The sequence below is a fragment of the Peromyscus eremicus genome, chromosome 7, assembly GCF_949786415.1.
Source record: "Peromyscus eremicus chromosome 7, PerEre_H2_v1, whole genome shotgun sequence".
Classification (NCBI taxonomy): Eukaryota; Metazoa; Chordata; class Mammalia; order Rodentia; family Cricetidae; genus Peromyscus; species Peromyscus eremicus.
The window spans coordinates 33,208,925-33,281,013 of NC_081422.1; the positions used below are offsets into that span (position 1 = coordinate 33,208,925).

Sequence of the window (72,089 nt, forward strand, 5' to 3'; positions counted from 1 at the left end):
CTTACTGTAATGTTCTCTCTCTGCTTTTTTGTTAATTTTGATACTGATTTGTCTCTTATTTTTCTCAAAGAACAAACTCTTTGTTTAATTTTCTCTGTAATTTTTTTCTTTGTTTCTAATTTATTGATTTGTTTGAATAATTCTTGCTGTCTATTCTATTTGGATATGATTTCTTCTTTTCCTTCTAGACTTTTCAAGTATGCTAATTAATTTCTTTATTTCTGTCGTGATCTATTTTTTATACTGTAGAGAGTTGTTCAATTTCAATGAGTTTGTAAGCTTTCTCTTGTTGTTGATATTTAATCTGTGGTAGTCTTATAGGATGCAAGTAGTTATTTCAATTTTCTTGGATCTGTTGAGACTTGCTTTGCATCTGAGTAAGTGGTCAATTTTGGAGAAAGTTCCATGAAGCACTGAGAAGAGGTATAATCTTTTGTGTTTGGGTGAAATGTTCTGTACATATGTTAGGTCCTTTTGCTTTTTAATGTCTGTTAGATCAAGCATTTCTTTGTTTAGTTTTTGTCTGGATTACCTAGCCATTGATGAGAGTGGGTTATTGAAGGGTGTGAGGGTCAATATGTGATCTAAGTTATAGTAATGTTTCTTTTAAAAACTTGGGTGCTCTTGTATTTGGAGCATAGATGTTAAGAATTGCAATATCCTCTGGGTGGATTTTTCTTTGATGAGTATGCAATGTCTTTCCCTATCTATTCTTATTATTTGTGCTTTGAAGTCCATTTTGTTAGATATTAAAATGACTCCACCACCTTGCATTTTAGGTCCATTTTCTTGGGATATCTTTTACCAACCCTCTATCCTGAGGTGAAGTCTATCCTTGTTGTTGAGGGACATCTCTTGGATGCAGAAGTATATATCCAGTTGTCACATCCATTCTGTTAGTCAGTGTCTTTTTATTGGGGAGTTGGGGCCACTGATATTGACAGGTATCAATGTCCAATGACTTTTTATTCCTGCTATTTTGTTGTTGTTGTTGTTGTTGTTGTTGTTGTTGTTGGTGATGGTAGTTGTGTGTGTGTGTGTGTGTGTGTGTGTGTGTGTGTGTGTTGTGTTTCCTTTTTTTTTTTTTGGTTTTTTGAGACAGGGTTTCTCTGTGTAGCTTTGCGCCTTTCCTGGGACTCACTTGGTAGCCCAGGCTGGCCTCGAACTCACAGAAATCCGCCTGGCTCTGCCTCCCGAGTGCTGGGATTAAAGGCGTGTGCCACCACCGCCCGGCTGTGTTTCCTTTTTTCAAATTTTGCTGGTCTGAGATTATTTATTCCCTGTGTTTTCATGGTTGTAGTTAACCTCCTTAGGTTTGAGTTTTCCTTCTAATAACTTCTGTAGGGCTGAAGATAGATACTGTTTAAATTCAGCTTTGTTGTGGAATATCTTATTTTCTTCATCTATGATGACTGAGAATTTTGCTGGGTATAGCAGTCAGGGCTGACATCTGTCAAAATATTTCTGGCTTTTAGAGTCTCCATTAAGAAGTCAGGTGTAATTATAATAGGTCTTCCTTTGTATGTTACTCGGTCTTTGATTTTTGTTTTTCCTTTGTAGCTGGAGCCTAGTAGCTGACTTAGAACTGGTGTGGGCCCAGGGAATCATGGTATTTAATTAAAACAAAGCATGAAGAATGTCTGAGGCAAGGTTGGCAGGATGTGATTTCTGCTCAGCAGTTTGAATGTCAAAGTGAAGAAATTCAATGAAGTGTGGACAAAAGGCAGAAGTAAGTATGACTCTCTTAAGGTAGCCTCATCATCTAACTAATAAACTTTAAACTCCATTTACTCTAATGATATCCAGTACCAACTTGCTATTGATCTTTCCTTGCTCTATGTTACTCCATTGTTCTTATACTAATTCTTTTTCTTACTCTGCCTAGTTTCTGTTCATTATTTCCCTAAATAACTACTATCCTAGTATACATCATATTATCTATTCCATAGGCATTAATAATATGAATGCATAATTGTTTTAACTATTACTGCAAAATTTCATTATAGACTTATCCATTATTATTGCTGCTTCTAAAATTAACATTCTACTCTCAGGGATGTGCTGGAGATCACACCATAACACCTAACTACCTGGGCTGGGAGGTTGGCTACTAAGCCATTCTCCCATTGCACTGCGGGGAGGGGGATGACACAACAACCTTAACACAACAGTTCTCTCTTGAACATTAAATACTTGAAAGAGTAAAGATGATTAAAAAAAATCAAAGAAATAATACAATCCTGGGTGAAAGAAAATATCCAATGCACAAGCATAAGACAAAAATTCAAGACAACACGATTCTTGTGGTTTGTATGTGAAATATCAGTCATAGGCTTGTGTGTTTCAACACTTGGTCACCATAACTGGCAGTGTTGTAGAAACATCAGGAAGTAGAGACTTGTTAGAGGAACTGAGTGCCTGTGAGCAGACCTTAAAGCTTTATATCTGGCTCAGCTTCCTGATTGCAGATGCACTGGGACAAACCACCTCACATTCCTGCCATCATGTCTACTCTACCGTAATGGACTGACTCCTCTTGAATTGTAAGCTGAAATAAACTCTTTCTCTTTCAGATTACTTCTTGTTAGTATTTGACCACTGAACAGGTGAGTTTCAGCCCCAGTGAGAGACCCTGACTGAAAAAGTAAGATGGAGAGACTGGAGACATGATACAGCAGTTAAATGCACTTGTTGCTTTTAAAGGGGACCCCAGTTCAATTTCCAGCACCCACATGGTGGCTCACAACTGTCTGTTACTCCAGTTTCAGGACATCTGACAACATTTTCTCAACACCACGGGCACCATCACAGACAAGGTGCACAGACATACATCCAGAAAAACACCATACACACAAAATAAAATATATGTTAAAATAAAAATATAAGAATGAAAACAGCAATATTAAAATGTTGGAGACCTGCTCCATCTGAGTTCGGTGACCTGGGATGGAGGTATGGAATAGGCACCAAGAAAAGATTGTGATCACCAGTTGTCGTTTAAGCAAGTGGCCCCAAATAGCTTGAACTGTCTTTATTTATACAATTTTAAGTTTGCATCAACAGTTTTACAATCAATTTCTATTTCTTGAGTCTCTAAGAACTGTTACAAAAATTGCCAGCTTTTTAACAGTCTCCTTCCCTCTCACTGACCAACTCTCTAGCATCAGCAGCATGAGCAGTCTTGCAACCTGCAAATAACTTTTCTAACTAGGCAGGTCTGCGGGTTAAACAATGTGCCCAGTTGGCAGCACATAGAGTTACAGCATCGTGCATGGTGAGAGACAGTTTTGTGCATGGTGAAAGACAGTTTTGTCTCTTGTGGTTAATATTTATATTCATATCATCCAGTAGAGTCTGGATTCTCATCATCAACCTCATAGCCACCAAATGTTGCCCACCATGTCCCTAATTGTTTATATAATTCTCTGCTCCAAACTTCTAGAGGAGGGCCCAGCTCTGGTGACTGGACTATCCCGGCTCTTATGCTTAGAATCATTCTCCCCAGAATAGTTATGTAAATATGTAACATTAAACTCCATGACCTACTGTGACTGACTCTGGGCTGCAGGCTGTATCATAAAGGCAACATCCTGTCTTCTTAAGGAGGCTGGAATAATAGTCACATATGAAACATCAAAGGCTTTAGGGGCTGCATTAGCTCCACTGTATATTTTGGGCAACGGTCCCTCAGGCTCACTCACAGGAAAGTCATGGGGTGTGGGGGAGTATTTCCCTTAACAACCTCATCTCATCCATGACTGACAAAGTTAAACTAAAAGCAGCCAGCAGTATGGCTAGCACAGTGAAAGTAAGGAGAGCATATGGCACTCATGCTCCCTCCTGGGGTCATGTACAGAATCTTGCTGCAAATTTTCCACAGGTCCTTGCCAAGTGGTTCAGGGTCTCCAGAAATCTTGCCACTAGGAATCCACTTGTGCTATTCTCAGGCATTGTTCCCCGAATAAGTCACATGGCTCCAGCCATTAAGGGTTACCTAATGTTGAACCTTGCCATCCATACACATGCATTTATTTGTATGTATGTGCCCACCTGGATATTTACATGCACACACACACACACACACACACACACACACACACAATAATGTGCATATGTGTTAATCCAAAAGGAAAATGAAAATTTTAAGTAAATGGATAGAACTGGAAAAATTATACTGAGCGGGGTAACACAAGCCCCAAATGAAAAAAGCAACGTGTTCTCTCTCATAAGTGGGTCCTAGCTTTGACTCATTAGATTTGGTATTTAACTACAGACTGGAGTTTACTGCAATAAGGACCAGCCTTGAGCAGCTCAGTGATTGAGGGGCATCCACAGAGTCAAGAAACTAATCACTCAATTTGACTTTGTTATCTGAAGGAGTAAAACTTAATTCTCAGGCAACACACACACACACACACACACACACACACACACACACACACACCCCTTCAACATGTCAGGATCTCCCCCAGAGTGCTGATGAATGGTAAGCTGTTGCACGAATCTTAAAAGTTCTTATTAATAAAAACAAACCCAGAGCCAGGTATTGGGGTGAATGCTGGAAGATCAGAGAAGCAGAACAAGCCACAGCTTCCTCACCTCGGCAGTTCCTTAGCTGATCCTGTTTCCTTAGACTGGAAACCTCTGTGTCCTCATCCGATCTCAGCTGAACTGCTTCATGAAAGTCTGAAAGCTTAACCAGCTTAGTTCCTGGTTTTCACGCCTTATATACCTTTCTGCTTTCTGCCCTCACTTCCTAGGATTAAAGGCTCACTTCTTGGGGTTAAAGGCGTGAGTCACCATGCCTGGCTGTTCACAGTGTGACTTTAAACTCACAGAGATCCAGATGGATCTCTGCCTCCCAAATGACAGGATTAAAGGCATGTGTGCCACCATTTTATGGCCTCTGTATCTAGTGGCTGTTCCGTTCTCTGACCCCAGATAAGTTCATTAGGATGCACAATATTTTGGGGAACACAATATTAGCACAGTAAGCCTCCAGTCATAGAAACTGAAGAGGAGATGCAGAGCAGACAAACTACAGGACAGACAAATAGACACATGAGGGCTTTTCTGATGGCCAAAGCTCAGTTCTTCATTTTATTACTCTTACTGTTGCTTGTTCTGCTCTATTCCTTTTATGATCTATTCTTCTACCCTCATGTTTCTCTTCTGTCTCTCTTAATGTCTTCCTTCTAGCCAACTTTATTTTACCCTTACAGTTTATATATCCCAGAAAAATCTTTCAAGCAGAATAAAAATCACTTTTTGATTACACTCTTTATTTAAGTGAATGATTACCATGAATACAAGAAGAAAACAGCATATTTTCCATACTCCTTACATGATTAAACATTTTACATATTACAGGTGAAAAACAAGTTGTCCCAAGAGCCCACATATACCATACCCAAGGTGTTTTTCTCAGCCAGTTCTTTTACTGACAGGCTATATTGACAGGTTCAAAAAAGGGTCAATCACTTTATTATTTATCTCAAAAGGTAGTCTTATAAGAAATCTTAAAAGAATCATGAATCTAAACATTTATATATGAAAAATAATCAGTAAGTGCTAATTTAAATGCTCAGGGTGCAAACCCACTTATCAACAGCTTTTTATACCAGGAAGCTGAGAGCAGAAATGGTACAAGGAGTTAATCATCACCCTTGATCACCAACCCATCCCAGCAAGAAAGGTACATCAGCCAGCAATAGCCAGGCTGTCATTGTTCCTGTTCCCTGACCCCAATGGGTCCCTTGTTCAACTATTAAAAGTATGTCTTTATGAACTTTAAATTATTCTTCAAGATTTTCTACCTCAAAGCAATTAACAAAAACATCTTAACCTAACCCTAAGTCATTATTTGAAGTTTTGTTTTAGCTATAATGTACACCAAAACCAATGAACACATCTCCCAACATTAGGATTAAAAGAACTCAAGCTATCTTACCTTTTGAAACTCAACTGATTTTCTTAATCATTAACTTAAGCCACACTCTACAGCTTCTCGATTGAAATTCATAAGTCCTAGCTGCTTGACACTTCCTTGGTCTTATTTTCTCTATTCTTCAGTTGGGGTAACACCATATCCTGCCTTTGCCTATATTAATTTTTTCTACTAAACTAACCTCTATCATAATATCTTACTATATTTGTTAAAATCCTTTAATCATCAAATTTCTATTTAAACTAACACTACTATTATTTAAAATCATTGCTTCAAACAAACAGTGAAGCCTAAGAGGAAATTATCTTCATAATAATCCACAGGTAAAAATGTCCAGTAGAACGGGGTATTTCCATGAGATAATAGCACTACATTAAAGGCAGTGGAGATCCCCCTACAGCCATTTACACCATGCTAGATACCAGAGAAAAATGGCAGCAGCAAGCATGTAAAGGCACATCAGTAGCAAGAAACATTATAAAGCCTTATCTGTCCCGAGATTCACCCATCAGTGCCTTGCATTCCTTGGGCCAATCTCTTGAAATCAATTGTGACTTGCTGCTCTCTTGAGATGGTCACCAGCAACTGTAAAAGCTAGGGAACTAAAAGGGGGCATTGTGGGGAAGATTTCTTAGGGGAAAGTGCAGAATAAAGCATAGGTGGAAGGCAAGTAGAGAGGGAGGATAATGGAAGTGGAAAGATTTAAGCAGAGATGGGGGTGGGTGAATGATCCAGACAAGGGTTAGAAGGAGAAACAATGACAATAAGATAGGGGAACATGGAAAAGCTATATAAAAGTCTACTATTTTGTAAGCCAATTTTTAAAAATAGAGTTTGAAGTGAGATATGCAGCATCGCTAGATAATGCTGCTTCTAAATTCATGAGTTATTAAACAGAAGCCCCAGTGTCAAATGTGGTACAATTCCTTATCAACTATTATTCCATGAAAACTCAGAGCTTCCCCCACCCCTCAAAAAATACACAGGCATTTGCAATTCTTCTAGGTTATCCACCAACACTAGATGATAAATCAATGTTGGCGATGACACCACACACCTCAGTGGCAAGACAGAGAGAAATCAACTGTAGCTGAACTAGGAGCCTCCTACATTCCATGGTGATGGATGGTGCTAGGCAGGCTGCTGGAAGGGATGGGGTCCATCTGTCACATCAACAGTCTTACCCATCTGTGAACTCTAGAAATTATGATACTAATGTGCCAGGCAAGATGTGCCCAATAGTGCATTGATAACAGAACTGTTATGGGGATGCACAATAATTCTCTAGTTGGTTTCCAGGCTGCTCCACAGGAGAGACTGTATGGCAAGCATTAAATCCCTAATCAAAAGCCATAGTTAGGAGCTCATAGGCCTTGTGGGGTGTATTACTATTCTTGTTTAGCTAAACTGGCACAATGTCTAAATATTTGTTTTTACCCATAAGAAAATGCTACTCTCAGCCTTAATCATAGAAGCTTCCTTTGCTTTTTTTTTTTTTTTTGGTTTTTCGAGACAGGGTTTCTCTGTGTAGCTTTGCGCCTTTCCTGGAACTCACTTGGTAGCCCAGGCTGGCCTCGAACTCACAGAGATCCGCCTGGCTCTGCCTCCCGAGTGCTGGGATTAAAGGCGTGCGCCACCACCGCCCGGCTAGAAGCTTCCTTTGCAGTGAATGACAATCAATGCAGAGACTCAAGGTTGCACAAAGTTCTGGAAATAAATGACAGTTGAGTGCTTATCTCTAAGTAGGACATTTATACCACCCCTCCAAATCTCAGAGAACATCACAAAAAGGGAACAGAAAAAAAATATAAGAAGCCAGAAGATAGGGAGAAAGTCTGCAAAGTGCTATTTTCTGATCATGACAGAGCCATTGGAATTATGAAAGCACAACAGCTTTATTATCACCCTGCACAAGACTGGGCCTGATAACACTCAAATATTAGACAGGGAAGGGCTCCTAGGGCCCCAGCCCTCCCTGCATAACTATTGAAACCTGATGGACTACAAGGGAAGAGAAGTCATAGTCTTTAGTTGAGTACCCACAGGTGATCCTATGAAGCTCCATCAGATAGAAAGTCCTGGCTAAATTCAGTTAGTTACAAAATTAAAATAAATGTTATGAATAAGGGAAAGGGGTTTGTAGGGAAGAGAGATTAATAGAAGGGGTGTGAGGCAAAGAGTTTTTTTTAAAGGTGGAGGACTGAGGTAATCAGGATATATCATATACATCTATGAAAATGTAAAAAAGAATGAATTTTATTAGTAGGAACAATTAAATTAAACAACAAATGTGGAAAAGTACAAAACATAAAGATAACCCATCAGGGGTTTGTCCCTGGAGAAGACTGATTCTCCGTCTTTCATCAACCATTAATTGCCTATGGTTCTTTTTCTAGAGCCTTATGAGTTGTCTCCTAGCCACATTGGCCTGTCAATTGGTGTTGTCATTATTTTAGGTCTTGTATAAGCAACCTCAGTTTGATATTTGATGGTGTTATTTCCCTCTCATATATAGAAGATTCTAATTAAAAACAGCAGAAGGACGAGGGAAATGAAATAAATATAGTACTCACGTATGAAATTCCCAAAACAATGAAACAAAGATAACGATGAACACGAGACAATGTCATCTGTATAATATGTGTGCAGTTTTCTATTATTTTATTATGAATAGATCAATTTTACATCTAAATAAAGGCATAATGTCTAATGAACTTCTTAAGCATCTGTTTGTTAAAGAAGGAGCCGTATGCCTTGGGAAAAAGGTCTTTAGCAAAATTCTTCAGCCTTGTCATGTGAGAAAAAGCATCATTTATCTGAAAAGACAAAGAAATGTTTCTGTGCAGCTCACCCTGCTTGCTTCATGTTAAAACTACTCCTGCATGGGGAAATGAGCATTTCTTAAATGTGCCATCAAAGCCTTGTAGATAATCTCTTTCCTTGAGACATTTTTGCTGATGTTTTCTTGCGCATCAAACGCCTACTTTTGGACTCATTATGAAACAACTCTGAAGAAGTTCTTCATATTCTGCCACAATTCTCTTTCTATACTTTTATTCCTTCATAGAATTCACAATGTTTAAAAACCCGAGATTCTAAAGGCATGCCACCTATATGTTCTCATACCATTAACGGTATAGCCTTAAGTAAAACTTTTGTTGTTGTTGTTTTGAGACAGGTTTTCTATGTGTAGTTTTGGTGTCTGTCCTGGATCTCACTCACAGAGTTCCACCTGCCTATGCCTCCCAAGTGTTGGGAATAAAGACGTGTGCCACCACTGCCCAGTCCTGGATCTCACTCACAGAGTTCCACCTGCCTATGCCTCCCAAGTGTTGGGAATAAAGACGTGTGCCACCACTGCCCAGCTTATTCTTATTCACAATATAGGAAAGAAGAATTATATTTAACAGCGTATTTTAAAATGTGACACATGGCATGATATTTCAGATATTTTTTACTAAGAGAAAAATGAAAGATATAAAATTTACACATTAAAAGAAAGTCTTTATTGTCCCCTATTTAAGATATAAATACATGTATATGAATATAGCCTTAATATATATATATATATATATGTTTATATATACATATTAATGTTAATGATCAAGGCTAAAACCATGGAGAAGCATATATCTGATCAATGGAATATACTTTCAGCTGTGGTTTGTTTTTGCCATTAGACCTTTTGTTGTAAGAGAATCCTCATCATGTAATAAAAAAATAGCAACTTTTGGTATTATGTACAATGCTCTGTTCAATAGCCAGAAACTTTTAAAAGCAATCACAAACAGAATCCACCGATCAAAATTAATGATAATTTCATTTATATTCAGGACAAATTATCAGTTCACCATAGCAATATAAGTTGGGTTTGAAGAAAATCATGGGCAGAAAGGTAATTTAATCCAGCTTCAAATATTTGTAAAAATTGAATATTAGTCCAAGAAAATATAGAGTATCATTAAAGGCACATGGCTGAAAACACAGAATAAGAAATATCATTAAAAAACTAAAAATTCTCAAAGTATTGATGAGTTTACAGTCTATAATTTGTGTCATCCATTTTCTCTTTTAAGGCAAGTACAAGTAATTAATACCCTGAAACAGGAAATGGATCTGCAGAATTCTTTCAGAAAAGCAAAACAGAGATGAATTTATTTGAAAAAAAAAAACAACTTCCTGGCATTCTTTGGATGGATAAAATACATCAGGGAAAAAAATAAAACAATAAAAAAATAAAACTGTTGTTGGTAGTGTTAGTTTAAAATAAGAAGATATAAATTCCAGTTCATTTCCTCCAAATTCTGTTTCTGAAGAGGATGATATCTTCAGCAATAAGGTTTTGCCTTGAAATCCTGGCGTGGGGGTTTGGGGGGCAACCAAGGACCACAGAAATAGCCTAAATTATTGGGGGGAGTTTCTTCAACTCCCTCGCACAACAACTCGAAGGCTTCCATGCCTGGCACTGAAGATTTCGTGGGGACCGGCTCCCACAGTATCTAAGGGTGTTATGCAAGCCAACAAAAGGGGAAACAATCAAGAGTCCTGCCCAGCCTAAAGCCCATGAATGACAACAATGACCACCATTGCACGATATCCCCACGGGTGCAATGATGGCACTTATCAGTCCTACAGCAACCAACAGTTGTCTAAGTGTCTTCAAGCTTGCATAGTAGGAGGGAATTGTTGCCTGATACTGTAAACCTAACCAAATAACCATGGCTGGTGGCTCTATGGACCCTAGAGGAGAACCTGCTGCTGTCCATTTCCCAAACCTGTATAATTTCTCACTACATTCAAAATACTCATACCCACAGATAAGTATAGCTTTCAATCATTAAAGACACTTTGTTTTGTAGCAGATGGAGACCATTACAGAAATCTACAGTTGACCAAAATTCAGAGAACAAATGGTCATGGGTTACTCATCCTCAAAGAATACATTACTCACTATAATTCTTACACCTTAGACTCAGAGGACACCATGGATGAGGGTTGAAAAGACTGTAAGATTCAGAAGACCAGGATGTCTGCTGTGAGATAGTGTCCTCTATATATGACAGGGAATTGTACCCATGAAATCTCAAAAAATATGGCTACCTAAATAAGACCTTCACAACAACAACAATAACAACAGTTGTCATGTCAGTGTGAATAGGGGAAACCTCATAAGGTCCCACCCCCAGATGAAGAGCTATAGGCAATAAAAGCTGCTGAGAAAAGGAGAACTCAGTCTTTTCCAGGAATGAGCTCTCTGATAGGTTATCTGATCCTGAACAGTTGCCATAAAGTACATAAGCACAAGTAACACCAACTAAACTAAATATATATACAAATCTATACTGTTATATGTGCATCTATATTAACTTAATTCAGAGGTCATGAATTGGAGACAGGGTTGGGGAAACACAGGAGGAGTTTGAGGGAGGAAAGTCTGTTACAAATGATGTATATAATACTCATAATTGAAATTCTTTAAATAAATAAATAATGGAAAAATATGAAAAGGTATCATCCCAGGGTCTCTATCTCATACAGGATACAGGAGTAAGTTGGAGTCACACTCTCAAAATACAGGTCTCCAGACCATGAATTTGTAACTCCACTGTATACATGGAAATACAAAATATAACTGCATTTCATGGGGAAAGAAGAAAAGATATTAGAGTAAAAATATTCCTTTTCTACTTTAAAAATATTATAGAAAGAAAAATGAAGAGATGGAAAGTGAATCACAGAAGGAAGTTGATAGGAAAGAGAAGTGAAGAGAAAGATCCAAATTGGAGACATGGATGATGTCAACAACCCCACTTGTTCACTTAGACTGTGATTCTCTTCAGTGTTCTCTTCACCGCAAGTTTGACATCCTTGTTCCTGAGGCTGTAAATGAGGGGGTTCAGCAAAGGCAGCACAAAAGTGTAAACTACTGAAAAAAATTTCCTCTGAACCACGGACTCTGCCGATGATGGTTTGATGTGAGCGAGCAGACCAAATCCGTAGAAGAGGGCAACAGTTATTATGTGAGAACTACATGTGCTCACGGCTTTGGACCAACCCTTAGATGACGACAAATGAATTACATTAACAAGAATCAAAGTGTAGGAGGATACAATAATGAGGCTAGATACAACAACGACTACAGCCACAGAAACAGAACTCACAAGCTCACTGGCATGGCTGCTACCACAGGAGAGCTCAAGGAGGGGGAATGTATCACACATGTAGTGATTGATGACTTTGGAATCACAAAACCTAAGCCTGATAATACATCCTGTGTGGACAACGGCAGTAGAAAGCCCCATTAAGTGTGATGCAAGCATTAGCAGGGAACAAGTCCTGGGAGACATGACTACTGTGTACAGAAGGGGCCTACAGATGGCCACATACCTATCATAGGCCATGGCTGTCAGCACATAGCACTCAGAGTTAACAAAAAGTCAGAAAAAAAATAGTTGAGCCATGCATCCTGTGAAGGAGATGGTGTTGTTTTCTGAAACAAAGCTCATCAGCATTTTGGGGGTAAAAACAAATGAATAACAGAAGTCAATGAAGGACAAGTTGAGGATAAAAAAGTACATTGGTGTGTGAAGATGTGAATTCAGACAGATGAGACTCATTAAACTCAAGTTTCCCACCACAGTGGCTGTGTAGTTCACCAAGAACAGGACAAAGAGGGGCAGCTGGAACTCAGGCTGGTCTGTTAATCCCACAAGAATGAACTCAGTCACTGAAGAGTCATTCTCCGTATCCATTTGCTTCATATGTAGCATCTGTAGGAACATCAGTCAGAACCAGGTGACCTTAACAAGGACTGCTGCATCATGACCCCAGAGAGCGAGCGAGCTGGAGTTTATTGTTTAAGATCTCAGGGTTGTCTAAGGAAAAACAGCAAGGCATCCACAGAACATAAATACCACATTTTTTCAATCCCCCATCCACAATGAGTGACTCTTTTCTGAGGTAATGCTGATAGGAATATTGCTGATGATTTCCCCATTGTTTAGCATCTACTAATGAATGATTTGGGTTAAAAGAAGTAATCCTGTAGCTTGTTCTGAATCCCGTGATTTATATTGCTTTGTATTTCAATGGAAATTATAAAAACATGGGTGATTCAGGGCTTACCTTTATTCAAGATGCTTCACTGCTGTTGAAGTACAAGAGCTCTTTCTTCCCAATTTCTGATGATAAATGAGTTAACATTCATCAGAATCAGAGCAGATCCACCTCTGACCTTCTAAAACCAGTACACTGGCAAAATGACACAATTTATACTTGAGAATTTATATAGGTTTTCCTACTTACCTACATGACAGAAAAAAATATGAAGCTACAAACATCACCTCACTCAAATTATAGTCCATTAAATGGACCAGCACAGAAAATTATTCTCACCTTTATGATTTCCTCCCAGGTTGCATGATCCCCTTGATGGTAGAAATTTTTGAGCCTATTTATAATAGATACCATAGACCTAATGTTGAATCTTTGGGGATTCAAAGTTGTACTCAATTTGTAATTTCCCTCCAGGAGTACCTAGTTCCCAGGGCAGAGTTGTGTGTTGTCCTTTGGGAATTTTTCCACTGTGTAAGAACAAATCTACTAAAGGAAAACCAATGATATAAATATTTTTCCATTTCTAATGGAAAAACCTACAATCCTTTGTGATTTCATTAACAAATATGCAATACTTTAACATTCAATGGAGGAAAATTTTTAAATAACAGATTAAATAATAGAGAAGTCACTTTAAGTCCTTCTGAGTTTAAATCCATGTTGTAAATTTTCTATCTATAAAGCTGCCAAAAGGTTATATAACTCCCTCCAACCTTATTTATATTGATAGCTCCATATTCCTCTGTGTAGCTATGTAGTACAATTCATAAAAGATAGACTGGTGCACACATCAGTGGTCCTCTAAGTTTCACCAAAATGGCTCTAATTTTGTAGTGATGAAGACAGCTTCTTCGAGAAATGCTGCTGGGAAAACTGGATATCCACATGTAGAAGATGGAACTGGATTCCCATCTCATACTCTGTACAAAAGCCAATTCAAAAAGGCACCAAGGTCCTTAAAATAAAACCTGAAATTCAAAATCACTAGAGGAAAATTCTTCAAGATCTGGACACAGCAAATAATATTCTGAATAAGATTCTAAGAGTACAGAAAACAATTGAAATAATGAATGAAATCACATAAAACTAAAAAGCATCTGCACAATAAAAATAATTGATAAAGAGACAGCATTCAGAATAGAAGGAAAAAATTTGCCAGCTATTTATCTGACAATATGTAAATATCCAAAATATATAAAGTATTAAAAAACAAAGTAGAAAAAAATTCTATCAGCAAATTGATATGGGCAAGTATGAGCTGGGATTGAAGCACTCTGAAAGACTGCTTGCCTAGTATACACAACATCCTTACTTTGATACTTTTTTGCAAAAAGTAAATAAGCAAAATAATCAATGAGCAAATGAATTGAAAAGCTAATCTTTAATAAAGACTTGCAAATAGCTCTATATAAAATATATGAAAATATTAGATATATGGAAATATATATGAAAATATATGAAATAGATATATGAAAAAATACTCTCTTCTTAGCCATCAGGAAATATATAAATCAAATACATTGAAGCCATACATGGAGTCTCATGTCTGTAATCCTGGAAACAGGTGGATTTGTATGAATTTTGTGCCAGAGGAAGAAAATAGAAAAACAAAAAAGAATTAAAAAAAACACACATCGAGATTCTATCTCACTTCATTCAGAAAAGGTCTGCCAAACAAAACAAAACAAAACAAAAAACAAACAAACAAAAAAAAACAACTGGCTAGGATATTGAGGGAAAGTTACCCTTATATAGAATTGGTGGAAATTAAAGTGGTTCAGATTCTATGGAAATGAGAGTGGAGATTCCTCCAGGAGAGCTTAAAATAGAGCCACCATGTGATCTTGTTATGTAACTCCTGGTGTCCAAAAGCCTCACCTGCACACCCATGTTCTTTGAAATTCTTCATTGTAGTCAAGTTATGGAACCAGTATAGAAGTATAGAACTCAATGAGTGGATAAAGAAAATAGATTGTGGATGCATGATAGAACTAAATTCTGAAAATTGAAGGAAACAGCTTGGAAATGCAGATCAAGTCAACTGAAATGTTAGATTCAGAGAGATACCATGGTTCCTGTTCCGTGCAGAAGCTCAGTTCACGAGAGGGTGGGGTGGGGACAAAGATGGTGAAAGTACTTTATTTACATCCATTAAAATTCCATCCTGAAGACCATTAATTTACACAGTCAGTATATGCTAATAGAGAACCTCAAGAAGAAGATGCATTCTTGTGCTACAGGATTCTCCAAGGTTTGAAAATGCATGGCATCCTGCATACAGCACCACAACATCATTCAGAAGCGGCCCCTGGCCCTAGAATCTCAGTGTTTCCGCTGTTTTTTCTCTGCTTTTCCTAATCTCTAGCAATCATTGACATTTGCATGTCACTGGGAGTTTAGCTACTCCACATGGTAGCGCCACTGAATTCACTGGTGTCCAGCCTATGCAGACTGAGTTTTTCACTTAGCAATGTGTACTTAAGACTCCTTCACGTTTCTACAAGCCCTAGTAGCTAATTTCTTCCAATTCCCTTATATGGAATGTACTACAGATTGTTTATGGACCCACTTTTTGAGGAATATCTTGATGGTGTTGGCAACCATGAGTAAAGCTGCTACATTCACGTGCAAGTTTTCTGTCCTCACGTTTATTTTCAAACCAGTCAATACAAATATCTAGGAGCAAATGGACTGTAAAATAAGAAGAGGATTTGTTTTGTTATTTTTCTTTTTGTTTCTGTTTGTACTTGTGTTTGGTTTAGTTTGATTCGGTTTGGAATTTTTGGAGAAGAGAGAATCAACTTGGGTGGATAGGAAGGTGGGAAGGATATGGGAAGAATTTCTGGAGGGGATCAACATGGTCAAAATATAATGTCTATAGAAAATTTTTCAATTAAAAAAATCACTCTGTCTTCCAAAATGTCTCTCATTCTAAAATCTCATAAAAAGCAAATGAAAGTTTTCATCATTCTAGATTCTTTTCACTGTTAGGGAATTTTTGTATTAGGATTTTTTTATGTTAGTCATCCTGATGGATATAATATATTGAAGTGTTTAATTCTATAATTTCCTAATTTTAAATACAGTTTACTTTTTTTTTCAAATGCTGATGTTCCATGCCCATATTTTTTTTTTTTTTTTTGCTGATATGGCTATTTAGATTTCTGCCCATGTCTTACTGTTTTGTTTCTTTGTGATTGAGGTTTTAGTGTTACTTACTTTTTGTACATAGACGCTTCTCATCAGATATGCATTTTAAAGTACTCTCTGTCATTAAGTGTTTTATTTTATATTTCTTTTTTGTTGTTGTTGTTGTTTTTTTGGATATTTTTGTTGCTGTTTGTTCTTTGTTTTGTTTCAAGACAGGGTTTCACCATGTAACAGCCTTGCCTGTCCTGGAACTTGTTCTTTCGACCAGGCTGGTCTTGAGCTCAGAGATATTCCTGCCACTGTCTCTCAAGTGCTGGGATTGAAGGCATGGGCCAGCATGCCCCACTGTTTCATGTTTATTTATTGACACAAAAACAGAAAAAGAAGACACATAGATAAAATCAGATAAAAATTTAGATGTTTTCTCTTCCTATGGAAACTTTTGACCCTTGAACCCTGTCAAATATTGCAAGGAATTTTTTTTTACCATTTCCATCACCAGCCATGATGACCAAGCCTGAATCTTCATTCGTTTTCTTGGTCTCAATGTTTTCATGAATAATTTTAATTCATACACATGGCAAATTTTATCTCAAATTCCATGAAATTTGATTGTTAATTTATTCAAACCATTATGCAAGGAAATTCATAAGAAGGAAAAATTTATGGAGTTAAAATATATTCATATTTTAAATGAACAGAAAAAATCAAAATACAGTTTTGCTGTATACAGAAGTCATAGCATTTCAACAAGAACCCAAGTTCCCGACATGAGATACCTCTATATGAGCTATATACAGAGGCCTCCCAATTAATAGAGCATGTTCAATTGCTCTTGGTTGCCCACCAGAGCTAGATAGTAGAATCCCTTTGTTAACTGCATAACACAATTTGGACACATGGCAAAGAAATCAAGTTAGTTGCACTGGAAGATTCCTCCTTATTGGCTATAATTTATAATACCAGAAAATGCAAAATAAACTTTTGGAAGAAAAAATTTATCAAATTCATTTAGCTATAGGCTAAGTGTGCTATAATACTGACCTTCCAAGAAAGAGACAATTGCTGATACAATAATCCCACAACTATTTGAGCAATAATTTTCCTTGGATTATGTAATATACCTAAGTAAACTAAATTCTTAATTACTGATGAAAATGTGTACCTATTTCTGGACTATAACTGTATCATGCTTTACCTTTAAACAGCTGATTGAAACTTCTATTTTTATTCATTTATTAACTACTTCAAACATGATTTTACCAGGTTGCCCAGGTAGTCTGCAAATTCAAGACTCTTATACTATACCCTTCCCTCTCTAGTGCTGGGATTACAAAGCTACTTTACATTTAAAGTTTACCAACAATGTTCTTAGTCACATTTTCTTTCTGTGGATGCTTTTTTGTTTTTGTTTGTTTGTTATTGTTTACATTGCTTTGCTACTGAGATAAGGTATCACTGTGTCATCCAGCCTGGCCTGGAATTCATTATGTGTGCCAGGCTGGCTTTCAAATTATGATTCTTCTGCCTTAGTTTCTTTAATTCTTATATTTTATGAACATGCCACCCTAGTTCAGTTTTTTTTTTTGTGTGTGTGTTTGTGTGTTTTCTGTTCTAGTTTCAGTGGGAACCTGGGAGAGCAGAGTCTCAAAATGAGGCAGACAAAAGTCTCATGCAATAGCCAACTTTATTCAGAGCATCTGGCAATTTATATTCTGAGAATTAAGAAGAATCATATGAATAAGGTATTCAATCACAAGGACAAGCTACATGTGGCAAAAACATTTTTTTTTCCATAGAGACACATGAATAACAACAGCTGAGGTAAACTGACTCCTGTCTACCACATCTGGGGCAAGCACAAAAGCATATTCCAAGAAAAATTTTGTGTTGCTGAAGAAACTGTGGTCACAAGAATCTTGTTTTGTTTTCTTGGAGTTTTCTCACAAGCACTCAGAATTCCCCTTGCACAACCTCATTCCTTGACTGTGTTCCAATGTGTGTGTGTGTGTGTGTGTGTGTGTGTGTGTGTGTATTTATGTATTATTATGATTATTTATCCATAGATGAATGAACATAAAGTATAGAAAGTGAAATAATCTCTATTGTAAAGAGCTAAAACTAAACACAATTTTACTAACAAAATATATTTACATAAGACAGAATACAAAGACAAATTGAGAGACAGGGACCTTTTTAAACATGTAAATGATATCTCTAATGCATAATTTTTCATAGCATTATGAAACTTATTTACCACATTAGCCCATATTTTAGGTAACATTAGAAGTAAGCAAAATGCAGCCTAAATGATGGCTAATGAACAGAAAGGAATTCTTAAATATAAGCTGGCATTATTTTTATCTGGTCTGGTTATCATCGGGAAGTAATTATTCAATTCTACATATCTCACAATGAAAAATTAACAGCTTTGTTTTGAGCTATCTTTCCAAGAATATGCAGTAAGTAACCTTGAGAAAACAGAGATAGAATTTCCTCCTAGAAAACGAATGGATTTGTTTGAGGAAAAAGAAAGGAAATTTCTGAAGGTTAAAAATTTGGGGTGTTTTTACAATAGCCCCTTACAAAGAGGGTTCCTAAGGTTAGGGCTATGACACAGCCAGCACTGTGTACAGCCCTTCAGCTTCCTTCACACAGGCTCTATGAGATTTTAGAGATGTAAAGAGATAAGAACTTGAAGTTCATGCTGTCTGTCTTGAATGATCAAGTTGTTTGAAGCTGACCCAAGTGTTTTGTGACTTCTGTGAACATCAATAAATAGTGGCAGACTTAACTGTGAACATGCAACTAAGGTGAATTTACAAGCGTTCAAACAAAAATTCTGGCAGCAATAAACAAATATATGCAGAGTCTACTTTACTATGAAAAAGTGTGTCACCTCAAGACTGTTGTATAGCATCTGAATAGAAATGAGGTGGGTGTTGTTTCAAAGACAGAAAGGAAGGTATGAAACAACAGGAAGGAAATGAAAGAGGGAGAGACAAGAAGAAAGAGAGTGAGGAGAGAGAAAAACCAGGATTATTGACTACAGTTGCCTGGTTTGCAATACAATAAAATGTATTCTTTCTCAAATAAACGGTACGTTTTGGCTAGGGCCTCAGTTCTCCCTTCTAAGTGCCTCTTCCTTACTTTGGCAATCATCATTCTATCCTCAGTTAGAAGTCATCAATGGACACAGAAAGACAAGCTCTATATAACTACATTCATAGATGGGAAACACCACACTGGCATATCAAGTATTGTTTACAATCATTTAAAACATTGAAGTCAAATCACATTTAAACATTTGTTCTTTTGGCACATTTAACTTTGGACAATTTAAAATCGATTTCAAGTATTTCTGAAATCTCATGCATGCAAAATCCACCTGGTTAGCACAAAACATTTTCAGAATAGGAATACCCAAAATACAACTATTTCTGAGGCCACTGAAGAACTATGTCAGTTAGAATCGAACAGAAGTACTATCAAAGGAGAAAAAGTTACATTTTTCTTTCAAGAGAGTTAACCATTAAGACTCCTGACATGGCACACCACCACCACAAAGACAGCACATGAGGCTGACGATCCTTGAGCACCTGAATCAAGCTAAGGGACTTTGTACTGTAGTCACAGACATCCTCTTCCATAACCACCACAGCTGCTGTCCCAGTGTAGGATGAGTCTTTGCTTAAGCTGTTATGACAGAGTAGGCAATGCCATTTTATCCTCATTCTTGCTCCTGACAGAACTATGGAGTGCTGGCACATCAGGCCTCCATACTCTTGACCCCATGATACTCCTTTCTAGGCAGTTATCTGCCAGAGCGACCAATACTAAAATGCCAAATGTGCCAGGTAACATATGACTGGCCTGGGCTCACACCTCTTCATCTAAACACATGCTGTTGTGGCCAGGCTCTGTTCTGATGCTTATTTATGAACAAGTAAGGGTGAGAACTGCAGAGAAAAACATTTTAAACTTTTGATGAATGCAGCAAATCAAGAAACCATGAACATTCAATTACTTAGGGAGATGAAATGAACTAGGTGGGTAAACAGGCACCTTTTTGGGCATGAAAGTGTTGTTTCTGAGACATTTTAGTTTCATATTTTCTTTGACAGCTCAACATATGTATATTGCCTTTATGTTGATGATACTGAATTTTCATGAGTCAATGTAATTACGCATTTGTGTGGAAGAGATTCAATATGAATCTGGTATATGTTAATATAAATTTAATGGAATGAGCTTTCCTAACTTCAGTAATATATTTGAAGAACCTATGATGTCAGGATAATATAAGCAATGTGTATAGATATACACATAATTTAACAAATACATATATAACATAACAAAACTTTTTTATTATCAAATAAGCTTGTATTAGCTAGCAATATGTTTATGTTACTTTAAAAAATTATTGGCCAGTACTTTAAGAATAAATATTAAAATATATTTTGTTAAAAGAGTAAGTCATTAAATTTTCTCAGGAAAATATAAGTAATTAGAAATTCAAATTTTACTTCACAGAACTGATCTAGGCTAATTGCTGATTTGCTCTGTACCAGGCTATTATGCTGACTGCAATATAAAACTCAAACCACAATTTATATGTTTGTAACTCACATTCACATTTTGGTGACGTATGAAAGCTTTATAGATATGAGTTTTATACATCTTATTCTGTGTTTTAATAAACATTGTTTGCTTATTAATATATGTGTTTCTGAAAAAATTTCAACTCCATTTAGTCAGGCACTGTAATGAATAAAACGGAAGAACAGTAGTTGACACCTGCAAAATTGAACATTTTAGTAATCTATTCAATATTAAAGTAAATGTAAGTGCTTAACTTTCTTGGACAACGAATATAAGTTAGGTCGATTTAACATTTTTAACAGGCTTTTTTTTGGTCTAACCACATATTTGTAAACAAAATCTCTTAGAATTTTTCAATTATCATTATAAAAATAACAGTTTAAAGATTCATTGTATCATACATAGGACATATTAAATATTGTGTAGCTATTCCTCAAAATTGAAGCATTCCCTCTTGCAAGAAGTTCATCATATTCTGTAAGCTCACATAACTCACCATACTGACAAGGCAGTGTCCAGAGGACACATTAGCACTAAACAATTTCTGGGAGAAAGCAGAATGTAGGGCACTGACTGCAAGTTAGACAGCGAGCCTCAGTGAGGTGGCTTTAATCAGTCACCATGCTTCTGTGGCTTCTTCTGTGAGGCACCTGCCTATGCATCCCCCATACTCCCGCCAGTGTCCTGCCTAGGCCCACCTACATAGATAACCCCCAAATACTCAGAGTGTCACCAAGCCAGACTTGTACAATGTTATTTCTTTGGTCCACTGTTTGTTCCTCATCTGGAGTAAATAGACTTTATTATTGCTTTCCTAGGAAAAGTCACAACATTCACTGAGAATCATCTGCGCTTAACTCATTCATGCAGATACAGTAGAAGAAGAAAAAGTGTGATATAATGCAAATTCTCATTTCTGTATTTTATGAATAAATTGTTTTCTGGCCAAATAAAGATATAACATGTAACAGACTTCTTAAAGTACATATTTAACTTTGGGAATAGTGACATGCCTCACCAGAAAGGCTTAACCAAATTCCTCAGTTCCATCATACCAGAAAAAAGAATCACAAATGGAAAAGACAACATGAAATATTTTGACACTCACTGTACCTGCAGGACTTCAATGTGAGGCTCTTATAGGAATGTGTGTAACTTTTCATTTATATTTCAAATCCTTATAAATATATTCTCTACAATAGTCATCTATATTTTAACACAACCCCCAATCTCTATAGTAGTTCACATTCTTATAGAACCCTCAATCTCTGTGTTAGTTCAGATTCTGATACAATCTCCATCTTGCAATCATTGGGAATAATTCTCCTGAAGTTCACTCTGTTTCTTCAGAATTCTGTTTCTTTCCTATGCATTTCTTGCTTTTCTTTTATTTTTTTTTTCATGTGGTTTTGCTTGCATGTATATATGTATGCCACATACATGTCTGGCACTCATGAAGGCCCAGAGAGGGCATTGGGTCCCCTTGAACTGTACTTACAGACAATTTTGGGGTATGTTGTAGATCGGTGCTGGAAACCAAATCTAGGTCTTCTTCAAGAACTGCATGTTACTTTGTCCACTAAGATGTCTCTTCTATCCCTGTCCCCATTCATCTCTTCATATGATACACAATGAGTACTAAATTGTGCTTTGCATCATCCATTGTATGGCTTTACAAAATTTACACAGCCATTTATTTATCTAAATTATAGATGTGTAGAGAGATACAGAGAGACAGAAGTGTAAGTAGAGGTTTCTTTTGCTCTTCGGAGTTGAACTAACAAACAAGAGCATGTAACGACTATATCCCTAAGCATTAAACCCAGCAGGTAATGTTTTTAAGGAGTAAGTTGATTCCTCCATTTTATTTTTATTTTTTTACATCACAGTATCCATTTGAGGTAATAAAGAAAATAACCAAACATTACCATGACCCTTTATTCTTTGTCCATAGTCAAGAAAATAAGAGGTTCTTAGGAACTATATCATAGATATAATTCCAGTGTCAGGGAAAAGAAAGCAACTCTTTTACTTAAATTCATAACAAAATATAAATATGTTAATGTACTATCAGAAATGATGGATTTGAGACATTGGGCAGATGTCTAATACATACTCAAATAGCTATAAAAATAAAACCTTACTCAAATAAATTATGGAATTCCATACTAGGTTTGAAACTAAAAGTCTAGAATAAGAACTATTCACAAAAAGACACTGAGAAATTGCTGGTACTTTGGCAGTTCTGCCACACCCACAATTTTTGTCACCTTTACTTTTTAAAAATACATCTATAGGTAATAAGACTGTCAAATCAGGGAATAGTTCTAAAAATGTTTTCCAAAAAGTGAGGAAGATATTTATTACAAATAATGCATAGTTGAGATTGTATAGCCCAACAGGGTCTTAGTCTGACATGGATAATGAACACCAGCTTAAATATAAGGGTATCAAGCCCCCAAAAAGTCACAAACAGATTTACAATTCATGTTGAGAAGAAAAAAGATGGGTAGTAGATATTGTGTTGATGTTGTAGAAATATGAGGAAAAGGAAAAAGAATGAAAGACATGTAATGAAAAAGACACTGAAAACAAATGGGGACAAGCTATGAGAAGTGCCATTGGTTTAATTAACTTGTGATTCTCTTTAAGGTTTTCTTCACAGCAAGTTTGACATCTTTGTTCCGGAGACTGTAAATGAGAGGATTCAGCATGGGCACCAAAAATGTATAAAACACTGAGAAAAATTTTCCCTGGCCCACAGTCTCAGCAGATGATGGTTTGACATAAGCAAGCAGCCCAGATCCATAGAAGAAACTAACGGTTACAATGTGAGACCCACAAGTGCCCAAGGCTTTGGACCAACCCTTACCTGAGGACATATGAATGATATTGAAAAGTATCATAGCATATGAGACTAAGATTATGAGACTACATAAAATGATAGCCGTTCCCACCACTGCAGTACTCACGAGCTCATTAACGTAAGTGTTACTGCAGGAGATCCGAAGGACTGGGAAGATGTCACACATGTAGTGGTTAATGATGTTGTTACTACAAAAGTTGAGCCTAATCATTAAGCCTGTGAGGACCAAGGCACTAGAAAACCCTATCAAATATGAACCAAACATTAGCAGACAACAGATCCTAGGTAACATAATAACCTTATAGAGTAAAGGCTTACAGATAGCCACGTAACGATCATAGGCCATGACTGTCAGCACGTAACTCTCAGAATGGGCAAAAAAACAGAAGAAAAACAGCTGAGTCATGCATCCTGTAAAAGGGATGACATTCTTCTCTGAAACAAAACTCACTAGCATTTTGGGGGTAAAAACAAATGAATAGCAAAAATCAATGAAGGAAAGATTGAAAAGGAAAAAGTACATGGGAGTGTGAAGATGTGAATTCAGGAAGATAAGACTCATTAAGCTCAAATTACCCACCACTATGGCTGTGTAGTTCACCAAGAACAGAAAAAACAGGGGCCACTGGAGCTCAGGTTGGTCTGTTAGTCCCAGAAGAATAAACTCAGACACTGAAGAGTCATTTTCTGTAGCCATTTTCTGCATGGGTGGCATCTGTAAAAATAGAAGGTGACATTACCAAGAAATTCTTCTTTGAATCCAGAAAGAGAAGATGAAATTATTTTGTTTATAAGCTTGGATTGAGGGAACACATAATAAGCCATACAAAGATCCTCAGCTACTCATGTTGATTTCTGAAGAGCATCTATTTCCTCTTTATCATACCCATAATATGTGTGTTTGCCCAGAAAGTATACTGATAAACAACTCAACCTTTAATGTAATTCTATCACTTTCCTTAGTCTTTAATGACAATTAAAACTGCATAAAAGCAATACATAAGAGCTTCTATATAGTATTCATAATTTATATACCTTTCGGTTTCATGATACATACTCAAGACAAAGATGATTTTCTGCTTACCTTCATCACCTGGAGCCCTCTTTCTTTTTGATGCTCTTAGAGCCTCCCTTCTTTCTGTATTGAGAGGACCAAGTATCCAATAATAAAGGAAGTTATAGGCATTAGCATAAAGGTGTTTAGGAACTCTTAGAAGAGTCACATAGGAAATTTTTGTTTGAGAATTTCTTGACAAATTTATTTTCACATACACAAAATAAAATAGCAATCTTATGTAAACCTCAAAAGCATTGCCTCATTCAAATGAGAATACCTATTTCAAGGTCAAGATTTCTGAGAAATTCATTACGATCATGAGAAATTAGTCTCTTCTTTATGATTTCCTCCCTGCTGGATCTGTGCCTTGAGAGTCTTAATTAGTAAGCTTGCACTTGCATTCAGTACCACAGATCTAACGTTGTATCTTTTGAGATTCAAAGTTCTACTCAATTTATGATCTCCCACCAGGAGTATCTAGTCCCCTTGGCAGAGCTGTTGGCGTTCCTCTTTGTCCTTCTCCTCTATGCTTTGTATAACTCTACAAGAAGAGTGTCTAGGGACATGTAACCTGCCATTTGTCACTTTTCTATGGGCATCTCTGATTACAGTAATACACATTAGACCAATGGTCTAATACTGTGCGAAAGAGTTCCACAAAGACACTGAAAGGAGAGGAACAGTCTACCAAACTAGCCTGTGTTCATACTCACTCCTTTCCAGTCCCTAACTATGAAATTGTAGGCTTTGCTGTCCCTTGATTATATATAATTATATCTGCATATTCTTATGTATGCCTACAAAATAGACTCAGGAAAATAGGGCTTGAGGTGTGGAGCAAAAGTTCATGCTTAAAAATTTTCTGGGGTACATTCTGTTAAACACAATAAACAGTATTAAATAAAATTAAAGAGCTATCACATTGTGGTTTTGATATATAAATGGTGCACATGATGTATTAGAATGGTAGTAGACACAAGAAAATCCCCTGGTACATGGTAGTTGCTTTATCTTTTTTCACATTTTTGTTCAGATATATCAAGTTTCTAACTTGGTCACATTTGAATGAAATACATTTTTAGTGTGGTGCTGTTGCCCTGTGTAGAAAAGAATAAACAGCATGCCTGGCCCCTTCTATTCCATGTCTATCTATCCTCTCCATCACTCACATGTGTCAGTTGTGGCCAATGAAATTTCTTCAGACACTGTCAATGTTATGTTGATAACAATGGAGATCAGAAAAAGAGACTCTGAGATGGTAACTATATTGAATAAAGAAAATTGGAAGAGTGAAGAAAGAAGTGTCAACCATAATCTGTGTGTTTTTAAATCAGTTGAGAATGAAACTAGAAAATTCTCTGCCAATCATTTACATTCCCCTCAGAAATGAATGAGAATGTCTGATACCTTTATTTTTCTATCCTTTGAAATATTCAGCATTGTCCTGTTTCCTTATTTTAGTCATTTTAATAGATGGATATTAATGTCTTCATGTTTTATTTTTCAAGTCTTTATCTTTTTTAAATTATTTGAATATTTAATAGTAATTTTTAAATGCCATGAAAGATAACTCCAAAACACAATTTTATGTGAAAGTAACTCCTTTCTTTCATTTGTCTTGTTTTATACCAAAGTTGTTTTGACATATTATATTTTATCCTTTGAAAGTTCTATTCATTTATACATTTATTCATAGTATCAATCCACTCCTACATCCCTCCAAATACCTTTAATGAGCCAAATTCATCTTTCTTCCAGCTTTACATCCTCTTATTTATTGTTATTAATAACCCCTAATTCCAGTTAATCCTGTCTGTAAGCATATGAGTATGTGGTTATCCCCTAAGGCATATCAGTGGCCATTTCTCAAAGGAAGATATACTTCCTCTTTCCACAGCCATCAACTGCCAATAGTTCTTCAGATAGAAGTGTGATCTCAGGGTACTTTCTCCGTTCAAACTAACACTGACATGAAAATGATCATTAAAATTTCATTCATTGTAGAAACAAAGGGACAGATAAAAAACAAAATTATTTGTGGACAAATTTCATTAATAAATCATACTCTGAGTGTTTGGATCACAACAATATACCAAAGTTGGCCTAATCACTGATATAAAGGGCAGTTCACTAAAATTTATTTTCTGACTAATAGAGAATGATTTTAGTTAATACTTTCAATTAAATATCATTATTGAATGACTTACGCTGCCAAGAAGAAAGATGTATGATAGTTATCTCATGGTAGAACAAAGTGATAGTTTTCCCCCTGTCCTCCAACAGCATGCCTTTATCATTTCATCTGCTTCTTCACTTGGTGTTCATATCATTTTCCACTTTTTAATTAAATTCATTTTTTATATAGTGGGTGTGTTTGTGCTCATGCACAAACAAGCCATGATGCATGTGTGAAAAACAGAAAAACTTGTAGAAATGAGATGTCTTTTTCAATCATGTGTGTCACAGGGATTAAACTCAGGTTGTCAGATTTTGTGACAAATGACATTCCCCACTAATCCATTTCTCAGACCCCATTGACTTTATAAAGTTCAAACAAAAAGGCAGAAAAACAATATAAACAATTTAGGGCCATCATCAAGATAAGATGTTTGAAGACTACTTATGTAGATTTTCTGTGCTATCCAGAAGATAGCACCTAAAGATGGAGGAAAGACGGCACCAAGATCCCAGGGAAACCATGGTCATAGGTTACTATGGACATGATGGCTTAAGTTATCTAACACTAGAGTTTTTCAGTTATACATCCAATACTTTCCTTAATTTCAATGCTGTTATGGCTATTCTTTGTTATCAGTTTGACTACATCTAGAATATCTGAAACCCCCAAAATGGGTAGACACATGTAACAATTTTTTCGCTTAATTCGATCATTTCAAGTGGAATGATCCACTTCTAATCTGGATCTTTGAGGTGAGATGGCACACCTTTAATCCATATCTTTTGAAATGGGAACACCCATCTCTAATCTGGGCCACACCTTCTGCTAGAAGCCTATACATGAAAGAGGGAAGCTGGCTCCCTTTGCCTGCTTCCTCCTGCCCTCACTAGTAAGTCCATTCCTTCATTGGTATTAGAGTCTAATTCTTCTTGGGATTCCAATATATACTGAGGACCAGCTGTGACATCCAGTCTCGTGAACTAACAGTTATTGGATTTTGGGACCTTCTATACATAAGCAACCATTGTTGGATAATCTGGACCACAGTCTGTAATTCTCTCTAATAAATCCAGGTAGACAGACAGACACACAAACAGACAGATAGATAGATAGATAAATAGATGGATGTGTATATAGATACATTGATACATATATGTATATATACATATGTAGAGAGAGAGAAAGAGAGAGAGAAGAGAGATTAATTCTGTAAGTTGAGTTACTCTACAGAACTTTGACTGATACAAATGCTGATTTAAATTTTGGAAGTAACTATTTCTGTTTATTTTTCACTGAGAAAATAATTTTTATTTATTTATTTATTTTTGGTTTTTCGAGACAGGGTTTCTCTGTGTAGCTTTGCGCCTTTCCTGGATCTCGCTCTGTAGCCCAGGCAATTTTTATTTATTTTATTTTTTTGCTAATTTTTTATTTTGCTAAAATATTCTATATATGTCTATATGCATGTACACAAAGATTGCATTGCTTTGGCTATAGTGACTAGACAGTCAGAAGACAGAACTTTAAATAACAGCCTGAAAAAACTTGTTTTTTTTCTTAACTTTCCATGTGAGCAATCAGCTAAAAGCACCCACATAATGCAGAGGTGGGATTGATGGAATGCATAGAGAAAGGAAGACCTACCTGTTTAGCACTTATCATCATGAAAATGGGGAGATATTTTATATACTTCCTTTACTCCTTAGTGCGTCCAGAGTCAAGGAACAGAGTTTTTACATGTGATTTCCAGTCAGGAAAAGTCTTACGTCCCTATCATTTTTTTTTTTCCAGTAGTTAATTCTCAGTCACCTCCTAGAGCAAATACAAAGAATTTATAGCCAAACCTAATACTTTGTAAAATGAATATATACACTAAATACTAATTTTAAACTATGTCACAATAATAATCAACAAAAAAGAGGTTATGAACTTGAGAGTGGGGACTGGGAAGGGCTGGAGGGAGGAAAGGAGGAATTAGTTGTGTTTTAATTTAAAACATATTTTAAGAACTTTTAAAAAAATACAAGTTTTTTCACACTAAACAACCAAATGTATATATAAAAATAAAGGGCTACATTTATAATTATAATTCATTGCATGGATAGTTTTTTAAATACTTTAGAAATTGTTTTTGTTATGGCTCTATATAAAACCTCATGAATTTTAAACTAATCATCTTTTAATGTTTCTTTAGTGAAAGACTTGTGATTTAGTTTTACTCTTCATAACTCAGTTCTACAATGCAATTAGTAATTCAGATAATTGCTTTGATTATTTAACTGATATGCTTTGGGTCATAGAGAACTTTAACTTCTTCAAACAAGGTAGAGACAAGTTTGAGGAAAATAGTCTATGTCAACCTCTGACTGCACATGCAGGTGCAGACACATATAAGTGAACCCACACATATGTACATACAAATATTTACACGCACACACAACAGAATTTAAAGTTGCCATACTCAGACTTCCAAATTACAAGATTTACTAGAAAGCTGTAGTGGTCAGGATACTGTGCTACGGAACACCTGTAGACAAATTAGAGAAAGAGAACTGGGAGAGCAAAGTAAACCCTGAACTCGTGTTCAATTAATTTCAAGCCAGTCGTCAAGAGTATACAAATAAGGAAAGAATTATCCTACTACAGATAACTCAGGAGTGACTGCTTATCTATCTGCAATAGGGAGTAGCTGTTTGCCTTTTACATAGATACTCAAAAAAATAACTCAAAATTTACCAATATATGCGTGAGAGTGTTTCACAGCCATTTTCTTTGAATTGAAATATTCTCTTCTGGGTGGGGGGAGTAGGGAGGCTCATGAGTACACAAAGAAACCTCACATGTATAGGAAAGCTTAAACTTACAAGAGTCACAAGACCATCCTGAATGTCACAGAAGCAGAAAATAACTGCTACAGAAGGGACACTTACCAGCTGAGCTGCCTGGAGTTCATTCTCCCACCTATATAGGTGGATGCTAGTTTTGCAGACAGCTCCATGGATGCAGTTTTTGATAGTCACCTAGGCTATGGCAGGCTTTTAAAATATGGAGCTTTCTTTTATCTCTATATAGTTCAGTGTGTTCCCTCAGCTATACTCCTGAAGTAAACTGAACATATGGTTCTTGTCTTAGTTAGGGTTATTGCTGTGATAAAATGCCATGACCAAAGGCAATTTGTGGAGGAAAAATTTTAGTTTATGAAAGGGGTGGGAGGGAATATAAGGAAGGAAGAAAATATGTAGTTGGATTTAAATTAAAAAATATATGAAGTGATAAAGAAAATACCTTCTTAACCCAATTAGTATCTCTTCTTCTGTTTAATTTGCTCAACATGACAAAGCATCACACTGTAATCTCTCATTTTTTAAGTCACTATGGTACTATGGAACATTCAACAATGCTTAAGTTTTATTGGTTCCAACTTCTGTGTGTGTGTGGTGGAAGAAATGATAATATTCCTGTGGGACGGGCAGGGACCAGCGATGGTACACAGAATAGCACCAAAATAAATGCTTGTCTAATCCAAATAACAATAATTCCAAGGATAAGAAACTTGATTTACATGAATAAGGACATGCAATAAGAAAAGGTGAAACAATACCCAACAATTGCTTTTTATGTATCTATGTCAGTTCTAACATATTGTGAGAATCATCTCATTTAATTTATACATTACACATTTATATTTTATTCTACTATTATTCTTATATTACTTGTTGTGATACAGGAATTGCATCTATACTTTTATATATGTAAGACAAGAGTAGTGCCACTGAGGTGCAATGCAAGCCTTATCTTATGCGTCTCAATTTATAGGTATGTGGAGAAATACACAGGTACAAATATAAATAAATAAAGGTCAGGGAAGTTGCATAACTATTTACAGATTCAATGTGTGGAATTTGGAAAGTCTGGCTTTAAATTTTATATATATATATTACACATATACTATCTATACTTTCAATCTAATTTTTATAAAACAGTTTAGAATTTTTATCTATTATTTACAATGTGTTAATACAATTCTTGTTATTTATTGGAAAGTACTAATGAAGCATGTGGTATACACTTCCATTTTCTACTTGAAGAGTATGTAGACAATTGTGATGAAGATTCTAAAGTACTTTGTCAAATCTGATAGGGATTTATAAAGTGAGAAAAACTTTGAGTCTCAAATGAACCAACATTATGTATATGGAAGATGATGTAAACACAGGCTCAGTAATTTCCTCACTCAAGGGACTCATGAAACCTGGGAGGAAATCTTAAAGGAGAGAATAATTTTCCAGGATTCTAAACAATTTTTACTGAACTCTGGAACATGAAATGGGTTCTTACTCTAGCCAGATGGCATCTTACAGTCTCATAAAATGATCCTGTTTTCCCTCTCCAGTGAAGAGGATTTTCTAAAGAAAATCTCATACAGAAACTGTGTCACAGTCCACAGTGTATCCCTTGCAGGGAGTTAGAGACAGACCTTCACTGATGGTTGTTACCATGTTCATCATCAAAGATTTTAGACACTTGAGGACACTGGGGAAGAATCTATTTATTGTAATTGTGGTGAAATCTCTGTGTAACAAAGCTGATCACTGACTCATCTTGTCTTGATAATTTTCCTTCAGTCACAAGGCTATAAATTCTGGGTTTTTGATGTTTTTTAACAATTGCTTCTTTCATCTCCGATTCTTACTGAAGACTAAAGAGAAGGGAGAAAATGATGTTCTAGAGTCAATAAGAGATTCATCGGCATTCTCTCTGGAAAGAGACAGACATCATAGTTGGGGAAAAAGGAAACGGGGATTCCTCAGCAATCAACCTGTGTTGTCATGCTTGTATGCCTTGTAGTGTCTTCACAAAACACTGAGCTTGCAAATCCAGCAGCTCCAGCTATCCCTGCCTGTTAAAAGACATTTCCCTGTTAATTCCATATGCTATCTCTGTTTCTATAGATGACACCATGAAGCAAGTGGCTGTAGAGAATGACTCTGCGGTGACTGAGTTTGTTTTTATGGGCTTGACAGACCAACCTGAGTTCCAGCTGCCCTTGTTTTTTGTGTTCTTGCTGAACTATACAGCCACTGTGATGGGAAACTTGAGCTTAATGATTCTCATTTGTCTGAATTCACACCTTCACACCCCCATGTACTTTTTTCTGTTCAATTTGTCCTTTGTTGATTTCTGTTATTCATTCGTCTGTACCCCCAAAATGCTGATGGGATTTGTTTCAGAAAAGAGTGTCATCTCTTATACAGGATGCATGACCCAGCTATTTTTCTTTGGCTTTTTTGTTAATTCTGAATGTTATGTGTTGACAGCAATGGCCTATGATCGTTATGTGGCCATATGTAAGCCCTTGATGTATACCATCCTCATGTCTCCTAGAATGTGTTCCCTGCTGATGTTTGGGTCTTACTTGATAGGATTTGCGAGTGCCATGGCCCACACTGGCTGTATGATAAGGCTCAGCTTTTGTGATTCCAACATCATCAACCATTACATGTGTGAAATCTTCCCTCTTCTACAGCTTTCCTGCAGCAGCACCTATGCCAATGAACTTGTGAGTTCTCTTATTGCTTGCATAGTTGTCATTGTATCTGGTCTTGTTATTTTGACCTCATATGCTTCCATCCTTTTAAATATTGTTCACATGTCATCAGCTACAAGTTGGTCCAAAGCCATGGGCACTTGTGGTTCTCACATTGTAACTGTTAGTCTGTTCTATGGTTCTGGACTGCTTACATATGTCAAACCAGCATCTGCAAAGTCTGTGGACCAGGGAAAGTTTTTCTCAGTGTTTTACACTCTCGTAGTGCCCATGCTGAATCCTCTCATTTACAGTCTCAGGAACAAGGATGTCAAGCTTGCTGCAAAGAGAACCATGAAGATGATCATAAGCTGAGTGAACAGGTGTGTTTGCCATAGTCTCTGACTGCATTGTAAGGTTTTCTCATTTCCCCTCATTACCTTACTTCTATTCTTCCTTTTGTTTTCTTTCAACATTATGGTCAGAATTTCTACTGTACCATTCATACACACACACACACACACACACACACACACACACACACACACAGAGAGAGAGAGAGAGAGAGAGAGAGAGAGAGAGAGAGAGAGAGAGAGAGAGAGAGAGAGCGAGCACAGATCATCAGCTATTATATAGCTTTATGTCCCTACTCTTGATTAGAGACTCCTCTGCACTTTCAAGATTATCTAACCTGATCTTTACTCTACTTGTACCAGATGAAGACTTTGGTCTGACATATTTCCTATACCCAAAGATAATACTATTTTATATTTCATCTTTTATATTTTCTCTAGGAAAATAAATTCATGGCACTGTTTTGAATCCTAGAAATTATAGTTAGGAAACCAAGCCTGTAACATTGTATCACCAAGCCTTAAGATCAGCTGTGGATTGCTTCTAAGATAAATAGGTGTTTACTGTAAAAAAGAATAGTATTTATTTATTCAGAAAATACTGAAAGAGTTGTGAAGAAATAGAGACCTTTCTCAGAGTTGTTTCATTATGGGTCTAAATAAGGGAACATGAGAATGTTGGTCTAGTCAAGTGGACTGTAGTACAAGGCTTTAATAGCCAAGTGGGAAAAGCAAATGCTCCCACAATAGCATTATTTTTAAGTTAGGTGAATAGAGCAAACTAAAATGTGACATTTCATCTTCTTTCTTTAGATTATTGATCATTCTTTCAGGGATGGTGGAGCCATGTTTGGTTCAAGCCTTTTTGTGAAGTATGTCAATATTTCTGTAATAAAATGTATAGATTAAGAAGCCTATTAGATGTTATGTGTTTCCTGAAAAGTAAAATTATTTATTCATAATAAAATAAATAGAAAATTATGCACTACTAAATTTTCTTATATGTATCTAGTATAGAAAGTACATTGTCATTTTCTATCTAAACCTTGCATGAATTCAGAGAATGTACTCATCAGTGGAGATACAGTAGTCAGAGACCAATGATTATTCAAAATATAATTCTCATATCTACTTGAAAATTATGATGTTTGAAAAGACCTGAAATGGTAGATTAGTAACATAGGTTTAGAAGAAAGAGCAAGTTAAAAACTTCAATTCAACCTGATTATTAGTATTAGATAATTGATGCATTTATATTCATTATAATGTTTTTATATTTAAATAGTTTAATTTTCCAAGCAAAGTATGAATGCGTAAGATATACTTATTTTGTTCTCATTTGTTATAGTACTTGATTTAGTCAAGTTATTAAAATGGTTTGGTTTAAATTTTGATCACAAGACATAGTTTAGTAAAGGCATAGAATGATTATTAAAGAAACTGATAAGGTTGTATAAAGTTTCATTTCCAGAAAGCCTTGGAATTTAGCAAATATACAATATGAGTCAAGGAATAGAATGTACTCTCCTGTCTACTGTGATGTTATAGTCAGAGTACAGCCTGGTGGAGAAACTATATACATGTTGTCTGGGCTGAGTTTTGTCAAATCAAATAGACTGATTTTACAGGTGTGATTATTTATATCAACTTGGAAATATGAACTGATTAACATTTTATTCATCCTACATTTGATAATAGTTATGGATAAACAATTAAAATTTGATAGTAGTTATAGATAAATAAATAAAATTATAATTTAAAAATTGATATTGCAAGAAATTAGATGCAAGGTAAGTTTTAAAGATAAACTCATTTGATATTAGTGGATGTTTAATGACAATGTATTTGTATTTGTTAAAAATATAGACATAGTCTACCTATATTTCTTATCCAATTTGTGCCTCATTATATCTCCATTTACATAATTGAAATTGGAAACTTTGTTTCATAATCCTTTATTAACAAATGTTAAGTGCATATTAAATTCATTTTAAAATAAAATCTTAATTACATTGATTGTTGTACCTCATGTGTCATTAATATAATGGGCAACATCTTTAGGTTTAACAGTCAAGGAAAATATGACATTTGAAATCTATTGACTCTTCCCCTCTCAACAACCACTGATTGAATGTAGCTCTTCATCTAGGGATGGAGCCTTGTGAAATTTTCTCTACCCATTTTGAAAAGTTGAACAGGTGATGTCGTTATGGGTCTTGTTTATGAAATTATATTGTTGAGATTTTATGGGTGCAGCTTTCCTATCATATCTAGAAGATATCATCTATCAACAGGTATTCTGATACAGCTCTCTCAATCTTTCTAGCCCTTCCACCACGAGTGTTCCTGAGTCTTAGGTGTAGAGCTTGCACTGTAGATGTATCAGCTGGGGTTGATATAAATTTCTCTGTGTTTGACCAGTTTCAAATATTTATAATAGTCACCATCTCCTGCAAATAAAACTTCTTTGATAAAGGATGAGCTAAAGAATAAATACTTAAATTGTAGGAGATAGAGGGGTGAGAACATCATATGGGAACACAGTTCACAGAATCAACTAAGCAGGGCTCATAGAAGCTCACAGAGACTAAAGTGGCAAACCACGGAACCTGCATGGGTCTGTGCTAGTTCTTCTGCATATATGTTATGTTTGTGTAGCTTATTGTTCTTGTGAGACTTCTAAGAATGGGAGTGTGAGTGTCTCTGACTCTTTTGACTTCTCTTTGAATCCTTTTCATCCTCCTGGGTTGCCTTGTCTAGTCTTGATATGAGGGTTTGTGCTTAGTCTTATTGAAAATTGTTTTACCGTGTTTAATTGGTAGCTCTTTTCTGAGGGAAATGGAGGAGTAGTGGATCTAGGGGAGATGGGAGGTGGGGGTACTGGGAGGAGTGGAGGGAGAAAAATGTTGGGATATAATGTATGAGAGAAGAATTTAAAAAGAATAAATACTTACAATGCAGTTAAAATATAATTATGTTGGTTCAGGAAAATAACAGTAATAGTTTCTCTCTTGGGGTTTATGATTGCTTCAGGTATGAATAATTTTCTAGGTTTATAATACTGATCATGAATCCCCTTTCATTGAATGGGCTTTCAGTTCAATTTGATAGCTGTTGCCTACTACCAAGATAAAACTGCCACTATCGCACCATTGAAAATATTTTTTTCCTCAGGCCACATATTGTTTTGGTTTATAGACTTTATAATTGGTAGAACTGTTGCTATTTCTCCTTTAGCCTTCATAACACCTTCTGATACTATTATGTCTAGTCTCTCTCGGATACACTAAAAACTGCTTAAGAGGGAAATTTAGAGATTTATGTGCCTTTATTAAAATTTAGAAGAACCACAAATAAATGACTTAATGATGCAACTCAAGAATTTGGAAAACTAGAGCAAATCAAAGACAAATCCAGTAGATGGGAAGAAATAATAAAACCCAGACCAGAAATCAATGAAATAGGAACAAATAAAACAATACGAAGAATCAACAAATCTAAGAGATAGTTGTTTGAGAAGATAAATAAGACTGACAAATACTTTGCCTGATTATCAAATGAAAGAAACAGTAAACTCAAATTAACATAATCACAAATGAGTAGGGAAATATTACAATAGACACCATAGAAATTCAGAACATTATAAGGGAATAATTTCAAGTCCTATATTCCATTAATGTAGAAACCCTAAATAAAATTAACAAATTTCTATCTTCATCCAAAGTACCAAGATTTAATGCTGGGCATTTACCCACCAACCCCACAGTTCCCCAGAGTTTCCTTGAGTAAGAGTAGCAGGAAATATTAGATAAAAGAATTTAGATTGTGGAGATAAACAGATAGAAAATACAGGATCGCCTTGAGAAGGCCTGAAACCCATTCCAATGGGCCCTGACTGTCTCTGCCCTAGGGTATTTAGAGAAACACCAAGGGGTGGTTCAAAAGACCTCCCCTCAGCACAGCCAAGTGCTGACCATCTCAGACACTTGCATTTAGGCCTGTGGTCTAATCATCTTTTCTATGCAGACCTGCTAGATAAAGCCACTAGGAAACTGAAAATGGGCTTCCACAATTAAAGCAAGAAGAGATCAACAGATTAACAAAACAGATTTATATCACACACACAGACAGACAAACACACACACATACACACACACACACATACACACACACACACACACACACACACACACACACACACACACGCAAATAAAAACCCACAAAATTGGAAAGCTTAATTTGCAAACAAAGACCATTAAGTTAAAAAATTGCCCTATTCAAGACAAAAAAATCTGCAAAAACACCGGTAAGTTTGTTTCATTTGGTCATCTACTTCTGGGCAGGGAGCCTACCCATGTAGTATATATGCCCACTGAAACTCCATTTGAAGAAATTAATATGTATTAAATTATTAAAGTGAACAAAAACTGAAAGAGCATGTCCAAACTCATTTTATGAAGCCACTGTCATTCTAATACTCAAACCATGTAATGATAGAACAAACAAAACTACTGGCCAGTATCCCTCAAACATAGAAGCAAAACATTCTCAATAATATTCTTGCAAGCAAAACATTGGCATATATTTCTCAGTGTGCATTTGTTAGTGAATTTTCTGTAGTTTTTTTCCCTAAAGTCTTGTTTGTGTTCATGAGTCTCAGGCAGATACTATTTTGGATATTCCGGATTCTGTTCTTATTGATCATCACCAACTTCAATTTCAGATATTTTGGAGGAATATGACAACGACAAGCAGAGCACATGGCCATGCATTTTGTAGAATGTTCCTACACTGATATTTATTTTGTTTTTCTCATAATCAGCGTGGGTGTATGTGGTTTTAAACTTTGGGTGTTTATATTTCAGACATTATACTCATTATGTCTATAAGATCAATATAAAGTAGTTCCCATTTTAATTATCAGTCCTCAATTGACATTTTCTTTTTTCTTAAACATGAAATGCATTGATGATAACTCTTGTTGTGTAATATTAGTTTAAGATGTGTTATGTTTGCTCATGCTGTGGAATATTTGTTTAATGATTCAAAGATGTGTTGCATTCTTTTATGTTACAATTGTTTAACTCTGTGAAGCTGTGTCACTTTGCCTGCCTAAAACACCTGATTGGTCTAATAAAGAGCTGAATGGCCAATAGCAAGGCAGGAGAAAGGATAGGCAGAGCTGGCATGCAGAGTGAATACATAGGAGGAAAGGAAATGGAGGGGAGAAAAAGGTGGAGAGGAGAACACCAGTGGCCCGGTTACCCAGCCACACAGCCAACCACAGAGTAAGAAGGAAAGAGAGGTTTATGGAATAGAGAAAGGTAAAGGTACAGAGGCAAAAGGTAGATGAAAAAATTAAAGTTAAGAAAACATAGCTAGAAACAAGCTAAGTTAAGACCAGGCATTCATAAGAAATAGTAAGTTTCCATGTGATTATTTGGAAGCTGGGTGATGGGTCCCCAAAGTGTTAAAAAAAACCCAATTACAAGTTCTCTTTGTTTTTGTCTCTTACTTTTAATTATGGGTACAATTAATTTGTTTTTCCTAGTTATTACTTAAACTTTCTTACTTCTTTGCATATTTGTTTAAGCACTTATGAATTAGATTTCAGTTAATTTGAAATAAGCTTTTATCTGCTATTAAACTGAAGCTCTTCATATCACACTGAATATTTTAAAGAATAGAATTGAAGGCTAGCCTCATAATTGATGATAGAAATGTAAATACCATGCAATGTTTGCAGAAATCGAGAGACACAAAGATGAAATGGGAGGATATGAACATCCCTGTTTGCACCTGATTTTTCTTTAGCTATATTTTGTCAATGTCAAATAATTTCCTTGAAATTTTAGAAAGATATATACTGTGTGCCAGGATATTATTTCTAAGCATGTGTGTTGTATTCCAGTCTTATACTTCTGAACGGGCAAGAATGTGGATGACTGGGTATTTTAAATTCAATACCAGAGATCAAATTTATGCTATTAAAATGTACTCTAGTTGTCCATAAAAAAGTTCCTATAGCTTAATTGAGTAACACATTGCTTAAAATGTCAAACTATAGTAATTGTTGTAGACAGTAATTCATAAATATATTCATAATCTATTTAAAATTTTACTTAATGCCAATTTAATTATAGTAATTAGTTTAAAAATTATTCAGGCCTGGTGGTGGTGGTGCACGCCTTTATTCCCAGCACTCAGGAGGCAGAGCCAGGCAGATCTCTGAGAGTTTGAGGCCAGCCTGGGCTACTAAGTGAGTTCTAGGAAAGGTACAAAGCTACACAGAGAAACTCTGTCTCGAAAACCAAAAAAAAAAAATTCAGTTTATTTAACAGTTTTACAAGTATATGTGTGTATGATCATCCTTAGAAAGAAGGTATAAAATTTTCCACCCCCAGAAAGTTTTTTCATGTTTTTTTCTCATATTCTTTTCAATCAATCACAACCTTCTTCAGTGACTAGAGGTATATATTGCTTTTATTCCCACTAGCATAATTTTGAGTATTCTGTAAAATCTTTCTAGTAAATATGTGTCACTTATAATGCCTTTGAATGTATTTTCATTAATTTATTTATTTTCTTGCTGTTAGACTGTAGTATAATATTTCAATGGACAGTGGCATTCAAGATGTTCTGCGCAGTAAGGAAGTAATTCATATTGATCACATCTCATGTATTTGTGTGTATTATATATAAACAAATACATGGCATTTATTCATTTTATGCTACATGCATGTATGAGTAAATTAGAAAAATTATATATACACATTCTAAAGTCTTTGAATAATTTTACTTGCATATATTCTAGATCTTTACAGTCTTACCAAATTTAACCACTGTAGTATGTATGAAATAGTATGTCATTAATCTTCTTTTATACTGTCCTTAGAACAAACAATACTTACAAGACTTTGTTTAAACTAGTTTTCAACTGTACTGCTTCGTGGAGAGATAAACTTGAATATTTACCACTTACATAGATTAAGAGAAATGAAATGTAGCTTTTTTGTTGGCAGATAGGATTATAATGTAGCAAATTTTAAGTATTAACAAGAATGGGAATAATTCTTCAGCCAATATCAAGTAAAAGTCACAGGATGCTAGAATAATATATAAAATTCAGTTGCTAAGAGTAATGGACAAATTAAACTTGGATTTGAAAACGTATCGTTTTTTGTGAGTACAGAAGAAGGATTTTGTTTTCCTGACCATACTGATTCAGAACAGCACAGAAAGCCACAATCAGGTCTTATCACTCTATTCCCACATGTTGCTTCCAAAATATTTTGCATGGGAAAGGGTGTTGCTTTCCATGCCTTGCTGCTTTCAGCAGTGGTCTTAGACCAGGTCACCAGGCCTCACAAACACACACTGTTCTAAGTCAGGGGCATGGATGGATCACAAAGGAATAATAGGGATAATAGTACAATTGAGGTTGTGCAGTCAGCTGAGTTTGAAGGAGTTAATTATATTGGAAATCTAAACAATAGGAAAATCAATTAAAATGTTTTCTTTATAAGTCAGCTAATTTGAACAAGCTGAGCACATGGTATGTGAGCAGAATGAATACATAGTTACAAATGATCTCAAAGCACATCATTAACTTGGTTACATGTTGGGTGAAAATTTTATTTGTGAAGGCAAGCTTGAAACAACATTTCTTAGGAAAGCCATTCCCACATAGAACAATAGAAACTCTTATTCATTACTGGTAAGTATCCAAGTGGTGGACACAGTGAAAGAGAAGTTGCCAGTTTCCAAGAGTGCTGTATCTCAGTCTATCTGCTCCCAGCTATTTACTTTTAAGTGATCTCAAGAGTAGTGATTCACAAAAAACCCATATGTAAATGTTTGTAGCAGTTTTCTTTATGTTTGTGAAAAGCCAAGAGTGACAAGATGCCCATTACAAGCTGGGGGACAACTAAGCTGTGGTACATGTGTACAAGGAAAAAGGAAGAAATTAGTCTCAAGTTCACCAAAGCCATGACAAGTCATAAAGTTAAGTGAAAAAATCTTTGTAGTTGGAAGTTTTTCAGTGTCCCACCTGACCCATGGTCAGGACAAATCTCTCACTCGTGTCCCCCCCAAAACACACAGGGGCTTATATTAATTATAAATGTTTGGCCACTAGCTCAGGCTTATTACTGACTAGCTTTTACATTTAAATTAACCCATAATTATTATTTGTGCTTAGCCACATGGCTTGGTACCTTTTCTTAGTTCTGCCTTCATATCTTGCTTCCTCTGTGTCTGGTTGGTGACTCCTGACTTGCAAGGAAGAAATAAGAAGAAAGCAAAAAAAAAAATTGAAGATTGGAACTATTGTATGGTACACTAATGGTGGAAACATGACATCATTACTTCTTTAAAATTCATGGAAATTTTTATCAAAAAGAGCAAATCTTATGTACATGTTAATTTAAAATGATTTACATGGGTTTCAGAGAGAAGTTCTGAAGAAAATAGAACTGAATTGTAAACACACTGAGCAATTTTACTCATGGGGACAGGAGATTAAATGCTGTCTTATGTAGTTTGGGGAAATGAATAAGATAATTAAGAGTAAGGCTTGTAAGAGACTCCCCATAACTTCAAATCAAACTAATAAGAAGTGATAGGGAAGGGCACCACACACTAATCAAATGAAAAAAAATTCACCACCAAGAGGATATTGCAATTCTGAACATTTATGCACCAAACACAAGGACACCCAAGTTCATAAAAGAAACACTACTATAGCTAAAGCATGCATTGACCCTCTCATGGAGATCATGGGTGACTTCAATACCCTACTTTCACCAATAGACAGGTCATCCAGACAAAAACCTAAATGGAGAAATGCTGTAGTTAAATGAAATTAAAAAAACCAAATGGACCTAGCAGATATTTACAGAACATTTCACCCCAAAACAAAAGAAGATATTTTCTTATCAGCTGCTGGAATTTTCTCTAAAATTTGCCATACATTTGGACGCAAACAAAATCTCAGCAGATAAAGAAAATTGAAATAAAAACCTACATCATCTCTGACTACCACAGATATCAACAACAAGAGAAACAACAGAAAGTATACAAAATCATAGAAACTGAACAGTTCCAAACTTAATTAAAAGTGAGTCAATACAGAAGATAAGAAGGAAATTTAGAACTTTTTAGAATTTAATGAATATGAAAACAACATACCTCAAACCATGGGACACAAGGAAGTTGTTTCTAAGGGGTAAATTCACAGCAATTCATGTCTACATAAAGAAATTGAAGATACTTTGTGTTAGGAACTTAATGGCAAATCTGAAATCTCTAGGGAAGAAAAGAAGAAATAACACAAAAGGAGTAGAAGGCAATAAATAACCAAACTTAGGGCTGAAATCAATAACATAGGAACAAACAAACAAAAAACTATCAGAAGAATCAATGACATTAAGAATTACTTTTTTGAGAAAAATCAATGAGATTGATAAAACTGTAGCCAAATTAACTAAAAGATGGAGAGAGAAGATCTAAATTAATATACTGGAGACAAAAGGGGTACATCACAACAGCCATCTAGAAAATCCAGAGAATCATAAAGTCATGCTGATAAACTCCACCAAACTGGAAAATCTATAAAAAATGGATACATTTCTTGATGTGTACCACCTACCAAAGTTAAATCAAGTTCAGATAAACAATTTAAACATATCTGTAATCCCTAGTGAAATAGAGGCCGTAAAGTCTTCCTACTAAAAAGCCCAGGGCTAGGTGGATTCAATACAGAATTTTATGAAACCTTCAGAGAAGAATAAACACCAAAATTTCTCAAATTATTCCATAAAACAGAAACTGAAGGAACATTACCTAGTTCTTTTTACAAGTCACAGTTACCCCAATGCCTAAATCTCACAAAACTACAACAAAGAAAGTTAGTTGCAGATTAATTTCTGTTCTGAGCATAGATGAAAAAATTTCAATAAAATACTTGAAAACCTATATCATCTTTCTATCCCTCAATTAATGTATTTTTATTCTCAGGATATAGCATGTGTATACACACATACGTGTGTGTACTTGTATGTGTACTTGTATGTGAATACCTAAATTAATTTATCTTCAAAGTGTCCTTTCTATTGGTTGCAGTTAAAACCTTTTACATTAAAAGAAGACTCTGAGGTTGTTTCTTGTGTTAACACTTATGGCGCACATGTCAAAAAGCTCATGATAACACACCAGCCACCAACCACACCATGACATACGCTCTGTCTTTATAATGCACAATAAGCATATTCAGTATTCACATCTAGTGTGCCTGACTTAAGTAAAACATACCCAAGAATAGTTCTGTCCACTATCTTTGATCCAAGCTAAGTGTTGTAAACTGAAGTTCCAAGAAAAAGTTACACCCATGGTACAGATTCTCTAAGACTGGAATGCTGATTACAACTTACTGTGTTGTGGAAAGCTGCTAAGTTGCCAGTCCAGAGCCATACTATCTTGGTCAGTGTTTATACCTCATTTTAAACCCCATACAACCCCTGATTTCAAGGAAATTAATGCAGGAACTCAAGCAGCTGGTCACATCATGCCCACAATCAAGAATAGAGAAGAAACACATCATAGCTTGCTTGCTTACTCTAAGGTAGCTTTTTGTTGTTGTTGTTTTTTGTTTTTGTTTTGTTTTTTGTTTTTTGTTATTTTACACTGCTCAGGACACTCTGCCTATGGAATTGTGCTGCCCATAATGAGCTACCTGTTCCTACATCGAACTGACAACCCTGATCTAGGAACTTCCTTTTAAGGTTCCCTCCTCAGATAGCTCTAGATTGTGTCAGTTGCAAGTTAAATCTAAGCAACACAGAGGTGGATATGAACAAGATACATTGTATGCAGTGTGAAGACAATCATCCCCAAAACCAAAAATTTATACTGTTTAAATGGAGTCAATGTAAAATACTCTCATAATTAGCATTATGATACTTTTCTGATTTGTATCTTATCTGTGTTTCACACCTAAAATGTGAAAATTAGCATTGCATATGTAAGCCATTTATTAAAATGTCACAATTCATCATGAATATTTAAAATTAAAGCATGACATCAATCTTTTATCTTTGTCACCATGCACATTTAAAAATACAAATAACTAAGGCTTAATTTTGTATCTTGTTTTCAATTTTTTAATAAGACAGGAAACTTCTTAGAATTACTCCTCCCTGAAAGTCATTTAAATATAAGTAAATCCAATATATTTACCAAATTTCTATTACGGCTGAAGTTGTTAAGAATGTGTAAAGAGATAAATTCATTTTCTCATTACTATAATATCATCTAACCAAAGTTAACCAATATGAAATTTTAAGCCATCTGAGTGGTCAGCTTTTGGAAACTGTGGTGGTAACCCTCTAAACAGAGTTTGGATTTGCTTTCTCCAAAGATATATACTTGAATTTTAATTTTCCAAATCAGGAAAATTAAAGTACATTGGAAACATATACTCATAAAAATATTAGGAAATATAATATTCTCAAGAGTCAAGCTTGAATTGTGAAGATATTATGGTTATACCCATAGAGGAAAAGTCATAGAATCTGGATTTGTTCTAGGAAGAAAAGCATGAAAATATTCTTAAAAACTAAGTGTTTATGTCTCATTTACTTTATGGACTAATCTCCAACTTTGTAGAATTACAAAAGACAAACACCTAAAGTATGAAAAGTCAACTGTGTCATTAAGCCATATTACTATTCACAGGCTTACAAGGAACTGGCCATAAAATCTAGACTTTTAAAATTTTCAAAGAGAACAACAAAATTATGTTAGAAATGTGCGTCAGAATGTAACTTTTCTATCTGATATAGACAGAGGATTGAGTTAACTTTAATCCCTTCTGAAAGGATCCTCACACTAAGTGGATGTTTATGGCATGGAGGGAGGCTGCAACTTGTTAACAATTTCAAATTACTGAGATTGAAATTTTCTCACAATTCTATAATGCATGAACATATTTTCGGGTGCACACAGGAGAACAGGGAGTACTTGTCTTTCTGCATCTATTGAAGTCACAGAAATAGGAAGTAAATTCACAGTTACCACAGGAGTGGTGTAGCATAGATAGGGCAAGGACGATGCTGACCATTGGGTTATACTTGTTAGGATATATATCACAGTTATATAGTCCATGACCATGTGCCATAATGTTACACATTTGCTAAAAGAAGGTTTCTAAACTGATACATTATTATAAATATGTAAGTTGATGAATACATTAAGTTACACGGTTTAGTCACTTTTTCCCCTCACATAATATATCCTGTTTACATTTTCTTCTGTCTCTGCTCCTCCTAGTTCCTCCCCACCTCCCCACCAATCTGGAGCCACTCAATTTATAATGTATATCTGTGTAATGTATCCTATAGCCATATAGAATTTTTCAATTGAGACTAAGTGTAAGCTAAGCATAATTTTTAATCCATAATAATTCTTTATACTGAGTATAAAGGAATTTATACATTTAATTATTAAATTATTGACCAAGGATTTCCAAGTAGTAGCTGTTTCTATCACAAAGCATTATTCAGCAAATTATGTCCAGAAACATACATCTAATTATTAACAATAGTTATTATTTTGAAAATAATCTAGTACAAAAGAAAATAGTTTATTCAAGAGGGATATATTTTGAATAACTGTGCGTAACAAATATACCATTCATAAACATTCCACCATCAGACAGAACAAACATTACCAGGGGCATGGTAAGAGCTCATAAGCTTAGGAGACAGGGCTATACAATTATTGCAATCATGTTCCTTCAACTGCCTGTTTTCAGGCATATGCTACTTTATAGACATGTTCTAGACCTAAATTTGAATTTCTAAATTATCACACAGTATGACCTCAGCAATGGTGATGTTCAGATTTCTCATGAGCAGTGGACATATTTGCATCTACTGGGAAACACTGTGTTCTATTGTGAAGAGGTAAGTGTAAATCATTGAGTCCCAGTGCCTCTGACTTCCTATACAATTCTGATATTGATGTTCCTGGCTCCTCACTTTGGGCTTTCTGATATTTATTCACACTTTTAGAGAATTGCAATTTATCATCTTAGATATTAATCCCTTAGCATAAAGGACTCTACAAGCAACACTTTAAAGAACTCTTACTGAGAAAAATTATTTATCTACAAATGTACCAGATTTTAAAGTTTTGTTGTGCATGCATGTACATATTTGTATGTACATATGTGTGGGTTCTCTTATATGTGTCTGCACATGCATGTGTAGTCAGAGGTTGACACAGATTGTTTTCCTCAAACTTGTCTCTACCTTGTTTGAAGAAGTTAAAGTTCTCTATGATCCAAAGCATTATCAGTTAAATAATAAAAACAATTATCAGCATTACTAATCGCATTGTAGAACTGAGTTATGAAGAGGAAAACTAAAGCACAAGTCTTTCACTAAAGAAACATTAAAAGACAGTCTAAAATTCATGAGGTTTTATATAGAGCCATAACAAAAACAATTTCTAAAGTATTTAAAAACTGTCCATGCAATGAATTATAATTATAAATATAGCCCTTTATTTTTATATATGAATTTGGTTTTTTAGTGTGATGGAACATTGTATTTTTTCTTATAAAATTGTTTAAATATGTTTTAAATTGAAATACAGTTACCCCCTCCTAGCCTCCCTCCATCCCCTCCCAGTCCCCACTCTCAAGTTGATAGCCTTCTTTTATTTATTATTGTGACATAGTTTTAAATTAGTATTTAATGTATACTCATTGTACAAAGATTTAGGTTTGGCTATACAGTCTTTGTATTTGCTCTAGAAGGTGACTAAGAATTGATCACTGAAAAAGCCAAGATATAGACCTAAGACTTCCTGACTGGAAATCACATGTAAAAATTCTGTTCCTTGACTCTAGGTGCACTAAGGGGTAAAGGGAGTATATAAAATATCTCCTCATTTTCATGATGATATGTGTTGAACAGGTAGGTCTTCCTTTCTCTGTGCATCCCATCAATCCCACCTCTGCATTATTTGGGTGCTTTTAGCTGATTGCTCACATGGAAAGTTAAGAAAAAAAACCCAAGATTTTCAGGATGATATTTCAAGTTCTATCTTCTAACCAGCTAGTTACTGTAACCAAAGTAATGTCATCTTTGTGTACATGCATATAGACATATCTGGAATATTTTTAGCAAACATTAATAATTTTTTTCTCAGTGGAAAAGAAATAAAGTTACCTCCTAAATTTAAATTAGCATTTGTATCAGTCAAAGTTCTCTAGAGTAACTCAACTTATAGAATTAATCTCTCTCAAGATGACTAGACTGCTACTCACAACTCCAGGGAGGCTACCTAGAAAACAGGTCCCCAAGAAAGACACAGGGATTGCCCAGTGACAGAGAAATGGATGAGATCTACATGAACAACCTGGACATGAGTGGGGGTAACGAAGGGCAAGGGTCTAGGGAAAGAGAACTTAGGGGAGTGGGAGATCCCAGTTGGATCAAGAACAGAGAGGAAGAACAAGAAATAAGAGACCATGATAAATGAAGACCACATGAGAATAGGAAGAAGCAAAGTGCTAGAGATACCTCCAAAATAGACTACTGGCAGTGGTCCAGAGAAAGCCCAAACTGATCTACTCTGGTGATAGGATGGCCAAACACCCTAATTGTCGTGCTAGAAACCTCATCCAATGACTGAGGGAACTGGATGCAGAGATCCAGGGCCAGGCCCCAAGTGGAGCTCTAAGAGTCCAATTGGCGAGAAAGAAGAAGGTTTGTATGAGTGAGAATTGTTGAGACAAGATTGGAAAAAGCACAAGGACAAATAGCCAAATGAATGGAAACACATGAACTATGAATCAATAGCTGAGTAGCCCCCAACTGGATCAGGCCCTCTGGATTAGTGAGACAGTTGATTAGCTTGATCTGTTTGGGAGGCCCCCAGGTAGTGGGACCGGGTCTGGTCCTCAGTGCATGAGCTGGCTGTTTGGAACCTGGGGCTTATACAGGGACACTTTGCTCAGCCCGGGAGCAGGGAACTGGACCTGCCTGGACTGAATCTACCAGGTTGAACTCAATCCCCAGGAGAGTCTTTGCCCTGGAGGAGATGGGAATGGGGGGTGGGCTGAGGGGAAGGCGGGTGGTGGTGGTGGTGGTGGTGGGAGGGGGGAGAACAAGAGAATCCGTGGATGATATGTAACATTAAATTAAATTATAAAATAAAATAAAATAAAAAAAACTTAAGAAAAACTAAGGATAATTCAGTAAAATCACGATAAAAAAGAATCTCCTCTCTCTCTCTATATATATATATGTGTATATATGTATATACATATGTAATCTATCAATGTATATATGCATCTATCTATCTATTATCTATCTATCTATCTATCTATCTATCTATCTATCTATCTATCTATCTATCTATCTGGATCTATTAGAGGGACTTACAGACTGTAGTCCATCTTATCCAACAATGGTTGCTTATGTATAGAAGGTCCCAAAATCCAGTTTTAGTTCATGAGACTGGATGTCACAGCTGGTGATCAGTATGTGCTGGAATCCCCAGAATTAGACTCTAATGCCAATGAAGGAATTGACTTGCGAGTGAGGTCAAGAGGAAGCAGGCAAAGGGAGCCAGCTTCCCTCTTCCGTGTATAGGCTTCCAGCAGAAAGGTGTGGCCCAGATAAGAAATGAGTGTTCCCACTTCAAAGACATGGATTAAAGTTGTATCATCTCACCTCAAAGGTCCAGATTACAAGTGGATCATTCCACTTGAAATGATCCAATTAAGCAAAAGTTTGTCACATATGTGTCTAGCCATTTTGAGGGCTTCAGATATTCCAGATGTAGTCAAGCTGATAACAAAGAATAGCCATAACAGCATTGAAATTAACTATTTTTAAGCATTAAAATTCATAAATTAAGCATTGAAATGAAAGTATTGGATGTATAACTGAAAAACTCTATTGTTAGATAACTTAAGCCATCATGTCCATAGTAACCTATGACAATGGTTTCCCTGGGATCTTGGTGCCATCTTTCCTCCATCTTTAGATGCTCTTCAGCACAAGACTGGATAGCACAGAAAGTCTACATAAGTAATCTTCAAACATACTATCTTGATGATGGCCCTTAATTGTTTTTATTATTTTTCTGCCTTTGTGTTTGACCTTTATAAAGTCAATGGGGGCCTGAGAAATGGATTAGTAGGTAGTGTCATTTGCCACAAGGTCTGACAATCTGAGTTTGATCCCTGTGACCCACATGATGGAAAGAGACATCTCACTTCTTCAAGTTTTTCTCTTTTCTTCACACATGAACCATGGCTTGTTTATGCATGAGCACAAACACATCCACTATATAAAAATGAATTTAATAAAAAATGGAAAAATGATGTGAACACCAAGTGAAGAAGTAGATGAAATGATAAAAACATGCTGTTGGAGGACAGAGGAAAAACTATCACTTTATTCCACAATGATATAACTATCATACATCTTTCTTCTTGGCAGCATAAGTCATTCAATAATGATACTTAATTGAAAATATTAACTAAAATCTTTGTCTATCAGCCAGAAAATAAATTTTAGTGAACTGCCCTTTATATCAGTGATTAGTCAAACTTTGGTATATTGTTGTGGTCCAAGCACGCAGAGTATGATTTATTAATGAAATTTGTTCACAAATAATTTTGTTATTTATCTGTCCCTTTTTTTCAACAATGAATGAAATTTCAATGACCATTTTCATGCCACTATTTTTTTGGATGGAGAAAGTGTCCTGAGATCACACTTCTGTCTGAAGAACTATTGGCAGTTGATGGCTGTGGAAGGAGGAAGTATATCTTCCTTTGAGAAGTGGCCACTGATATGCCCTAGTGGATAACCACATATTCAAATGCTTATAGAAAGCATTAACTGGATTTAGGGTTATTAGTAACAATAAATAAGAGGATGTAAAGCCGGAGGAAAGATCAGGTTGGCTCATTAACTGTATTTGGAAGGAAGTAGGAGTGGATTGATATTATGAATAAATGTATAAATGAATAGAACTTTCAAAGGATAAAATATTATTTGTCAAAACAACTTTGGTATGAAATCAGACAAATGAAAGAAAGGAGTTATTTTAATATAAAATTGAGTTTTTGGAGTTGTCTTTCATGCTATTTAAAAGTTACTATTAAGTATCCAAAGAATTTAAATAATATATGGACTTGAAAAATAAAACAAGAAGGTATTAATAACCATCTATTAAAATGACTAAAATAAGTAACCATGACAACAATGAGTATTTCAAAGGATAGAAAACTAAAGGTATCAGACATTCTCATTCATTTCTGAGGGGAATATAAATGGTGCAAACAATTGGTAGAGAAAATGTTAGCTTCATCTACAACTGATTTGAAAACACACAGGTTATTGTTGACACTTTCTTCACTCTTCCAATTTTCTTTATTCAATGAAGTTACCATGTCAGAGTCTCTCTTTCTGATCTCCATTGTTATCCACAGAGCATTTGGCAATGTTTAAAGAAGTTTCATTGGCTACAGCTGACATATGTGAGTGATGGAGAAGAGAGATAGACATGGAAGAGGAAGGGGCCAGGCATGCTGTTTATTCTTTTCTACACAGGACAACAGCACCACACTAAAAATGTATTTTGTTCAAATGTGACCAGGTTAGAAACTTAATGTATCTGAACAAGAATGTGAAAATGATAAAGCAACTAACACTTACCAGGGCCTTTTTTTATGTATAATACAGTTTTACTACATCATGTGCATCACCTATATATCAAAACCACAATGAGATATATCTTCAATTTTATTTAATACAATTTTATTGATTTTTCAGAATGAACTCCAATAGAATTTTATATGCAAGAACTTTACATTGGTCCACATCTCAAGCCCTATTTTCCTGAGGCTATTTTATAGGCTTACTTAAGAATATGTAGATATAATTGTATATAATCAAGGGTCAGAGAAGTCTTCAGTTTTATAGTTAGAGAATGGAAAGGAGTGAGTATAAACTCAGGCTGATTTGGAAGACTCCTTCCAATGTCTTTGTAGAACTTTTTTTGCACAGTGTTAAACCATTGGTCTAATGTGTATTACTGTAATCAGAGATGCCCATAGAAAAGTGACAAATGGCAGGTTACATGTCCCTAGACACTCTTCTTGTAGAGTTATACAAAGCATAGAGGAAAAGGACAAAGAGGAATGCTCACAGCTCTGCCAAGGGGACTAGGTACTCCTGGTGGGAGATCATAAATTGAGTAGAACTTTGAATCTCAAAAGATACAGCATTAGTTCTGTGGCACTGAATGCAAGTGCAAGCTTACTAATTAAGACTCTCAAGGCACAGATCCAGCTGGGAAGAAATCATAAAGAAGAGAATAATTTCTCATGATAGTAATAAATTTTCTCAGAAATCTTGACCTTGAAATAGGTATTCTCATTTGAATGAGGCAATGCTTTTGAGATTTACATAAGATTGCTATTTTATTTTGTCTATGTGAAAATAAATTTGTCAAGGAATTTTCATACAAAAATTTCCTATGTGACTCTCTAGGACTTCATAAACACCTTTGTGCTGATGTCTATAGCTTTCTTTATTATTGGATACTTGGTCCTCTTAACACAGAAAGAAGGGAGGGGCTTAGAGCCCGAAAAGGAAAGAGGGCTCCAGGTGAATGAAGGTAAGCAGAAAGTCATCTTTGTCTTGAGTATGTATCGTGAAACCCAAAGGTATATAAATTATGAATAATGTATAGACGTTCTTATGTTTTGCTTTTACGTAGTTTTAATTGTTATTAAAAATGAAGGAACGAGATAGAATTACATTAAAAATTGAGTAGTTTATCAGTAAGCTTTCTGGATAGATGTACATATTATGGGTATGATAAAGAAATAAGCACTCTTCAGGAATCAACATGAGTAGATGAGGATCTTTGTATGGCTTGTTCTGTGTTCCCTCATCCCAAGTTTATAAACAAAATAATTTCATCTTATCCTTCTTGAGTCAAAGATGAAATGCTTTGTAATATCACCTTCTATTTTTTCAGATATACCCATGAAGCAAATGGCTACAGAAAATGACTCTTCAGTGTCTGAGTTTATTCTTCTGGGACTAACAGACCAACCTGAGCTCCAGTTGCCCCTGTTTTTCCTGTTCTTGGTGAACTACACAGCCATAGTGCTGGGTAATTTGAGCTTAATGAGTCTTATCTTCCTGAATTCACATCTTCACACTCCCATGTACTTTTTCCTTTTCAATCTGTCCTTCATTGATTTTTGTTATTCATTTGTTTTTACCCCCAAAATGCTAATGAGTTTTGTTTCAGAAAAGAATATCATCCCTTTTACAGGATGCATGACTCAGCTGTTTTTCTTCTGCTTTTTTGTCAACTCTGAGAGTTATGTGCTGACAGTCATGGCCTATGATCGCTATGTGGCCATCTGTATGCCTTTACTGTACAAGGTTATCATGTTACCTAGGATCTGTTACTTGCTGATGTTTGGTTCATATTTGATAGGGATTTCTACTGCCATGGTCCTCACAGGCTTAATGATTAGGCTCAACTTTTGTAGTAACAACATCATTAACCACTACATGTGTGACATCTTCCCAGTCCTTCGGATCTCCTGCAGCAACACTTATGTCAATGAACTTGTGAGTACTGCAGTGGTGGGAACGGCTATCATTTTATGTAGTCTCATTATCTTAGTCTCATATGCTATGATCCTTTTCAATATCATTCATATGTCATCAGGTAAGGGTTGGTCCAAAGCCTTGGGCACTTGTGGGTCTCACATCATAACTGTTAGTCTCTTCTATGGATCTGGGCTGCTTGCTTATGTCAAACCATCATCTGCTGAGACTGTGGGCCAGGGAAAATTTTTCTCAGTGTTTTATACATTTTTAGTGCCCATGCTGAATCCTCTCATTTACAGTCTCCGGAACAAAGATGTCAAACTTGCTGTGAAGAAAACCTTAAAGAGAATCACAAGTTAATTAAACCAGTGGCACTTTCCACAGTTTGTCCCATTTTGTTTTCAGTGTCTTTTTCATTACATGTCTTCCATTCTTTTTCCTTCCCCTCATATTTCTATAACATCAACACAATTTCTACTACCCATCTTTTTCCTTCTCAACATGAATTATAAATCTGTGTGTGCCTTTTTTGTGAACTTGAGACCCTTAAGTTCAAGCTGGTGTTCATTCTCTATGTCAGACTAAGACCCTGTTGGGCTATACAATCTCAACTATGCATTATTTGTAATAAATTACTTTCTTACTTTTTGGAAAACATTTTTAGAACTATTCACTGATTTGACAGTCTAATTTCCTGTAGATATATTTTAAAAAGGTAAAAATGACAAAAACTGTAGGTGTGGGAGAATTACTAGAGTATCAGGAATTTTTCAGTGTCTTTTTGAGAGTGATTCTTATTCTAGGCTTTTAGCTTCAACTCTGTGATTGATGTGCACAATTTATTGGTGTAAGATTTTTTTTATAGTTATTGGAGTGTGTATTAGGCATACTTCTGTGCCCAATGTCTCAAATCCATCAGTTCTTATAATAGATTAACACATTTATATTTTATTTTGAATTTAATAGAAATTGTAGCTTTCTTTCCTCTGATACTGGAACTGTCTTAAGAACCTCTTATTCTCTTGACTGCAGACAAAGAATGAATGGTAATAATGTTCAGGTTATTTCCCTGTTGCCTCAAATAGATTCTATCAGACAGAGACCCTGGAATGATACCTTTTCATATTTTTATTATTTATTTGAGAGTTTTATTTTATTATCATTCATGAGTCATATAATATAATATAATATGTGTATATATTATATATACATCATTTGTGACTCACTTTCCTCCCTCAAACTCCTCCTGTGTTTCCCCAACTCTGTCCAGTTCATGACCTCTAGTTTAATGTAATATATATGCACATATAACAGTATATATTTGCATATATATTTAGTTTATTTGGTGTTACTTATGTTTATATGCTTTTAGGGCAGCTGTTCAGGATCAGATAACCTATCAGAGAGCTCATTCCTGGAGAAGACTGAGTTCTCCTTTTCTCAGCAGCTTATATTGCCTATAGCTCTTCATCTGAGGGTGGGAACTTGTGAGGTTTCTCCTATTCACACTGGCATGACAACTGTTGTTATTGTTGTTGTTGTGAAGGTCTTGTTTAGGTAGCTATATTTTTTGAGATTTTGTGGGTACAATTCCCTGTCATATATAGAGGACACTATCTCATAGCAGACATCCTGGTTTTCTGGCTCTTACAATCTTCTTTCAACACTCATCCTTGATTTCCTCTGAACTTAAAGTGTAGAGGTTATAGTAAGTTACATATTCATCAGGAATGGGCAGCCCATGACCAGTTGTTCTATGAATTTTGGATAACCTTGGATTTCTGTAATGGTCTCCATCTGCTACCCAATGAAGCATCTTTAATGATGGTGAGAGCTATACTTATCTGTGGGTATAAGTACTTTGAATGGAGTGGAAATTTATACTGGTTGGGGAAAGTGACAGTAGCAGGTTCTTCTCTAGGATCTATAGCTTCACTAGTCATGGTTAGTCATTAGATTTACAGTAACAGATATCAATTCCTTCCTATTACGCAAGCTTGAAGACATTTAGACAACTGTTGGTTGCTGTAGGACTGATAAGTGCCATCATTGCACCCGTGGGGATATCGTGCAATGGTGGTCATTGTTGTCATTTATAGGCTTTAGGCTGGGTAGGACTCTTGATTGTATCCCCCTTTGTTGGCTTGCATAACACCCTTAGATACTCTGAGAGCCGGTCCCCACAAAATCTTCAGTGCCAGGCAAGGAAGCCTTCCTTTGAGTTGTTGTGCAAGGGAGTTGAAGAAACTCTCCTCAATAATGTAGGCTATTTTTGTGGAACTTGGATGCCCTCCAGAATTTGAAGGCAAGACTGTATTTCTGAAGACATTGTGTTCTTCAGAAACAGAACTTGGAAGAAATGAGCTGGAACTGATATTTTCTTACTTTAAACTGAAACTATCAACTGTTTTTTTCACCTGATGTATTTTTATCTACTCAAGGAATGAGGGAAGTTGATGGTTTTCAACTTTTGCTGTTTTGCTTTTATAAAAGAATTCTTCAGATCCATTTCCTGTTTCAGGGAATTAATTATTTGTACCTCCTTAAAAGTGAAAATGGATGACAAAAAATTGTGGACTATAAAGTCATCAATAATATGAGAATTTTTCAGAGTCTTTTAAAGATATTTCTTTTTTTTAAATTTTATTTTATTTTATTTTACAGTACAATTCAGTTCTACATATCAGCCACGGATTCCCTTGTTCTCCCCCTACTGCCTCCCTCACCTTCCCCCCATCCTACCCTCCATTCCCACCTCCTCCCCCGTGGACTGAGGTCAACCTGGTAGACTCAGTCCAGGAAGGTCCAGTCCTTTCCTCCTAGGCCGAGCCAAAAGACCCTGTATAAGCCCCAGGTTTCAAACAGCCAACTCATGCAATGAGCACAGGACCCAGTCCCACTGCCTGGATGCCTCCCAAACAGATCAAGCCAATCGACTGTCTCACCCATTCAGAGGGCCTGATCCAATTTGGGCCCCTCAGCCATTGGTTCATAGTTCATGTGTTTCCATTCATTTGGCTATTTGTCCCTGTGCTTTTTCCAACCTTGGTCTCAACAATTCTTGTTCATATAAACCCTGAGTTTTTAACTATGAGCCTTTAATGATACTATATTATTTCTTTGACTAATGTTCAAATTTTTAAATATTTGAATCTGTATTAAGTTACATTCCTGACCATGGTATTCTTCAAACTCAACTTACATTGCTATGGTAAACTGATAATTTGTCCTGAATATAAATGAAATTATCATTAGTTTTGATCAGTAGATTATGTCTGTGATTTTTTTTTTTGAGACAGGGTTTCTCTGTGTTGTTTTGATGCCTGTCCTGGATCTTGCTCTACAGACCAGGCTGGCCTCGAACTCACAGAGATCTGTCTGCCTCTGCCTCCCGAGTGCTGGGATTAAAGGTGTGTGCCACCACTGCCCAGCTGTCTGTGATTTTTTTTAAAGTTCCAGGCTATTGAACAGAGTATTATACATAATGTCAAAAGTTGCTATTTTCCTTAGTACATGATGAGGTTTCTCTTACAACAAAAGGTCTAATGGCAAAAACAAACCACAGCTGAAAGTATGTTCCATTGATCACATATATGCTTGTCCATGGTTTTAGCCTTGATCATTAATATTAATATGTATATATAAACATATATATATATATATTAAAGTTTTATTCATATACATGTATTTATATCTTAAATACAGGGCAATTAAGACCATCATTTTAATGTATAAGCTTTATATCTCCCATTTTTCTCTTAGTAAAAAATATCTGAATCCCTGCCATGTGTCACGTTTTAAAATATGCTGCTAAAGATAATTCTTCTTTTCCTGTACTGTGGATAAGAAAATGATAAGATTTGCTTTACGTTACACAGTTTTTGGTATTAGAGAATATAGATGGCATGCCTTTAGAGTCCATGAAGGAATGAATGTACAGAAAGAGAATTGTGACAGAATATGAAGAACTTCTTCACAATTGTTTCATAATGAGTTCAAACTAGGCATTTGATGGAAAAGGAAACACCAGCAAAAATATCTCAAGGAAAGAGATTATCTACAAGGCAGGTTTAAAAAAATGCTCATTTCCCAATGCAAGGGTGGTTTTGGTGTGAAGCAAGCAGGGTGAGCTGCACAGAAACATTTCATTGGTCTTTTTAGATAAATGATGCCTTTTCTGACATGACAAGGCTGAGGAATTTTGCTAAAGACCTTTTTTCCAAGGTATGCTGCACTTTAACAAACAGATGCTTTAAGAAGTTCATTAGACATTATGCCATTGTTTAGATATAAAATTGATTTATTCATAATAAAATAATACAAAACTGTATTCTACATTTTTGCATATGTTACACAGATGACATTGTCTCGTGTTCATCATTATCTTTGTTTCATTGTTTTTGAAATTTTATATGTCAGTACTATATTTATTTCATTTCCCCTATTCATCTGCTGTCTTCAACATGAATCTTCTATATATGATAGGGAGACAGCACCTTGAAATATCAAAAATAAGGTTTCCTAAATAAGATCTAACAATTGGCACTAACAATAGCCAGTGTGGCTAGGAGATTATTCACAAGGCCTTAGACAGAGAACCACAGGCAATTAATGGTTGCTGAGAGAAAGAGAATCAGTCTTCTCCAGCGAGAAACTCCTGATGGATTATCTTTATGTTCTGTACTTTTCCACATTCATTGTTTAATTTAATTGTTCTTACTTATAAAATTTGTTCCTTTTTACAATTTCATACATGTATATGATATATCCTGATTTCCTCAATCCTCTACCTTTAAGATAAGTGTCTCACACCCCTTCTATTAATTTCTCTTCCCTACAAACCCCTTTCCCTTGTTTATGACCTTTAATTTAAATTTTGTAGGTGACTGAATTTAGCCAGAACTTTCTATGTGTTCATGGCTTTAGAACTATATGGTGGAGCTTCATAGGACTGTGGGTACTCAACTGAAGACTATGGCTTCTCTTCTCTTATAGTCCATCAGGTCTCAATAGTTATGCAGGAAGGGCTGGAGCCATAACATCCCTTCCATATCCAATGTCTGAGTGTTATCAGGCCCAGTCTTGGGCAGTGTTAGTGGAGACAACCACAGCTGCTGTGATTTCATGATTCCAATGACTCTATTATGATCAGAAAATAGCACTTTGCAAACTTTCTCCCTATCTTCTGACCCTTATTTTTTCCTGTTCTCTTTTTGTGATGTTCTCTGAGCTTTGGAAGGGTGGTATAAATGTCCTGCTTAGAAATAAACACTCAACTGTCACTTATTTCCAGAACCTTGAGTAACGTTGATTCTCTGCACTGATCGTCATTCATTGCAAAGGAAGTTTCTCTGATTAAGGCTGAGAGTAGCCTTTCCTACAGGTATAAACATATATTTAGATGCTGTGTCAATTTAGCTAAACAGGGTAGTAATACACTCCATGGGGCTATGGTCTCTTAACTATGGCTTTTGATTAGAGAGTTAATGCTTGGCATACAGTCTCTCCTGTGAAGCAGCCTGGAAACCAACTAGAGAATTATTGTGCATCCCCATAACAGTCCTGTTATCATTGCATTATTGGGCACATCTTGCCTGGAAGATTTGTATTGTAATTTCTAGAGTTCACAGATGGGTAAGACTGTTGATGTGACAGATGGACCCCATCCCCTCCAGCAGCCTGCCTAGCACCATCCATCACCATGGAATGTAGGAGGCTCCTAGTTCAGCTCCAGTTGATTTATCTTTGTCTTGCCACTGAGGTGTGTGGTGTCATCACCAACATTGTCTTATCACCTAGTGTTGGTGGGTAGCCTAGAAGAATTGCAAACTCCTGTATATTGTGGGTGGGGGACTCTGAGGTCCCATAGACCAACAGTTGATAAGGAAATGTCACACTCTTGGCACTGGGACTTTTGTTTAACAACTCATGGTTTTAAGAGCAGGATTATCTAGCCATGCTATATATCTCACTTCAAACTCTATTTTTAAAAGTTGGCTTACAAAACATTAGGCTTTCATATAGCTTTTCCATGTACCCCTACCTTATTGTCATTGTTCCTCCTTCTACCTCTTGTCTGGATCATTCTCCCGCCTCCATCTCTCTTTAAGTCTTTCCCAGGACTCTCCCTCCCTACTTATCTTTCACCTATGCTCTACTTCCCTACAATGGCCTCTTTTAGTTTCCTGGCTTGTACAGTTGCTGGTGGCCATGTCAGGGTAGCAGCAGGTGACAACTGATTTCAGCAGATTGGCCCACCAAAATGCAAGGCACTTATGGGTGAATCTCAGATAGACAAGGCCCTGAAGGTTTTGGCTCCAGAATGTCTGTTACTACTGCTGTGCCTTTATATGCTTGCTACCACCATTTTTTTCCTCTGGTATCTGGCATAGTATGAATGGCTATGGGGGGATCTCCATTGCCTTTGATGTAGTATGATTATCTCATGGAAATGTCCTGTTCTACTGGACATTTTTACCTGTGGATTATTTTGAAGATGATTTCCTCTTAAGCTGTACTGTTTAATTGAAGCAATGATTTTATATAATAATAGTGTTAGTTTAAAAAGAATTTGATGATTAAGGGTTTTTTAACAAATATAGTAAGGTATTATAATAGAAGTTAGTTTAGTGGGAAAATTAATATAGGTGAAGGCAGGATATGGTATTGCCCCCTCCCCTGATAAAGCAGGGGCTGAAATAGATAGAAAATAGACCAAGGAAGTGTCAAGCAGCTAGGACTTATGAATTTCTCTTGAGAAGCTATGTAGACTGTGGCTTAGGTTAATGATTAAAAAAACAACAACAACTGAGCCTCAGAAGCTAATATAGCTCAAGTTATTTTCATCTCAATGTTGGGAGTTGTGTTCATGGTTTTCTTCATGGTTTTCGCTATACATCATAACTAAAACCAAGCTTCAAAACTGACTTAAGGTTAGGTTAAGATGTTTTTGCTAATGGCTTTGGGGAAGCAAATCTTGGGGAACAATTCAAAGTTTGTAAAGACACACTTTTAATGGTTGAACAAGGACTCATTGAGGTCAGGGAACAGGAACAATGACAGCCTGGCTATTGCTGGCTGACATGCCTTTCTTGCTGGGATCGGTTGGTGATCAAAGGTAATGATTAATTCCCTGTACCATTTCTGCCCTCAGCTTCCTGACACACACACACACACACACACACACACACACACACACACACACATATATATATATATATATAAACTGTTGATGAGTGGGTTTGCACCCCAAGGATTTAAAGTAGAGCTGACTGATTGTTTTTTATATATAAAAGTTTAGATGTGTGACTCTTTTAAGATTTCTTGTAAGATTACCTTTTGAGATAAATAATAAAATGATCGACCCTCTCTTTGGAACCACAAAATGCAGTCTGCCGAGAAAGGAACTGGCTGAGAAAAATACCTTGCTTTCTTATACTCTGTTAATCTATAACAACTTGTTTGGTTATGAATGTATGTGGGTGTTTGGGACAACTTGTTTTTACCTGTAACAGGTAAAATATTTAATCATGTAAGGAGTATGGAAAACATGCTATTTTTTTATTGTATTCATTGTAATCATTCATTTAAAAATAGAATGTAACTACATTGTATCTTTTTATACTGCTTGAAAAATTTTGCTGGGGTGTACAAGCTGTAAAGGTAAAATAAAGTTAGCTAGAAGGAAGACATCAAGAGAGACAGAAGAGAAACCTGAGGGTAGAAGAACAGATCATAAAAGGAATAGAGTAGAACAAGCAACAGTAAGAGTAATAAAATGAAAAACTAAGCTTTGGCCTTCAGAAAAGTCCTTTTGTGTCTGTTTGTCTGTCCAGTAGTTTGCTCTATATCCTCCTCATTTTCTCTGACCTGCCGAAGGCTTACCATTCATCAGCAACCTAGGTGAGATCTTGACATGTTGGAGGTGTGTGTGTGTGTGTGTGTGTGTGTGTGTGTGTGTATGTGTGTGTGTGAGTGTGTGTGTGTGTGTGTGTGTGTGTGTGTTTTGCCTGAGAATTAAGTTTTACTCCACCAGATAGCAAAATCAAATTGAGTAATTGGTTTGTTGACTCCATGGATTCCCCTCAGTCCCTGAGCTGCTGAAGTCTGGTCCTCATGGCAACCATATACAGTCTCTAATTACATACCCAAATCTAATGAATCAAACCTAGAGCCCACATATGAGAGAGAACATGCTGCTTTTTTCATTTTGGGCCTGTGTTACCCCACTCAGTATAATTTTTCCAGTTCTATCCATTTACTTGAAATTTTCATTTCCTTTCATATTAGCACACATACACACTATTTATTGTGTACACACATGTAAATATCCAGATGGGCACATACATACAAATGCATGTGTGTGGATGGCAAGGTTCAACATTAGGTAACCATTAATAGCTGGAGCCATGCAACTTCTTTGGGGAACAATGCCTGAGAATCGTACAAGCTCCTTGTTGCAAGACCTCTGGAGATCCTGAACCACTTGCCAAGGACCTGTGGAAAGTTTGCAGCATGATTCTGTGCATGAACCCAGGAGGGGGCATGTGCACTATGTGCTCTCTTTACTTTCACTGTGCTAGCCATACTGCTGGCTGCCTTTAGTTTAACTTTGTCAGTCATGGATGAGTTGGGAATTTTGAGGAAAAAACTCCCCCATACCCCATGACTTTCCTGTGAGTGAGCATGAGGGACTGTTGCCCAAAATATACAGTGGAGCTGATTCAGCCACTAAAGCTTTTGATGTTTCAAGTGTGACTAAGAATCCAGGCTTCTTAAGAAAACAGGATGTTGCCTTTATGGCACAGCCTGCAGGTGGCCTGACTGAGTCATAGTAGGTCATAGAGTTTAATGTTACATATTTACATAACTATTCTGGGAAAAATGATTCTAATCATAAGAGCTTGGATAGCCCAGTCACTAGACCTGGGCCATCTATAGAAGTTTGGAGCAGAGAATTATATAAACAATTAGGGACATGGTGGGCATCATTTGATGGCTGTGAGGTTGATGGTGAGAACCCAGACCCTACTAGATGATACAGATATAAATATTAACCACAAGAGACAAAACTGTCTCTCACCATACATGATGCTGTAACTGTATGTGCTGCCAACGAGGCACATTGTTTAGCCTGCAGACCTGCCTAGTTAGAAAACTTCTTTGTAGATTGCAAGACTGCTCATGCTTCTGATGCTAGAGAACTGGGCAGTGAGAGGGAAAGAGACTGGAAACAAGTTAGCAATTTTTGTAACAGTTCTTAGAAACTCAAGAAATAGAAACTGATTGTAAAACTGTTTATGCAAACTTAAAATTGTATAAATAAAGTTGACTCGAGCTATTTGGGGCTACTTGCTTAAAAGAAAACTGGTGGTCACAATCTCTTCTTGGTGCCTACTCCACACCTCTGTCTCAGGGCTCCAAACGCAGCTGGAGTGGGTCTCTAGCATTTTACTCTTGCTGTTTTTTATTGTTTTTTTGTTGTTAATACATGAACGATTTATTTTTATTTTCTTTTTTTAATAAATATTTTTATTTTATAATTAATTTAATTTTGCATATCAGCCATGGATTCCCTTGTCCTCCTTCCTCCCAGCCTTCCCCCCCAATCCACCCCCCATTCCCATCTCCTCCAAGGCAAAGTCTCCCCTGGGGATTTAGCCCAGCCTGTTAGATTCAGTTGAGGCAGGTCCAGTCCCCTCCTCCCTGCATCAAGGCTGAGCAAAGTGTCTCAGCATAGGCCCTAGGTTCCAAAAAGGCAGCTCATGAACCAAGGACAGGTCCAGTCCCACTGCCTGGGGGCCTCCTAAACAGTTTAAGCTTATCAACTGTCTCACTTATCCAGAGGACCTGATCTAGTTCCATGGGGGCTCCTCAGCTATTGGTTCATAGTTCATGTGTTTCCACTAGTTTGGCTATTTGTCTATGTGCATTTTCCAATCATAGTCTCCATATCTCTTGCTCATATAATCCCTCCTCTCTCTTGCTGGTTGGACTCCTGGAGCTCCACCTGGGGTTTGGCTATGGATCTCTGCATTTGCTTCCAACAGTCACTGGATGAGAGTTCTATCATGACAATTAGGGTCATCCAATCACCATAGTAGGTCATCTCAGGCACTCTCTTGACCATTGCCAATAATCTATAGTGGAGGTATCTTTGTGGATTTTTGGGGACCTCTCTAGCACTCTGCTTCTTCCTATTCCCATGGGGTCATAATTTATCATGGTGTCTCTTTCCTTGTTCTCTCACTCTGTTCCTGATCCAGCTGGGACCTCCCATTCCCCTAAATTCTCTTTCCCCTGACCCTTGCCTTCCATTAACCCCCCTCACCCCCAGTTTGTTCATGTAGATCTCATCCATTTCTCTGTCGCTGGGTGATCCCTGTATGTTTCTTAAGGTCCTCTTTAGTAGGTAGCCTCCCTGGAGTTGTGAGTTACAGTCTGGTTATCCTTTGCTTTACATTTAGTATCTACTTTCTTAGAAAATTGGGAATCAACCTCCCTCAAGACAAGCTATACCACTCTTGGGCATATACCCAAGGAATGCTCAATCATACCACAAGGACACATGTTCAACTATGTTCATAGCAGCATTATTTGTAATAGCCAGGACCTGGAAACAACCTAGATGCCCTTCAACTGAAGAATGGATAAATGAAGTGTGGTACATATACACATTGGAGTACTACTCCGCAGAGAAAAACAATGATATCATGAGGTTTACAGGCAAATGGATGGAACTAGAAAATATCATCCTGAGTGAGGTAACCCAGACTCAGAAAGACAAACATGGTATGTACTCACTCATAAGTGAATATTAGATGTAAAGCTGTATTTATTCTTATAGTTTTATTTTTAATATATATTTCATTTTGTGTGTATGGGTATTTTCCTGGATATATGTTTGTGCACCCTGACTGTGCCTGTTGCCCATGGTGTTCAGAAAACTTGGTCAGATATCCTGGGACCAGAGTTACACACACTTGTGAGCCACTATATGGGTACTGGAAATTGAATTTGGGTCCTCTTCAAGAGCAACACTTAATTACTACACCATGTCTCTAGTCCCTACAATGTACTTTTTCAGACATCTCTCCCTGGAGCTGAAGCTCACCTATTCAATGGCCAAATACTAACAAGAATCAATCTGCAAGAGGAAGAGTTTAGTTCAGCTTACTCTTCAAGAGGATTCAGCCCATGGTAGAGTAGACATGATGACAGAAGTGTGTGATGGTTTGTCACAGAGCATCTGCAATCAGGAAACTGAGCCAGATATAAAACTTTAAGGTCTGCTCACAGGGACTCAGTTCCTCTAAAAAGTCACTACTTTCTAAAGTTTCTACAACATTCCAAAACAACACTGCCAGTTATGGTGACCAAGTGTTGAAACACAAGCCCATAATTGATAATTAACATATAAACCACAACAAGAATCATGTTGTCTTGACTTTTTGTCTTCTGCTTGTGCAATGGATATTTTCTTTCACCCAGGACTATATTATTTCTTTGATTTTTAATCATCTTTATTCTTTTAAATACTCAATGTTCAAGTGAAACCTGTTGTGTTAAGGTTGTTGTGTCATCACCCCACCCAGTGCACTGGGAGAATGGCTTAGTAGACAACTCAGCCTGTGTGGTTAGGCTTTATGTTGTGATCTCCAGCATATCCCTGAGAGTAGAATGTTAATTTTAGAAGCAGCAATAATAATGGATAAATCCATAATGAAATTGTGCAGTAATAGTTAAAACAATTATACATTCATATTATTAATGCCTGTTGAATATGGTATATACTAGGATATTAGTTATTAAGGGAAATAATGAACAGAAACTATGCAGAACAGGCAATTAATTTGAATAAGAGCAATGGAGTAACATAGAGCCAGAAAAGATTAATATCAACTTGGAATGGGATATCATTAGGGTAAATGGAGTTTAAAGTTTATTAATTAGATGATGAGTCATTTGGCTACTTTAAGAGAGTCACTCTTATTCCTGCCTTTACCCACACAAAATACTTGCAAACGGAATCAAAGAATACATCAAAAAGATCATCTACTATAATCAAATAAACTTCATCCCATACATGCAGGGATGATTGAATATACAAAAATTAATAAATGTAATCGATCATATAAAACAAACTGAAAAAACCCCACATGATCACTTCATCAGATACAGAAAAGACCTTTGGCAAAATCTAACACTCTTTGATGATAGAAGTCCCAGAGAGATTAGAGATACAAGGAATATACTTAAAAACATAAGAGCAGTTAATAACAAACCCATTGCTAGCATTAATGTAAATAGAGAGAAACTCAAAAACAATTCCACTAAAATCAGGACTAAGATAAGGTTGTCCCCTCTCTCCATATTCAATATAGTACTTGAAGATTTAGCTTGAGCAATAAGACAATGAAGGAGCTCAAGGGGATACAAACTCTAAAGGAGGAAGTCAAAGTATCTATATTTGAAGATGATATGATAGTATACATAAAAGATCCTAAAAATTCCACTTGGAACTCCTACAGCTGATAAACACTTTCACAAAGCTAGCAGGATGCAAAAGTTAACTCACAAAACTCAGTATCTGTCTTATATACAAATGACAAACAAACTGAGAAAGAAATCAGGCAAACGACACCTTTAACAATAGCCTCAAATAATATGAAGTCTTGTGGGCTAACTCTAACCAAGCAAGTGAAAGATGTGAATGATAAAAACATTAAGTTATTGAAGACAGAACTTGAAGAAAATATCAGAAGACGGAAAGGTCACCCATGCTCATGAATTGGTAAGATTAACAGTAAAAACAACAAAAAAGCACATTCATTGGCATAAAAACAGACATGTTGATCATTAGAATAGAGTTAAAGACCCAGACATAAATCCACATACATATGGACACCTGAGTTTTGATTAAAAAAAACAAAAAACAGAAATACCCACTGGAAAAAAGTATCTTCAACAAATGGTACTGGTCAAACCAGATGCCTACATATAGAAGAATACAAATAAATCAATAATTCACAAAATTGAACTCCAAATGGATCAAAGAACTTAAAAATAGATACACTGAACTTGATAGAATAGTGTTGAATAGCTTTGAACTCATTGACACAGGAGAAGACTTTCTGAATAGAATGCTGATAGCACAGGCACTAAGATCAACAATTAATAAATGGGACCTCATGACACTGGAAAGCTTCTGTAAGGCAAAGGAAACAGTCATTAGGACAAAGTGGAAACCTACAGAGTGGGAAAAGCCTTTTACAAACTCCATATCACATAGAGGATGTATTAGTCAGGGTTCTCTAGAATCACAGAACTTATGGAATGAATCTCTCTCTCTCTCTCTCTCTCTCTCTCTCTCTCTCTCTCTCTCTCTCACACACACACACACACATATATATATATATATATGTATATATGAATTTATTGGAATGACTTACAGGCTGCAGTTCAACAATGACTAGTTATGAATGGAAAGTCCAAGAATCTAGTAGCTGTTTAGTCCCATGTGGCTGGGTGTCTCAGTTTGCTGATGGGATCTCAAAGAAGAAATAAGTGTTCTGACAGAGGTGAGAGCAAGCAGGTGAATAACACACCCTTTCTTCTTCCATTGTCCTTATATAGGCTTCCAACAGAAGGTGTGGCCCAGATTTAAAAAAGTGTGCCTTCTTGCTTCAAGGGCTGGATCAAAGGCATGTTGTCTTCCTGACTCAAGTCTGTGTGCCCTCTGTTTCTGGATTAAAGTTCATTCCAGATATAGTCCAGTTGATGATAGGAATAGCCATCATAGAGGACTAATATCCAAAATATATAAAGAACTCAAGAAACTAGATACCAAAAAAACCCCAAATAATTCAATTAAAAATGGAGTACAGATCTAAAAAGAATTCTCAGTAGAGGGAACACAAATGACTGAGGAGCATTTAAAGAAATATTCAGCATCCTTAGCCATTAGGGAAATGTAAATCAAAACTACTTTGAGATTCCATCCTACACCTGTCAGAATGTCTAAGATCAATATCACAAGTGACTGCTTGCTGGTAAGGATGTGGAATAAGGGGAACACTCTTCTGTTGCTAGTGGGAGTTCAAACTTGTAAAGTCACTACCGAAATCAACAAGGTGTTTCCTCATAAAGTCAGGAATCTATCTACATCATGATCCACTCTTTAGCATATACCCAAGGGACTCTTCGTTCTACCTCAGGGACACTTGCTCAGCAGTGTTCTTTGTAGCTTTATTCACAATAGCCAAAAACTGCCAATAACCTAGATGTCCCTCAACAGAAGAATGGATAAAGAAAATGTGGTACATTTACACAATGGATTATTACTCAGCTGTTAAAAAAATGACACCATGAAATTTGCAGGCCAATGGTTAGTTCTAGAAAAAAAATCATTCTGACTGAGTTGATTTTTACCAGTAAGATAAATATGGTATGCATTTGCTTTTATCTGGATATTAGGCATTGAATAAATTATAACTAAACTACAATCTATTGAACCAGAAAGGTTATGTATAGAGGAAGGGAAGGGTGGCATATAGATCTCTTTGGGAGGGGGAAATAGAATGGATTTTATGAGACAGAGAGGCTTCCTGCTTCAGTAGATAGGAACAAATACAGAGACCAACAGCCAGTCATTACACAGAGAGTGAGACCTTTGAACACACAATTCTAAAAGGGATATCTCCATCAAATTTCTCCCCTTAGAGCTCCACAGAAGCAGAGCCAGAAAGATCGTAAGAGCCAGAAAGGATGCTGGATGACAGAAGAAGGCCCTCTAAATCTATTGAACAAAGCTCAAAAGAACTCACAGAGACTGAAGCAGCAAGAACAGGGCCAACACAGGTCTGCACAAGGTCCTCTGTGTACATATTCCAGCTGTCAGTTCAGTATTTTTATGGGACTCCTGAAAATATGAAAGAATGGGTCTTTGTTTTTCATGACTATTCTGAAGGCTCCTTTTCTTTTGTTGGTTTGCCTTATTCAACTTCAATGTGAGTTTTTTCTTTTCTTTTTTTGTATCTTATTATATCTTCTTTTGTTATGTTTGGTTGTTATCTCTTAGAAGCCTGTTCTTTTCTAATAAGAGACAGAAAGGGAGTAGATTCAGAGGGGAGGAGATGTGGGAAGAAACTGGGGGGAGTTGAGGGAAGGGAAACTATAGTAGGGATATATTTAAAAAGAAAAAAGAAACTTATTCTATACATTCAAAAATCACCAGAAAATTAATATAAATAAGTAAAACAGGACTGGGAATGTAGTTTGGTGGATAAGAACACTTTCTGCATATGTGTGAAGTCCAGATGTTCGATCCCAAGTACTCAAGAAAAAAGTGCATTGACAAGTCACATACACAAATAATGTGTGTCATAATATAATTTGTAGAAAATATAAAATATCTCTTAGTGTGAATTAAGGTTGAGTAAAAACTTCATCATCTCAACTACAAAAATAGCCCATGATCAATTGATTGGTCTACAGGTAAAACCAGGATAGAACCAGGAACCATGCAAATTATCTATACACAAAGGGTTAACATTTTGATTTTTAATTTTACTGTTTTAAATTGACATTTTAAATTTATCTAGGAGAAAACAGCTTAGTAATTTTTTGTAAAATTTGAGTTTATGTATTCTCTATTAGCAGCAGTTCTGAATTTCAGAGTATTCACCATAATGGTGCACCATGCTTTGGCACCTAGTTTTCTTAGTCTAAGTAGTACCAGTAGACTGTTTTAAAATAGCTACAAGAATACTTTTGGTGAAGATTGCTATATGTGATCTTTGAGAGGAGATATTAACGTGAAGGGGGTAGGGTCCAAGGATATTGTTTCTGCTCCACTCCATAGTATAGCACCACATGATGATATCTACTTCATATGGCAATAGTGCCCAAACTGAGAAGGTTAATTTGTCTGAATAAAAATGTGGAATAAAGGACAGCTAACACTTACCAGCCCCTTTTCATATATGCAGTAGAGTTCTAATACATTTTGTAAAACATTTCATTGAATCATGAAATGAGATAGCTCTTTTACTTAACACTATTACTGTGTAATTGTTTTGCAGTACTAAAATTGAACCACAGATTTATGTATTCTAGGGAAGAAGTCTATACTGATACTAAATCAAATCATTTTTATCAGTCTATTTTATAATTATATATGAACAAGTGTCAGAGAAATCTGCAGTTTTGTAGTTACAAACTGGGAAATTTGGATTTAAATTTATATTGATTTGAAATCCTCCTTGTACAATAGTTTTCTACAATTTGCACATTGGTCTAATTGTTGTTACTATGATCATAAGAAAGTTCCAAATGGCAAGTGGGCATGTCCCTAGACATTCCTCTTTCAGAGTTGTGCAAAGTATAATGAGGAGAATGGGAAAGGGGACCAGTCAGAACTCTGCCCTTATTAACAGGTACTCCTGCTGGGAAATTATATTATCTCTAAGCATCCAACACTAGTTATGACACTCAATACAAACATAAACTCAGCTACATCTACCCTCTAGAGCTCATCCAATGTGGGAAGAAGTCCTATAACAAAGAGAATAATTTCCTGGATTTCTAATAATTTTCTAAGATCTCTTGGTTTTAGGATGAATATTCTCATTTTTTTAGAGACACATAGAAGATAATGATTTTCTTTTCTATATGTGAAAATAAATTTCTGGTGAAGTTCTCAAAATTATGTTACTTCCCCCTATACTACTCCCAGACTAGGACAGGCATGTCTCATTGATGACTATAACCTGCTTCATTCTTGTTAACTGCAACCCTCTCAAGACAGTGAAGAGAAAGACATCATGAGTTCTGATAGCAGGGAAGGCTCCAGATAACAAAGGTGAGCAGTAAATGATCTTTGCCTTGACAAATCCCTATGGGTTATTTCACTTTGCTCTTTACTGCCCTAGTTCCTAGTAGAGTCTAGGAAAACCAGGGGAAATAATGTTCAGAGACATTCAAGTTCTATATGCATTTCCTGTAGATATATGGAAATAAAGTGGGTATGGATGAGAGAAAAGGAAACAGGACTTTCTGAGGAACAAAAAAGATCAATTGTATGTCAGTGCTGTGTGTTCACTAAACCCCCAAATTATTAAGCAGTAACTCCAGTTGTGCCTCTGGAATCAAAAAATGGATTACTTGTTAATGTCATTTTCTACTCCCATTATTACAGATGCAACCAATGAAGCAAATGGCTAGAGAAAGTAACTCTTCAGTGACTGAGTTCATTCTTATGGGATTAACAGTTCAACCAGAGCTCCAGCTGCCACTGTTTGCTTTCTTCTTGTTAAACTACACAGCCACTGTTCTGGGAAATCTGAGCTTAGTGAATCTCATTTGCCTAAACTCACACCTTCACACTCCCATGTACTTTTTCATCTTCAATCTGTCCTGTATTGATTTCTGTTATTCATTTGTTTGTACTCCCAAAATGCTGATGAGTTTTGTTTTGGAGAAGAACACCATCTCCTTTACAGGATGCATGACTCAGCTGTTTTTCTTCTGCTTTTTTGTCAATTCGGAGTGTTATGTGCTGACAGCCATGGCCTATGATCGCTATGTGGCCATCTGTCAGCCCCTCCAGTACACAACTGTCATGTCCCCTAAGATCTGTGGTCTGCTGATGTTTGGTTCTTACTTGATGGGTTTTGCGGGGGCCATGGTTCACACAGGGTTTATGATCAGGCTCAGCTTTTGTGATTCTAACATCATCAACCACTACATGTGTGACATCTTCCCTCTCCTCCAGCTCTCCTGCAGCAGCACCTATGTCAATGAGCTTGTGAGTTCTGCTGTTGTTGGAACAATTATCATTTTATCTAGTCTCATTATCTTAGTCTCATATGCTATGATCCTTTTTAATATCATTCATATGTCATCAGGTAAAGGTTGGTCCAAAGCCTTGGGCACCTGTGGGTCTCACATTGTAACAGTTAGTCTCTTCTATGGATCTGGGCTGCTTGCTTATGTCAAGCCTTCATCTGCTGAGACTGTGGGCCAGGGAAAATTTTTCTCGGTGTTTTACACTCTTGTGGTCCCCATGCTGAATCCTCTCATTTACAGTCTCCGGAACAAAGATGTCAAACTTGCTGTGAAGAAAACCATGAAGAGAATCACAGCTGAATGAACAGTGATGGTTCCTTATCCCTGCCCCACTGCTTTGATATGTCCCTCTCTCTTCTTTGTCTTTCTCATTACATTTCTCCTGTTTTCTTCTCATCTCTCTAGAGTCTGGAGATTTCTACTGTAATCCCTCATCCTGCCGCTATGAGATGTTACTCTGGTGTCTTATTTTTTTCCATTTGAGTTGTTTTCAACTTTACTATGGCTCCAAGATGTTGGTCATTGCCTGTATCAGATCAAGATTCTGTTCTTTTGTCTTTCTGTTCCTAAAGATAATAATACCTATGGCTTTTTGTTGTTTGCCTTCTCTTCAAGGAAATTCATTAAGTGTATTTTTTATGTTCTACTTCTTTCTTTCTTCCATTTCTGAGACAATTTTGGTTTTCTTTGCATGTTTGCTTCCTGAGACAACAGGGAGTTTCATTAACTAAATTTAGATGAGATAAGGAAGGACAAAGATGTAGATATAACATAGTTGTCAAATTTCAAGATTTTCTGAGGTCCTTCAGAGAGGTTTTCTTATGTCAGACTTCTAGTCTCATATCTATAATGAAATTCTGTACTATTTTTAAATAGCATTTGATTCTTAGAAGTCTCTGAGGATATAATCAGCCTCATCCCTCTAGTCAACCCCCACAATACATAGACAATCTAATATTAAGTTTTGAATAGAACTGAAATTGTTACTGTCTTTCTATGGTACATGGATTGATTTATGATTTTTTTAAAGTGACATATTCACATTCCTGGATACAGAACATACAGAACATAGGACTATTTTTTCCTTCTATTGTATATATATGATGGATGCAGTTTTGTAAAATCAATCTGCTTCCTATAAAAACAAAACCACAGCTGGATTTAAGGTTTAGGGATAAAGTGCACTCCTGGTTTTGTTTGAGTTTGACTCTCAGGGACAAAAATAATGTATAAATCAATACTGTTATTTTTATATGTATCTATTATCTGGATAAGGAAATAGTTTATATGACTTTTTTTTTTTTTTTTTTTTTTTTTGGTTTTTCGAGACAGGGTTTCTCTGTGTAGCTTTGCGCCTTTTCTGGGACTCACTTGGTAGCCCAGGCTGGCCTCGAACTCACAGAGATCCGCCTGCCTCTGCCTCCAGAGTGCTGGGATTAAAGGCGTGAGCCACCACCGCCCGGCTTTATATGACTTTTTAAGTCCACACAGTATATGAATCAGACACTAGATTCACACCCATTGTGGATTTGATGAAGAAATGCAAGGGTAGGTAATTGTGGAAAAAAAAAGACTTTCTAGAGAGTTGTTTCATAGTGATTTCAGATGTTGGAATTCTCTCAGAAAATAGACTCAGCCATGATGCCATAATGCAAAGATTTGAGATCCAACTATAAAATACACAAATTCCTACAGAAACCTTACATTAAAGCAGTGCAGGTATGGGAGACAAAGTAATAAATATTTTCATCTTTTTATGATTGGTGATCATTTTTTTAGGATGT

General features: G+C 36.1%; 4 protein-coding genes and 1 pseudogene across 5 annotated transcripts in view; 3 read left to right on the forward strand and 2 right to left on the reverse strand.

Moving 5' to 3' along the window:
• Positions 1 to 11,766: 11,766 nt before the first annotated feature.
• On the reverse strand, positions 11,767 to 12,729 carry LOC131914196 (olfactory receptor 143-like; annotated as a pseudogene).
• Positions 12,730 to 23,187: 10,458 nt separating this feature from the next.
• On the forward strand, positions 23,188 to 32,819 carry LOC131914197 (olfactory receptor 143-like). Of its 2 annotated transcripts, XM_059266787.1 has the most exons (2): positions 23,188 to 23,194; positions 31,888 to 32,819. In XM_059266787.1, the coding sequence occupies exons 1-2, from the start codon at positions 23,188 to 23,190 to the stop codon at positions 32,817 to 32,819; spliced, it is 939 nt and encodes a 312-aa protein (XP_059122770.1). The 2 variants fall into 2 exon arrangements, with proteins under 2 accessions (XP_059122770.1, XP_059122769.1); XM_059266786.1 differs by lacking the exon at positions 23,188 to 23,194 and having other exon boundaries at positions 31,878 to 32,819.
• Positions 23,446 to 24,402, reverse strand: LOC131914198 (olfactory receptor 143-like). Its single transcript, XM_059266788.1, has one exon. It carries the CDS (start codon positions 24,394 to 24,396, stop codon positions 23,446 to 23,448), a length of 951 nt encoding a protein of 316 aa, XP_059122771.1. The 5' UTR covers positions 24,397 to 24,402.
• A 19,057-nt stretch (positions 32,820 to 51,876) lies between the features above and the next one.
• On the forward strand, positions 51,877 to 52,818 carry LOC131914199 (olfactory receptor 143-like). The gene has a single exon (XM_059266789.1). It carries the CDS (start codon positions 51,877 to 51,879, stop codon positions 52,816 to 52,818), a length of 942 nt encoding a protein of 313 aa, XP_059122772.1.
• A 16,834-nt stretch (positions 52,819 to 69,652) lies between these two features.
• Positions 69,653 to 72,089, forward strand: part of LOC131914660 (olfactory receptor 143-like) — a 6,638-nt gene continuing 4,201 nt past the window's right edge. Inside the window, exon 1 of the mRNA XM_059267249.1 lies at positions 69,653 to 70,600. Coding sequence (XP_059123232.1) covers positions 69,656 to 70,600 — 945 coding nt within the window. The 5' untranslated portion in view covers positions 69,653 to 69,655. The remainder of the gene's footprint in view (positions 70,601 to 72,089) is intronic.

What these genes read in the sequence shown, in the direction of transcription:
- LOC131914199 (XM_059266789.1), top strand. Translation starts at nt 51,877, where the DNA reads ATGAAGCAAATGGCTACAGAAAATGACTCTTCAGTGTCTGAGTTTATT.
- LOC131914198 (XM_059266788.1), bottom strand. Translation starts at nt 24,396, where the DNA reads ATGCCACCCATGCAGAAAATGGCTACAGAAAATGACTCTTCAGTGTCT.
- LOC131914197 (XM_059266786.1), top strand. Translation starts at nt 31,878, where the DNA reads ATGAAGCAAGTGGCTGTAGAGAATGACTCTGCGGTGACTGAGTTTGTT.